Genomic DNA, 72,089 nt, shown 5'->3' with positions numbered 1-72,089 from the left:
CGTCTTCATACTCTGTTACACATCATTCCCTTTTAGGGAAGACCAAAACATTAACCTTCTCAAACCGTAAAAAAAGAAAGAACGTGTAGAACGTAAAGAAAATAAAAATAAAAAAGAAAGCTATCTCAGCTCTTTTGTATTTCGTCTGCTACTAGGACTCAAGGAAGCTTGATAGAAGAAACAAGTCCAGCCCCATGGGTACCCAAATACAACACAGATACAACTGACCAAACCACATCAAGAAGGAGGGCACAACCCTATGTTAGCATAAAAACAAAACAAAACATACATGTTAAAACCAAGTGTTCTGATGTTGACACCGATCACCAGAGAAAGAAGTGAACTGTCCATTAAAATCATTCCTTCTCAAAAATACCCCAAACACACAGCCCCTAATCAGCAATGCACACAGCACACTAAGGGGATAGGGCATAGCTAGTCCCCCAAAGTGAATGATCAACTCGTCATCTGAGTTAAGGCCGTTTTGGAATCTTGGTGTCCATCTCCAAGCTATATTTCGACTCAAGCTGCCAAAGAGTGTGTGTACGGTTACCTCCTCTGGCTGAGACAGAGATTTTATTAAGGGCAAACAAACTTAACAGGTACCTGTCCCATTGGTGTCGTGAGTCAAAGTGGCGTGTCAAGGAAAATTGTTTGTTCCCATTCTTTATAGCTTGCGTGTGTTCTAACACTCAGGTTTTCACTGGGTAAATGGTGCTCCCTAAATACAGTTTCTCACAAGGACATATGAGACTGTACTCACAAAAGTCTGGGTGGTGTGTGTAGGAGAGAAGGGTCTGCAATCCTATGATCACCCCAGATTTTTGCTTTTTGCTTCACTGGTTTACGACTTTCCCTGGCTGTGGGCCTGCTAATCAGACCCACAGCCTAGCTGTTCTTTCTATTCCAAATTGTACCCAGGTACTGAATTGGCACTGGGCCCTCTCTGAGTCCCTGTACCCAGGGCTGAGGTGCACCCAGAAGTCTCCCAGGGGCTGCAGCATGTATTATGCCACCCCTGGGCTGACTAACTAAACAGACACAACTGGCTGCTTGACAGCTGGGAGCAAGGTGGTGTAATCACCCTTTGCTTTAGATATAGTATACCTATATCTAAACCTAAATGGGCACACAGATCTCCTATCAGTCACTCCTATGGCAGGCCTTAACAATCCTGAAGGCAGAGTGCTTGGAATCGTGTGAGATAGTGCTCTGGCATGAACTGAGCCTGTCTGCGGCTTTCGGGATCTATCCCTTAGCCGTTTCCATGATAGCGTCAGACCATATACTCTTAAGTGCCTTATAATCCTCGCGGTTATGGTAACTTTGGACTGACATTATCTAAACATGTCGTGTAAGGTGTCATACGCTTTGGAATACTACCCCCTCGCCAGTTCTGGTGACGGGGGTAGCATTCCACCCCTCTAGAGGGAGAAGACATGTTGGTAACCTGTAACCCCGGTTAAAGTCAGACATAGCCTCAGCTCCACAAGATGGATGCTGCCACCGAGACACAAGTCTGCCCTCCTGCTGCTGGGAGTCCTCCCAGCGCGGGAGGCAAGGACAAAGGGTTTCCTGCCAGGGGCGGTGCCAGCACCGTCCCAGACAGGATTTTGTGTATTCTAGGTAGGCAGGGCTTTAGGGGAAGGTGACTGCAAGTGGCACCCCGGTGCTCACTGTGCATATGCCGGCTAGAACCAGTTCCAGGGGCACACCAGCCCCTGAGCTGGGGAAAGCCCGGCATGGGAGAGGGGTGTAACCACCCCCATTCCTAGTCCCACCCATAGGGCAGGATTTAGTTGCGTGCCAGCCCCCTTTTGCAGGATAAAGGTAGGAGCAGGCCCCCTTCCAAATTAGATCAATCTTTGAATCCTGAACCGACTTTCTACGAGAGGAACTCAAGACTCTTCCTAAGATTTCTCCCTTGTGACTAAGAAGTAGTCACCCTGCAGCAGCAGGCACCAACCAAGCATCGCGGTCTGCTGTAAGTCTCTCCTCCGGATCAAGACTGCCCAGCTCGACGAGAACCGGCTTCCCTGGCACCTCTGACCTCAACCTACATCTTCAGCCCAGCTGAGACCCGTGGGTGCGACGAGACCTCGAGGGACCGGCCATCATCAAGACTGCACGACGCTTGTCCAGCACGACCACCGAGTGACCCTCGACTGAGTGCTTTGGGGTAAGAGAAGCCCCGTCCCTGAGCAGCTCCAGCACCGAAGTTCAGCCCCCCTGCATCCACGAGATCTGCGTGGGGCCCTTCTGCTCTTTGCTGCTCACCGCGTTGTCCAAGTCACTTGCCCGTTGGCTAGTGGCCCTCTTACGACGCTTCACGCCGACAAACACCGCTGGTCTGGTTGCTCCAGACTAGCCCTTGCTCCCCTCCAACAGAGGAGCACCCTGGACCCTCCTGGTCCACTCCAGACTCCATTTTAAGTCCACCGCGTGGGCTTGCATTTGCAAAGACTTGTTGCCCCAATCCTGGGCCCAGCGACGTCGACAGCAGATACCTTCGTGGGACAGCTCGCACCTCCATCCTGGTCGCCGACAACGCCTCCTGGTCCGAGAGACTGTAGAGCCCAGCAGCGCCCACTCACCTGGTCGAGGTGACTTCGTCCGGTGCCAGCCTGGTGCCCACCTAAATCACTGGCTAGTGATTCAGAACTTGGTCCCCTCTGCTTACAGGTCTTCTTCTTCCCTGATCCAGGCTTGGATCACCACGAACTTCTTCACTGGCCGCCTGCCAGCAACTTCTTTCTTCAGGCTCCTGGTTCGTCAACGAGGGTTTCCGACGCCACTTGAACCCTATGCAGCCGCAGCCCCTGGGCTAGGTAAACCGAGTACTCCGGTGCTCCAGCATAGTCCAACACTCTAAGTGTTCGGATCCACTCTTGTTTTCGACCCACCTAGTCGGGTTCGCCCGAGAACAGTAACTTTGTCTTTACTAGCCTCCATAGACTTTTTCCCGCCTTACGCGTGAGAGTTCCCACTCTGCACACGACGTCCCTAGGTCTCCTGCTGGTAATCTAAAGGTTCAGTAGTCCAGTCCTAGCGATTCTAAAGCCTATGAGAATAGTACTTACCTGCTAGTAATTTCGCATTCCACTTCTTGTGTATATGGTTTTTCGTGCCCCTCGGGCATTTGTGTAAATTGTGCGACTTTAAGTATTTTCGTAAGAGTTTTGTTGTGTGCTTAGCTCCCTGTCTCATAAAGAGCCAGGGTAGTCTTGTTAGAAATAAATATACGTTTATTTTCATAACAACTTGTGTGGTGTCCTTTCACTTGGTGTTCAAGGGGTATATGTGATGGTAAAACAGCTGGCTTAACACGTCCTCTATAGTCTTAGCCTTAGACTGCTCGTATCCATGCTACTAGGATAGCTGGTCTATAAGGTTGACTTACAACCAATCATCAATAAGGGTTGTCTGGACTGATACATAGTGATCACTAGAATAGTGAGCACTGCATATCAGGCCAACTTTTCACATTGGTGGCAGCGGTGGGATTTGAGCTTGCTGTTGTTTTACCACACGTATCCTAAGAATATCATTTGAAAGATCACATAGGTACTAAGGTACATATAACTTAACTTAGAATACTCTGAGTTCTACTGAACCAGCTGTTGTAGCTCCTAGGGCCTAGCACACCCTTAACTACAACTCTAGCAAGGGATCAGTAGGTAAACAAATAGTGTAGGTAAGTGCACCACTTACACCTCACTAGAAAAGCATGTCTACCCAGGGAGAGTCTTCAGAGACTCCCCTTGTGGCTGTTGACCCTCCACAGGTCATCTCAAGATATGCAGCTCTCAATTTCCAGGAGCTGAGACACTTGTGTACCTCCAGGAAATTGAAACAGGGGTCTAACCCCACCACTCCCTTTCTGTTAGGTCTCTTAGAGACATATGATGCTAGGAAAGCCTCTCATACAGATGGGAGTATGCCAGCCTTAGAGGGTACCCTTGGTGATCCAGACCTCCTTGACACTGAAAATGCAGTTGAGGAGGAGGAAGAAGAGGAACTCTCTGGGGATGAGGCAGACAAGAGGTCTGAGTTAGTCAGCAGACTTACTAGGGCCAACTTAGACCTATTTAGGGAAGGAGCTGGGGGACCCCCAGTGCTGACCCTAATGAGGCCTAACCTTGGAGTTAGAAGAGACAGATCTCATTCTAGGGACTCCAATAGATCTCTGCACTCTAATGCCTCTTCTCAGAGGAGAAGGATTTCTCCCCAGAGGAGATTGACTTCCCCTCAGAGAAGAGAGCATGAAGCAAGGATGAAACAGGCTAATCTGAGGATTGAAAGGGAAGAACTTGCCCTGGCCAAAGAGAAGCTTGCCTTTGCTAGGGAGCAGCAGATGAGTGGGGTAGTCCCCACTGGTGGCAGCAATCTCCCAAGAGATAAAGAGAAGGGTTTAGATACTAAACACCTGACAAAGATAGTGCCCCCCTTTAAGCAAGGGGATGACATCCAGAAATGGATGGCTGCTTTGGAGAGGGCCTGCACTGTGCAGTGCATTCCCCAGAGTCAGTGGGCAGCTATCCTGTGGCTCTCCTTTGAAGGCAAAGGTAGAGATAAGCTCCTCACTACTAGAGTTGAGGATGCTAACAATTACCAAGTCCTGAAAAATACACTGGTTGATGGGTTTGGCTTAACCACTGAGCAGTACAGGTTGCTGTTCAGGGATACCCAGAAAATACAGTCTCAGGATTGGTCTGACTTTGTGGATTGTGCCACTAAGGCTTTGGAAGGCTGGTTGCTGGGCAGTAAGGTTACTGATTATACAGGGTTGTACAATCTGATCATGAGAGAGCAGATTTTAAATAACTGTCAGAACCAGTTGTTGCATCAGCACCTTGTTGACTCAGATCTGACCTCTCCCCAAGAATTGGGAAAGAAGGCAGACAGATGGGTCAGAACAAGGGTCAAGCAGAACCAGACTCAGAACCAGGGTGGTCAGAAGAAAGCAGACCAAAAGGGTAATAACAAGAATGAACAAAATGACCAGAAGTCTTCAACAGGTCCCCAACAACCCAAAGAGGGTGGGGGTCAGGCTACACAGCAGAAAAAGAAGACTCAAGAAGGCCAGTCAAAAAGGTGGTGCCAATACTGTAAAAGTAAGTCTCACTGGTTTAGTGAGTGCACCAAGAGAGGAGGGCAAACTCCTACCACTACAGCCCCTAAGGCACCTGCACCCCCTAGTACAGTCAGTAGTGGTAGTACACCTCCCAAGGGAATAGTTGGGTAACCTTGGGAACTGAGGGGTCTGACAACTTAGTTGGCACACTCACTCAGGCTGTCCTTGTCTGTACAGGGGATATGGATATGACCCCTGATGTCAGTCCCAATACTTTGGGCAAATACAGGCAGACACCTTTGATAAATGGCAAAATGGCTCAGGCCTATAGGGACACTTGTGCCAGTGTCTCAATGGTGACACCTAACTTTGTGGACCCTGGGCAGATCATGCCAGGTACAGATTTCCTGGTGACCAATGCCAGCAACGTCACTACCAGTCATAGTATGGCGATTGTTGCTTTCTCCTGGGGAGGGGTAAGTGGCCAAAAGAAAGTTGTGGTTAGTTCAGACCTCCCAGTGGATTGTTTGTTGGGCAATGATTTGGAGTCATCACTATGGTCAGAAGTGGAGCAGAGGACTCACATGGAAATGTTAGGCTTGCCAGCACATGTGCTTGCTGTGACTAGGTCACAGGCCAGAAGATGCCCCACTGAACAGGTGCTGGATCCTGGAACCATGGACCAGACACCTGCTAAGAAGAAGAGCAGTAGGGTTAAGGCTTTGCCTTCCCCCTTGCCTCAGGTTGAGGATCAAGTCTCTGAGGAGGCTGATCTGAGAGAGCTGAGGGAAACTGAGCCTAAAGAGCTTGAACTTGATCAAGTTGAGTTTCTGGGCTCAGGGGGACCCTCCAGAGAAGACCTGGGGAAGGCACAGTTAGACTGCCCTTCCCTTGAACCCCTCAGACAGCAGCCTGCTGCTGAGGCTGCAGGGAACGCCACAAGTGCCCACATGGTATACTGGGAAGATGGACTCCTGTACTCTGAGTCAAGAGACCCCAAGCCTGGTGCAACCAGGAGGCTGGTCATCCCCTTGTCTCAGAGGGGTTTCCTTCTCACCTTGGCCCATGAGATTCCCCTTGCAGGTCACTTAGGCCAGACAAAGACTTGGGACAGACTTGTCTCACACTTTCACTGGCCTCACATGAATGAGAATACCAAGGAGTTTTGTCGCTCCTGTGTCACTTGCCAAGCCAGTGGTAAGTCAGGTGGCACAACAAAGGCCCCCCTCATACCACTACCTGTGGTGGGGGTTCCCTTTGAAAGAGTGGGGATTGACATTGTTGGTCCAATGGAACCCCAGACAGCATCAGGGCACAAGTTTATACTGGTGGTGGTGGACCATGCCACCAGGTATCCTGAAGCTATTCCACTTAGGACCACTACAGCACCTGTAGTGGCAAGGGCCCTAGTTGGAGTGTTCTCCAGAGTGGGCTTCCCTAAGGAGGTTGTTTCTGACAGAGGTGCAAACTTCATGTCAGGATATCTGACTGCAATGTGGAAGGAATGTGGTGTTAACTACAAGTTCACCACACCCTATCATCCACAGTGCAATGGGCTTGTTGAAAGATTCAACAGGACCCTCAAAGGGATGATTCATGGACTACCTGAAAAGCTCAGGCGTAGATGGGATGTCCTGATACCCTGCCTCTTGTTTGCTTACAGAGAGGTCCCACAGAAGGGGGTTGGCTACAGCCCTTTTGAACTTCTGTATGGGCATCCTGTAAGAGGACCCCTGTGTTTGGTGAAGGAAGGATGGGAGAGACCTCTCAAAAAGCCTGCAACCAACATAGTGGACTATGTACTTGGTCTCCGCTCCAGGATGGATGAATACATGGAGAAGGCATCTAAAAACCTTGAGGCCAGCCAAGAACTCCAAAAAGCTTGGCATGACCAGAAGGCTGTCCTGACTGTGTACAAGCCTGGACAGAAAGTGTGGGTGCTGGAGCCAGTGGCCCCAGCAGCACTCAAAGACAAATGGTCTGGGCCCCACACAATCATTGAGCAAAAGGGAGAGGTCACCTACCTGGTGGACCTTGGAACTCCCAGGAGCCCCCTCAGGGTGCTCCATGTGAACAGGCTCAAGGAATATGTCGACAGGAAGGACATGAGCTTGCTCATGGCCACAGATGAGGGACAGGAGGAAGAGAGTGACCCTCTCCCAGACCTGCTCACTCAGAATCCTGATGATGGATCAGTAGATGGTGTTGTCTTTTGTGGCAGCCTCTCTGAACATCAGCAACAGGATTGTAGACAAGTTCTGCAATCCTTTAGACATATGTTCTCTCTGACACCCAGTCCAACTGATTGGTGTACCCATGAAGTTGACACTGAAGACAGTCTGCCTGTCAAGAGTAAAATCTACAGACAGCCTGATCATGTCAGAGACTGCATCAAGACAGAAGTGCAGAAAATGTTGGAGCTGGGAGTCATTGAGCCCTCAGATAGCCCTTGGGCTAGCCCAGTAGTTCTAGTGCCAAAGCCTCACACCCAGGGTGGTAAGAGAGAGATGAGGTTTTGCGTAGACTACAGAGGCCTCAATGCAGTCACTAAGACTGATGCCCACCCAATACCAAGGGCAGATGAACTTATAGATAGATTGGCTTCTGCCAACTACTTAAGCACATTTGACCTGACAGCTGGGTATTGGCAAATCAGGTTAGCTGAGGAAGCCAAGCCCAAGACAGCATTTTCTACCCCTGGTGGGCATTATCAGTTTGTGGTAATGCCCTTTGGTTTGAAAAATGCACCTGCCACCTTCCAAAGGCTGGTGAATCAAGTTCTCACTGGGCTGGATGACTTCTGTGCAGCATATCTGGATGATATTGCTGTCTTTAGCTCCACCTGGGAGGATCACCTGGTCCACCTGAGGAAAGTGTTAGAGGCCCTGCAAAAGGCAGGCCTCACTATCAAGGCCACCAAGTGCCAGATAGGGCAGACACAGGTTGTGTACCTGGGCCACCTTGTAGGTGGGGGCCAGGTTCAGCCCCAGGAGAGCAAGATCCAGACCATCAAGGACTGGGCTCCTCCAACCACCCAGACTCAGGTTCGAGCTTTCTTGGGCCTGACTGGTTATTACAGGAAATTTGTCCGAAATTATGGATCTATTGTGACTCCACTTAATGACCTGACAAGTAAAAAGATGCCAAAGAAAGTTCAGTGGACAGCAAGCTGTCAGAAAGCATTCGATGACCTACAGCAGGCCATGTGCACAGCACCTATCCTAAAGAGTCCAGACTTCTCCAAATCATTTATTGTCCAAACAGATGCTTCTGAGTTGGCTGTTCTATCTCAGCTGAATTTTGATGGCAACGACCAGCCCATTGCTTTTATTAGCAGAAGGCTGACCCCCAGAGAGAAAAATTGGTCAGCTATTGAGAGGGAGGCCTTTGCTGTGGTTTGGGCCCTGAAGAAGCTGAGGCCATACTTGTTTGGCACTCACTTCAGCATTCAGACCGACCATAAGCCCCTCTTGTGGCTAAATCAGATGAAGGGTGAAAACCCCAAACTACTTAGGTGGTCCATTTCCCTACAGGGGATGGATTTTACAGTGGAGCATAGACCTGGCACTGATCATGGCAATGCAGATGGGCTCTCCAGGTATTTCCACTTAGAGCAAGAAGACTCACCTGGTCAAGGTTAGTTTATTGTCCCAAAGTTTGGGGGGGTGGGGTCATGTAGGAGAGTAGGGTCTGAAATCCTATGATCACCCCAGATTTTTGCTTTTTGCTTCACTGGTTTACGACTTTCCCTGGCTGTGGGCCTGCTAATCAGACCCTCAGCCTAGCTGTTCTCTCTATTCCAAATTGTACTCAGGTACTGAATTAGCACTGGGCCCTCTCTGAGTCCCTGTACCCAGGGCTGAGGTGCACCCAGAAGTCTCCCAGGGGCTGCAGCATGTATTATGCCACCCCTGGGCTGACTAACTAAACAGACACAACTGGCTGCTTGACAGCTGGGAGCAAGGTGGTGTAATCACCCTTTGCTTTAGATATAGTATACCTATATCTAAACCTAAATGGGCACACAGATCTCCTATCAGTCACTCCTATGGCAGGCCTTAACAATCCTGAAGGCAGAGTGCTTGGAATTGTGTTAGATAGTGCTCTGGCATGAGCTGAGCCTGTCTGCGGCTTTCGGGATCTATCCCTTAGCCGTTTCCATGATAGCGTCAGACCATATACTCTTAAGTGCCTTATAATCCTCGCGATTATGGTAACTTTGGACTGACATTATCTAAACATGTCGTGTAAGGTGTCATACGCTTTGGAATACTACCCCCTCGCCAGTTCTGGCGACGGGGGTAGCATTCCACCCCTCTAGAGGGAGAAGACATGTTGGTAACCTGTAACCCCGGTTAAAGTCAGACATAGCCTCAGCTCCACAAGATGGATGCTGCCACCGAGACACAAGTCTGCCCTCCTGCTGCTGGGAGTCCTCCCAGCGCGGGAGGCAAGGACAAAGGGTTTCCTGCCAGGGGCGGTGCCAGCACCGTCCCAGACAGGATTTTGTGTATTCTAGGTAGGCAGGGCTTTAGAGGAAGGTGACTGCAAGTGGCACCCCGGTGCTCACTGTGCATATGCCGGCTAGAACCAGTTCCAGGGGCCCACCAGCCCCTGAGCTGGGGAAAGCCCGGCATGGGAGAGGGGTGTAACCACCCCCTTCCTAGTCCCCCCCATAGGGCAGGACTTAGTCGCGTGCCAGCCCCCTTTTGCAGGATAAAGGTAGGAGCAGGCCCCTTTCCAAATTAGATCAATCTTTGAATCCTGAACCGACTTTCTACGAGAGGAACTCAAGACTCTTCCTAAGATTTCTCCCTTGTGACAGCAGCAGGCACCAACCAAGCATCGCGGTCTGCTGTAAGTCTCTCCTCCGGATCAAGACTGCCCAGCTCGACGAGAACCGGCTTCCCTGGCACCTCTGACCTCAACCTACATCTTCAGCCCAGCTGAGACCCGTGGGTGCGACGAGACCTCGAGGGACCGGCCATCATCAAGACTGCACGACGCTTGTCCAGCACGACCACCGAGTGACCCTCGACTGAGTGCTTTGGGGTAAGAGAAGCCCCGACCCTGAGCAGCTCCAGCACCGAAGTTCAGCCCCCCTGCATCCACGAGATCTGCGTGGGGCCCTTCTGCTCTTTGCTGCTCACCGCGTTGTCCAAGTCACTTGCCCGTTGGCTAGTGGCCCTCTTACGACGCTTCACGACGACAAACACCGCTGGTCTGGTTGCTCCAGACTAGCCCTTGCTCCCCTCCAACAGAGGAGCACCCTGGACCCTCCTGGTCCACTCCAGACTCCATTTTAAGTCCACCACGTGGGCTTGCATTTGCCAAGACTTGTTGCCCCAATCCTGGGCCCAGCGACGTCGACAGCAGATACCTTCGTGGGACAGCTCGCACCTCCATCCTGGTCGCCGACAACGCCTCCTGGTCCGAGAGACTGTAGAGCCCAGCAGCGCCCACTCACCTGGTCGAGGTGACTTCGTCCGGTGCCATCCTGGTGCCCACCTAAATCACTGGCTAGTGATTCAGAACTTGGTCCCCTCTGCTTACAGGTTTTCTTCTTCCCTGATCCAGGCTTGGATCACCACGAACTTCTTCACTGGCCGCCTGCCAGCAACTTCTTTCTTCAGGCTCCTGGTTCGTCAACGAGGGTTTCCGACGCCACTTGAACCCTATGCAGCCGCAGCCCCTGGGCTAGGTAAACCGAGTACTCCGGTGCTCCAGCATAGTCCAACACTCTAAGTGTTCGGATCCACTCTTGTTTTCGACCCACCTAGTCGGGTTCGCCCGAGAACAGTAACTTTGTCTTTACTAGCCTCCATAGACTTTTTCCCGCCTTACGCGTGAGAGTTCCCACTCTGCACACGACGTCCCTAGGTCTCCTGCTGGTAATCTAAAGGTTTAGAAGTCCAGTCCTAGCGATTCTAAAGCCTATGAGAATAGTACTTACATGCTAGTAATTTCGCATTCCACTTCTTGTGTATATGGTTTTTCGTGCCCCTCGGGCATTTGTGTAAATTGTGCGACTTTAAGTATTTTCGTAAGAGTTTTGTTGTGTGCTTAGCTCCCTGTCTCATAAAGAGCCAGGGTAGTCTTGTTAGAAATAAATATACGTTTATTTTCATAACAACTTGTGTGGTGTCCTTTCACTTGGTGTTCAAGGGGTATATGTGATGGTAAAACAGCTGGCTTAACACGCCCTCTAGAGTCTTAGCCTTAGACTGCTCTTATCCATGCTACTAGGATAGCTGGTCTATAAGGTTTACTTACAACCAATCATCAATAAGGGCTGTCTGGACTGATACATAGTGATCACTAGAATAGTGAGCACTGCATATCAGGCCAACTTCTCACAGTGTGTAAGATATTTGTCAATTTCTTTGTGTGTGCCAATCAATGGTGCAAAGTACTGTTTCATATTGTAACTGTATTTGCAAGCCTTGCAGCTTCCACATTTGAAAAAGCCCTTCACCACCAAGGTAGATGTGTTTGCCCTCATCCCTACTTTGTTGTTACATTGCCTATCCTTTAAGGATGTCCCTTTCAGGAAAGTACTGTTGGGATGAGTTTCCAATGAGCATAAAAGAGTATTTTCTTTTCTCAAATGCCCCAGTGTTTGTTAAGAGTGTTCCTAACTTCCCTAGTTCTATTGCTTAAGGTGGTGATAAATCTTTCCCCAGGGGGGATTTCTGAGCTGGAGACAGGTTTGGGGGCTAGTAAGTTATCCCTACAAATGCCTTGTACTTTAACAAGTGCACTGTTGAGGACAGGCACCTTTTACACACGTTCCCTGAATCTCAAGGTCATGGTTTTGCATTCCTCTTGGAAGGTGACATCAGTTACAGCTTCTGCGAGCCGGCAGAAACTCCCCTTGGGGGATTCTGTTGATTACGCTTTTGGGGTGGCTTCTCTGAGCATGCAGAGAGTGTTACCTGCGTGCTTTTTCTGTGTAACTCAGATATCAGTTTGTTACCTTCTACTGTAACTTTGATATCTAAGAATCCCACATATGCTACTGATTGTCCCTTTACATTTCAAGTTATGTACAATGTCATTCAGTTTGGCAATGAAATTACATGCCAGTTCCCTATCGCCTTTCCAAGTAAGGAACAGGTCATCAATGTAGAGAATCCACAACACAATTTGAGTCTTGTAGTCTTCCAGGGCTTCATACACCAGTTGCTCCCACCATCCCAACAAGAGGTTGGCATAGCTAAGAGCAAAACAGGTGCCCATCGCCGTACCTTGTGTGCATTAATACATTTTGTTGTCAAAGATAAAGAAATGATTTTCAAGACATAACTCGATTGTATTAATGATGATTTCCATGTGTAATAACAAAGAAAGAGAGATGAGACCTAGGTCTCTCCAATCTACAAGCATACCATAATAGCTAGCATTGAATGTTTCTATCTCCTTCTTGGAAACAACCTCATAGCATTCATTGCTGTTCAATTTGTCTAAACCCTCTCGTACATAGGCTTCAGTCGGGAAGACCACAACATTGATGCCCTTCTCAGATTGCAGAGTGACAATGCTGTGGTCATCCTACAGGGCCCTCATTGACAACCTCTCACTCCATCTGTGCTTTTTAGCCATCTTCTTAAAATTGCTGATTACCAGAGTTTCAAAGGTTTATATAGTGTCAGAGGGGAGAATGGGGTTAAAAGTAGATTTTGGCTTAAAGTCACTAAGACAGTTGATTTCTAGATCAATTCCCATAGTCTCGAGATTTAAAAAGATGTTGCCCATTGAGTCCTGCTCTGTATCTAGCTCCAAGGGAGTGAAAAGTAAGTCAACATCAGCAATGCCAATGTCACTGAGAGAGCGCCATTTACAGTGAAATTTGTAGGGGTGCAGCATATGTACAAGTAGTCAGCACCCGCATATCTAGAGGCCTGTTAATCATATTTAGATGCAAGGTATGAAAAGGGCTAAAGTGAATTGGTATCAGAATATGTGCAGAGCCAACGTTACAAAGTGCAATCCATGCTTGCTGACATATATAGATGCTTTTAAAATGAAACCTTCTCCTAATGCAACGTGTATTTAACAATGCAATAGAACTTGAGATCTGCTTTATCTGAAACGTAACAAATTACATATATATATGATTTGCTTAAAGTAGAAGATGCATTTACTGTTTAAGGTTTGATGCCTAGTGAACTAAGAGAACAAGTTAATGTAAAACGTTGGGCCTATAACACAAGCAGAGGCCTAGTTAATGGAAACGGTGCAGGCCTGTTGAGAAATGTCTTGCTTAAACATTGAGCTGTAGACAGGATTGATAGATGTGACCTTTAGAAATGTTGCAATAATCATAGACTGCGAGAGATTTGGGTGTATTCCTTTGCAGGCGCCTCATCGAGCAGATAGTGTAGTAGAAGGGCCCATTGTGTGTGTATGTTAGGATTTTAGACCTAGACATGGAGGAGTAGACCCAGAATTCTAGGAGGCAACTTGAAAGGATGAAGAGCCTGAGACCCAAGGACGGCTGAACGGACAAAGATGGATCCTTGCCGGGTGGAATTTTACAGAACTCAACACCTTCTAGAGGGGCGTACCTATAGGCGTGTCGACAACATTGTGGGGTTTCGTATAAGGGACAGTGCCCCGAGGGTGGAAGCAGAGCAGATGGCTGAGGAGCTAGAGAGAGCGGTCGCATGGGCAAGGAGCTTAGCAGCAGTGATGGAAATTTTAGTCTAAGAGAGAAGGTGGCGAACTTCTTAGGAAGTCTCCACGGCTGACACCTTTTGGGTTAGGTTGATCTATTGTTGAGTAGGGATGTCATCTAGCATAGAGTAGGGACAGACTAATCTGAATTTATGTATTTTATCCTGATGAGTACCAGAACTCAAGTTATAGCTATCCTGTTTAGTTTAATGGTTCTGGAATTGATTCTCGTTCTTTTCATTAGTCGGTTGAGACTTTTCCGTAGGATTATGTTTGTACTAGTACCTGTTTATCTTCTGAACCTCTTGTTGAGGTGCCTGTATCCTCAGTTATTTTTGGTTATGTAATAAACCCTTTTAAATTCAGTCTTTAGTCAGTGGTTCTTTGGGGAAAGCAATTGGGTATTCTGAAATTGATTTATTTAGTTGTGACTAGATTGCCAAAATTCACTCTATGACAGGTAAAAAGGTCCAGTCGACCTGTGACGGGATTCTGGAGAATGGTAAGCAGACTCAAGAAGTGAAATCCCGCCTTTTCAGTTGGTAGCAGTGTAGGATGGTTACCTTCTAGAGAAAGGGTAATCTAGAAGTAGGTTGAGATTTCCCCGAGGCCCATAGAGAAGAACATGAAGAGTGTCCAGAGAGCCACGGACGGAGGATGGCGTTCCATGGAATCTGATGGAGAGTAACAGTGCGGCGGAAAGCAGCAGGTCGGAGGAGAGTGAGTATGAAAAGGGTCATGCATTGCTAGATTGCGGTGTTATGTTGTGTCATTGTGTTGTAATGTCTTGCGGAGTTGAATGCCTGTAGTGTGAAAGGAGATCAGGTTGTGAGCGCGCGCAACTGGTGAAAATCTTAAGCTCAAGGAGAGTTTAAGTGGTTTGGGTGTATCGAACATCCAAAGTAATTGTCGACTGTTGTGAAAGGGGGTCATGAGGTACCATTGATCGCCCGAAGGAGTGTGTGGGTAACGGACGCTGGTCGGAAGTTACCGGAGGTTGAACAGTTGAGGTGATTGTCTGTTCGCTCGTGGACAGGCATTTGCCGGGAAAGGTGACAATTACAGTTAGACTGTGGCCGTACAGTCAGGGAGGTGGTTGCTTGATCGGAAGTAATCATTTCTAGTTTATGATTGGGACGCATGCGTGACCGGCGAGACATCGGAGAAAGGAGGGGAACTGCTGCGAAACGGAGGCGAGTGACGTCAGAAGGAGCCGCGCTGTGATAGGGCGGTTGGTGTGAAGCCGCGCTGTGATAGGGCGGTTGGTGCGAAGCCGCGCTGAGATTGGTGGATTGTCATCAGGAAGTAAACGAGGGTTGTAAACAAGGAAACGTTGTGGGTTTCATCATGAAATGTTTTAAAGTATTGCGGAAATGTTTCAAAGGAGAAAACAAGATAGAACCTCGGGGCGGGGAGGAGGCTCCACCCGAGGATACTCCAGCTTATTACATGGCAACGAACGTTGGGTTGCATACCATATTGTGGCTTGATAATTGGTGTAAGATGACAGATGGAAATGAGGAATTGACTTTTCCTAAATATGGAACGTTTAGACTAGAAGTGCTATACCAGTTGAAAGCAATTATGGCTGCATTGCGACCTTTGCCCAGACCAACACAGTTTGAAGCGCTCAATGCATGGATCAGGGCAGCACACGACAGGAACAGAGACAGGAGACAGGAAAGAGTGAAGCGATCGGTAAGGGCGGTTCAGAAAGCGAGATGGGATGCCATGGAAAAGAGATGAAGGGTACAGACCATTACAGTAGATAAGTTGTATCCGTTACTGGAAAGTACAGGGGATGGGCAGAAAAAGAGTACAGAAGATGAAGACAGTGAGACAGACGACAGCCTGATAGAGAGGCTGTTGTCAGAAAGGCCACCCCCATACAATCCAGAGCTAGAGGGAACGCAACAATCGAGAAAGCACTGGGAAGCCCCAACAGGGGAAGGCGGAGTTCCAATGGGGAACGTATGGGACACCTCAGGGGACAAGTTTACCCCAGATAAGGGAGAAAAGACACCTCCACCCTCACCGGTAACGAGAGTAGTGGGAAGATTTACAGTACAGAAGGTACGGGTAGAAGAGGGTGTCCATTCTCAGAAACTGCCAGATGCACTTACAGTACCGGTTACCATAGGTCCCATAGTATCAGTGTACAATCCAGAACAGACACATAATGAGAATTCACCCCAGATGGGGAGTGAGAGAAGTGCAAGTGATGGTAGAACTCATGTGGCAGATGGGTGGAAGACATTACCTCGACCTGTAGAACGGAGCACCCCTTTGGTAACATCGGCAGACCCTTCGGAAGACAGAGGGGGTTGGAGGGGATCGATGGATCTGAGAGGACAAAGGCCGAAGTCGATGAGGGTGTTAAGGCCAGATTTGAGAACTTAGGAAACAGTTGTGGATACCCAGAGCGACAGGTCGAGGAATGTGTTTGGGTCGGAGAACGAGGAGAATAAGATGGTTTCTCACTGTGCAGCTAGCGAAAGCAGACAAGAATGGGAACGCGGAGGTGTGGGAAGCAGGGGGACGTCCCACCACACCTCTGGAAACAGCAGGCAGGAGTGGGACTGCGAGACCTGTGAGGGTAGAAGGGTTCCTCCTAACACACCTGAAGAGAACAGAAGAGAGAGTCAGAACGGCAGCGGGAGGGACTCTAAGGAAACTTATAGCCAAGGCACATTGAGAGCGGCAATAAAGGCAAGAAGGTTAGACGTGCTGAGACTAAAGTCAGAAGTAGAGGAGATTGTGGAAGGTACACTGCCACTAGAAAGGATTGAATTATACGAACCAGATGAGCTATTGTTCGTGGCAAAGGATGTCACTCGGAAGGCTAGGACTGCTCATGAGAAACTCTCAGAATTAGCGAACAAGTATGAGGTGGATTTGACAAAAACGAAAGCCCTACAAGGGGGCCATAGGTTACAGTACTCAGATCAAGACCTGGAAGAAAAGAGGGTGATCGGGTTAAAGACCCATATCAGGGAGCTGATCATGGGAATCCGAACATGGTCCAACTTGGAGAGATGGGAGGAAAGGTGGTCAAAGAAAAAGACTGTTAGGTGGAGTGTTATTGGGACACCCCCGGGAGGAGGGTTAATGCATGCCGAAGCGTACCCCTTGCGGGAGGTGGCCCATGGGGGATATGTACATGTACCCTGGAGCAGGGGAGACCTGGCTGCCTTTACGAACACTTTCCCAAAGTTGCGAGAGAGCCCAGTGGAATGGTACAAGCAGGGAGAGAGGTTCGTTAAAATCTCAAAGGTGCTGTGGATTGATTTAAACCCACTGTTTGACATTGTGGTTCCAAGTGATTTGTGGATCGCGTGCAAAGTCAGTGTTGAATGGCCCACAGCGGAGCCAGAGCGAGATACAGCCACAAACGGGCCGTCACCTAGGGTAATGGCAAAGTACGAGCAGGCGATCACGTGGCTGAAGACTAAGGTACCACCACAGGACATAGACTGGGTAAAAATAGATCGGACTAAGCAGGAACCAAAAGAGACGGTGCATGAGTACTATGAGAGGCTATTGCTGATTTTTAAACAGTACAGTGGATTAGATGTGATGGATCCAAAAGATATGGGACAGTTTGTATCCAAGTTTGTGCTGGGATTGAGGCCTGATATCTGCCTCATGATACAGCAACATTTGATCTGTTGGCAAAAGAAGCCTTTAGACGAGATTTTTAGGTATGCAAGGTACTGCAGTGATGAGATAGATTCGAAAACGAAGAAGCTTAAGGACAAACTGACGCTAGTCCAGATGCAAGCAGGAGGACAGGGCCAATCAGGAAATGGCACCTTGGGAAGGAAGTCAGGGGGACAGAAAAGAGACAATGAGGAAGGTCCGAGACCTAGGATAGATATAGCGACCCTGAAAAAGACGACCAAGTGCCATCACTGACACGAGGTCGGGCATTGGAAACGCGAGTGCCCCCATAATCCGGACAACCAGGTGCAGGAGGAGGAGGAGGAGGAAGAGGAAGTCGAAGCCCCTCCGAGGCGGAAGGTGACAGTGACTAAGCCCCAAATGACAAAAGGGGGGACATCGGCCCCTAGGGCTCCGGTCCCTCAACCACCCAAGATTTCAGCAGGGAACAAGGTTTACAAGCAGATGCCCTTCATAGTCGAGAGGGATGAGCACTATTACTTTGATCCAGTGTCAGGACGATGCCTGAATGGGGAGGAAGACTGTACCCTTGGAGCAGTACTAGAGGTAGATCAGAGGGGACCCTTAGTAGAGGCTGACGTAGATGGACACCCCACCACCTTCTTGGTAGATACTGGTGCTTCCAGGTCTACTGTGCGGTCCGCAGTGGTCCCTAATTTGCCCCTTTCAGGACAGACTATTCAAGTGGTGGGGGTTGCAAACAGAAGAATGACAAATCCCCTGACTGAGCCAGTTCCGGTAAAGATCGGAAGTTTCAGAGATAGACACCAGTTTGTGGTGTGTGATTCTAGCCCCGTATGTCTGCTAGGAAGAGACCTTTTGTGTAAGCTGAATTGTACCATCTATTGTACCCCCAAGGGAGTAGAGTTGCAGACTAATGATGACGATGCTGATTTTAAGGTTGCAAATTCGCATGTGTGCATTGAATTGTACCCTGCCATAACTGTGGAAGAACTTCCCTGGGATTTGAGGGATTCGGTTTCACCGGAGGTGTGGGACTTTACGGGGGAGGAGATAGGACTGATCAAAGGTGTAGAGCCTGTCAGAATCCAAGTGAAACCGAATGCTGACTGTCCTAGAACACCACAGTACAAGCTGACTCCAGAGACATTGGAAGGTATAAAACCCGGGATTGAGTCCATGATTAGACAAGGGATCCTGAAGGAGGTTATGGGCAGCCCTTGTAACTCTCCGATAATGGGCTTGCAGAAGCCAAGTGGGAAGTACAGGATAGTACAGGATCTACGAAAAATTAACAACATAGTTGTCCCATGTTGTCCAGTGGTACCGAATCCAGCAGTAATACTGTTTCAGATACCGTTCCAAGCTGAGTGGTTTTCTGTGATTGATTTGGGTCAAGCTTTCTTTTCCATCCCACTGCATGAGGAAAGCCAATTTCTTTTTGCGTTCAAAATAGAGAGTTGCGTATTAACATGGTGCCGTATCCCACAAGGGTATACAGAGAGCCCATCGATCTTTAATCAGTTGCTGAAAAGGAATTTGGAGAGTCTAGTACTGCCACAGAACTCAGTTCTCATACAGTACATAGACGACCTCCTTGTTGCGTCAGACTCCGAAGACGCTTGTAGGATTGACACCATAGCCTTGTTGAACCATTTGGGCGAGAATGGGCACAAGGTACCACCTAGCAAGTTACAGTACTGCCTGCAAGAAGTGCAGTATCTGGGTCACAGAATAGAGCAGGGAAAGCGGAAAGTGTCGCCTGACAGAATAGAAACGATCATGAGAATGACTGTGCCCTCGACCCAGAGGGAGGTTAGAATGTTCCTGGGCATGGTTGACTACTGCCGACAATGGATTGCAAACTTTTCGCTGAAAGCAAAACCCTTGCAGAAACTGACGCACAAGGATGTAATTGATCCGGTACCATGGGACACAGACTGTATGATGGCTTTTCTCGAGCTGCGAGAGGACTTGTGTCGTGCTCCGGCTCTGGGAATGCCAGATTACCACAAATCATTTGCATTATTCTGCTGCGAAAGGGAAGGATGTGCTTTAGCAGTTTTAGTGCAGGATCATGGAGGAGTCCGTAGACCAGTTGCCTACTTTTCGGCTACCGTAGACCCAGTAGCCGCAGCGTTGCCCGGATGTCTAAAATCCGTTGCTGCAACAGGTGTCAGCATTGAAAGATGTGAGAGCATAGTGATGGGATATCCACTGACAGTACATGTACCTCATTCTGTGGAATTGTTGATGACCAGGACCAGGACGCAGCACTTGACCAACAATAGGCTCACCCGCTACGAGCAGGTTATACTTGCTGCGGAGAATGTGACCCTCAGGAGGTGCTCTGTCTTGAATCCTGCTACTTTGTTGCCATTACCAAATGATATAGATGATGATTGGGAAGACCATGATTGTCTCGATGTAACTGAACTGTGCACCAAACCAAGGCCGGATATTGTTGATGTGCCGTTGACAGACCCCGATGAAATTTACTTTGTGGACGGCTCATGCATAAGGGACAATACTGGTCAGTTGAGAGCAGCGTTTGCTGTTTGTACTATTTCTGGAATAATTGAAGCAGCCTGCCTGGAAGGAGTACACTCCGCGCAGGTGGCTGAGATCATTGCGTTGACGCGTGCCTGTTTGGCAGCCAACGGCATTCGGATTACCATCTACACCGACAGCCAATATGGGTTTGGGGTGGTTCATGACTTCGGTCAGTTGTGGTCTCAGCGGGGTTACATGGCGTCATCTGGCTCCCCAATCAGGAATGGCGAATTTGTCAGGTTATTGCTGGAGGCCTTGCAGGGTCCTGCAGCGATAGCAGTGGTTAAATGTACAGCTCACACCAAAGGCACAGACTTCGTGACTATGGGGAATCGTTATGCTGATGAAGTTGCACGTTACTGTGCAGAGCAGGGATATTCATATATTGAACAGACGATCGAGGGGCCAAAGGAGAGAACTGAGCTAAGCATGATGCTTGAGGTGGCAGATACCTGGGAAGAATTGAGAGACATGCAAGGACAGACGTCAGATTATGAGAAAAAAGTGTGGGAATCGGCTGGTTGTGTCAAGGGAGATCTGGACATGTGGGTTTCAGCAGATGGAAGAGCTGTGTTGCCGAATGAGCTGGTGAGTGCGATGGCATGACAGATACATGGTCCTGTGCATCTGGGAAGGGATGCGATGTTGCGTGTGTTCAGACAGACATGGTACAATCCCAAATTTAGACAGGCCGCGGAAGCAGTATGTCAGAGATGTGTGACATGTCAACAGATAAATGTTGGGAAAAGAACACCAGTTACACTGAGTCACATTGGAAGGTCTGGCGGACCTTTTTACAGGATGCAAATAGATTTCATTGAAATGCCGAGGTGTAATAGCCTTAGGTATGTCTTGGTGATAGTGTGTGTGTTCTCTAGATGGGTTGAGGCTTACCCTACTCGCAGGTGCGATACACTCACTGTGGCTAAACTATTGTTGAGGGAATTGGTGCCACGATTCGGGGTTCCGACCTCTCTGGAATCGGACCGAGGAAAACATTTTAATAGCGAAGTTGTGAAGATGCTCTGCTCTGCTCTGAACATTGATCAAAGACTGCATTGTAGCCACCGTCCAGAGGCTTCTGGTATAGTTGAGCAGATCAATGGGACGCTGAAGGCCCGAATGGCAAAAGTGTGTTCATCCACGTCCCTGAAATGGCCCGATGCACTGCCGTTGGTATTAATGAGTATGCGTGGTACCCCGGATAGGAGGACAGGGCTCTCACCTCACGAAATCCTGATGGGGAGGGCTATGAGACTGCCATCTATTCCTACAACTGCCTTGCTGAATATCACAGATGACCTGATTCTTGATTATTGCAGGGGACTATCTGATGTCATCCGTTCTGTGTCCCTTCAGGTGCAGGCTGCTGAAGTTCCGGCTGCTAGCGACCTCTGTCACGACCTGTGCCCGGGTGACTGGGTATTCGTGAGAAAGCACGTGAGGAAGAGCTGCTTGGATGTACGCTGGAGAGGACCTTTCCAGGTGATACTCGTGACCACTACTGCTGTGAAGTGTGGCGGATTGCCGAATTGGGTCCATGCTTCTCACACCCGACGAGCTCCAGCACCTAAAGAAGGAACAGCTCCTGTTGTGGATGAGAACAATAACGACGAAGAGGATCCGAAAGAGGGGACAAGCCAAGCTGTGGGGGTGCCGGTAGAAGTTGGGAACTCCCCTGATCAAGCTGTGTATGATCACGACGACAGTGACACTGAATCTGCCCCAGAAGAAGGAAGTGGCGGAGAAGGTGATCTGAGTGCAGAAGAGGCTGACAGTGAGGACGAACAGGGTGCGCAAACGAGAGGCCGGCGAGCAAGAGGTGCAGAAGATCATTGGCCCGAAAGGCGGAGGCGAATGAATGTGAGATTGGCTTCCGAAAGAGAACTCGCCCCTGTGTCCGAAGAGTCCGATCTGGAAGGAGAAAACGAAGGAGCGGCGTAGAGTGGTCCGAGAAGGTCAAAGAGGGTGCGAGTGCCGTGCCAAAGATATGCCACTCCAGAGTGGACCTATCCTTTCACAAATGTTAGGATTGCCAATGCCAGGGGTACTGAGGTCCGGGAGGGTGAGGTCAGTGGAAGTGACCAGCACAATCACCAATGTTAAACTGCAAGTGGTGCTGTTGATACCTGGACTTGAAATTGAAGGTATCCTGACACTCACCATTCCTAATCCCCCTCTCCTAAGCAAGATACGTGATTTACTCCTGGAAAGACTGGTTTTTCCTACCTTCGTTCCGGACATGCCAGCCTATGATGTAGTTGTGCTTCGCATGGAACTTTTGGATTATGTGTTGAAGGCAATCGGATCAAGTATAATCATAGACTATTAAGAGTCGTGAATTGAACTTTGAACTTTTGAAAAGAACTTTGAAAAGACTTTGAAAAGACTGTTGTGAATAAACTGTTAAAACTAACCTAGAGCCGAGTGGAAGAAGAAGAAATTTAGGGACTTTCCACAGAGGACGGAGAAGGGTTAGGGCTGTCTGAAAAGAAGAACTGAAACAAGAACTTCTGTTGCCAGGTGTGGTTCAAGAAACTCAAGGAACAAAGAAAAGAGACTTTGGGTGCTTTCTGAGAACGAACTGCTTGAGCCGAGACCATGGCGCCTGGAAACCCGAATCGTAGAGCCAAGTGCATAGTAGGCACCCTTTTAGCAGGAGTGATTCTCCTTATAGTTATAGTAGTTTCAGTTTCATATTTTGCACCACACGAACAAGTAGAGAAGGCTGAGGGGACACCGACACCTAATACCCCTAGCCAGAAGGAAGAAAGAAAAAGAAGAGAGAAGGCCTTGCTGGCTGCAGAAAGTCGTAGGTTGCATACTGACCTGTCTAAAGGAAATTTTGGACAGAACGCTTATGCAAAACTGTTGTATGAATACATTGATGCGATGGATGCGAAAGACTGTTACGTGCTTATGCAATTGCCAGCCTCAGTAGATGAGGGTATTAGATACCATCACCTTCCGTTGACATATGGAATTTCCTGTAGTTTGTTGATTAGCATATTGTATGGTAGAAATCATTTTGAATATTATTTTTCAAATTATGATGCCGTGTTACCAGAAGTCCCAAATTACAAGCATTTGAATAAGTGGGACTATTATAAATCGGAAGACAGACTGGGATATTTTTTCATTCCCACAAAAGAACTAGACACACCGTATGCACACCGACACAATTTGACTTGCTCATTGTCAGAGGTGGAAAAGAAGTTTATTGAGCAGGTGGAAGATAGGTACAGGAAGCAAAAACAGTTGCGAGATTCAGGACAAGGAAAGGTAGATTGGACCGAAGAAGAGAAGAAGCACAAGTCAAGAGGGAGTTACGGTCCAATAGCTTTAGATGAAGTACAGAAAGGGAAGCTGTGCCTTCATCGACCACAGACTTATTATGAGAATGTGTATGTGGGTCATACCACGTGCGAACACACCTTTACATTAGAGTACTACACGAAGGACTTCTTGAAGAGCGTGGTGCAGGTGATCCCTACTGTATACTTTGTCTGTGGAAAGAATGCGTACGTGAGATTGCCAGAGAAGTGGTATGGAACGTGTTATCTAGCAATTATCTTTCCCAAGATTTACCATACTGAGGATTTTGCTCTCTTGGAGGGAGGGTCCCAGAGGAGGGTAAAGCGGGGGGAGAGTGCTGGAGCAGTGATTGGAGATGTGTTTGGAGCAGCGATACCTATGTTAGGAGTCATTTTGAATGACATCAAGAAAAGGCGGTTAGCAACTGTAGTGGACGAGCTGTCAATGAATACAGCCAAGTCATTAGTGTTGGTTGAGGGTGAGATGTTGTCGATAAGGACAATGGTTTTACAGAAACGTCTTGCCCTAGACGTTCTCCTAGCAAAAGAGGGCGGAGTCTGTAAACGTTTGAAGATTCAGGAATGCTGCACTTATATACCAGACAACTCTAAGGATCTGGAGACATATATAAGCAACATTACTGCGATCCATTATGAGATCGAGGATTTGACCCAAGAGAATACATGGGAGACTGTTGGCAAAGGATTTGGGAAGGTTGGAAACTGGTTTGCCAACCTAGGAAAGGGTTTCCTTGGTTTTGTACTGAAACCCCTTATCATAGCAGTGGCATGTGTGATCCCCTTGTGGGGTTTAGTGAGGTTGTGCAAGTGGTACAAGGCGAATAGATTGGCGAGATCAATGAGAGTGCAAGAGATGCGAATGGAAAGACTGCAAGATAATCAATACCGCAGTTTGAGAGCATTGGAGATGCTCAAGAGGGGAAAAATGGCAACAAGCTCTGTTTAGTTCAGTTCTTACCCTGAGGATGATGTGAGGGTGGTGATGACACGGGTCATCAAAGGGGGGAACTGAGAGAGCGCCATTTACAGTGAAATTTGTAGGGGTGCAGCATATGTACAAGTAGTCAGCACCCGCATATCTAGAGGCCTGTTAATCATATATAGATGCAAGGTATGAAAAGTGCTAAAGTGAATTGGTATCAGAATATGTGCAGAGCCAACGTTACAAAGTGCAATCCATGCTTGCTGACATATATAGATGCTTTTAAAATGAAACCTTCTCCTAATGCAACGTGTGTTTAACAATGCAATAGAACTTGAGATCTGCTTTATCTGAAACGTAACGAATTACATATATATATGATTTGCTTAAAGTAGAAGATGCATTTACTGTTTAAGGTTTGATGCCTAGTGAACTACGAGAACAAGTTAATGTAAAACGTTGGGCCTATAACACAAGCAGAGGCCTAGTTAATGGAAACGGTGCAGGCCTGTTTAGAAATGTCTTGCTTAAACATTGAGCTGTAGACAGGATTGATAGATGTGACCTTTAGAAATGTTGCAATAATCATAGACTGCGAGAGATTTGCGTGTATTCCTTTGCAGGCGCCTCATCGAGCAGATAGTGTAGTAGAAGGGCCCATTGTGTGTGTATGTTAGGATTTTAGACCTAGAAATGGAGGAGTAGACCCGGAATTCAAGGAGGCAACTTGAAAGGATGAAGAGCCTGAGACCCAAGGATGGCTGAACGGACAAAGATGGATCCTCGCCAGGTGGAATTTTACAGAACTCAACACCTTCTAGAGGGGCGTACCTATAGGCGTGTCGACAACATTGTGGGGTTTCGTATTAGGGACAGTGCCCCGAGGGTGGAAGCAGAGCAGATGGCTGAGGAGCTAGAGAGAGCGGTCGCATGGGCAAGGAGCTTAGCAGCAGTGATGGAAATTTTAGTCTAAGAGAGAAGGTGGCGAACTTCTTAGGAAGTCTCCACGGCTGACACCTTTTGGGTTAGGTTGATCTATTGTTGAGTAGGGATGTCATCTAGCATAGAGTAGGGACAGACTAATCTGAATTTATGTATTTTATCCTGATGAGTACCAGAACTCAAGTTATAGCTATCCTGGTTAGTTTAATGGTTCTGGAATTGATTCTCGTTCTTTTCATTAGTCGGTTGAGACTTTTCCGTAGGATTATGTTTGTACTAGTACCTGTTTATCTTCTGAACCTCTTGTTGAGGTGCCTGTATCTTCAGTTATTTTTGGTTATGTAATAAAACCCTTTTAAATTCAGTCTTTAGTCAGTGGTTCTTTGGGGAAAGCAATTGGGTATTCTGAAATTGATGTATTTAGTTGTGACTAGATTGCCAAAATTCACTCTATGACAGGTAAAAAGGTCCAGTCGACCTGTGACGGGATTCTGGAGAATGGTAAGCAGACTCAAGAAGTGAAATCCCGCCTTTTCATCACTATGTATAGTCTGCTTCGTGGTTTTAAGGGTACTCTTTACTTTCAGTTTGAACCACTTGTGAAGTTTCAATTTTCCTATGAAATGAAATAGGTCATTATTCGGGGGGCATTATGAAGGGGCAGGGTGTTACAGGTCTAGGAAGCGAGGTAGGAAAATGACACAAAGGGGGCTGAGGTGTGACACTCACATGGGTGGGAGGAGCTAGCTCTTGCATCTGAATAGGGCTGTGCCTGTCCCCACAGTATGAGCTGCATACCCCCTTGTAGTGAGTCTGGAGACAGTGGAGGAAAGGCAGAGACCTTGTGTATTTCAAAGGTTTCTTTGAAGTCTTTGCCACTACAAAGGCTCAAATGGGTATAAGTACTGAATCTCTGACTCCATGACTTCAGTACACGTCTGGTCCTAAGGACATTGAGCCAGGAAGAAGAGCTACTGTGTTGCAGGAGGGACTGGCACTTTGCTAACTTCTTTGCTGTGTTGGACTGGTAATTGCTGTGCTGTAAGAGAGAATGCCACTTTGCTACCTGCTCTGCTGTGTTGGCCTGCTGCCTGCTCCTGCTTGCCTGAGAGTAAGAGGGACTGGACCAGCATCTCTACATCCTCCATGAACATAAGTGACTCTAAGGGCTTGATAGCTTACCTCCTGTTTTGATGTCTCAGGGCCATCAAAGACTCTGCTTCAACTGCAGGACTTTACCAACTGTGAGTCATTCCCTGCCAAGAGGCACCAATCCAGTCCTGGGCATTGAAAGGGGGTTCTCTATACAAATCGATGCAGTGACAACTTTGCGCTAAGCAGAACTGAAGCTGTACCCTTAAACACCAAGGCAGCGCTTCTTCGAGGACATCCCTGCACGGCTCAACAATGACACGATAAATTACTGCGAGGCTCGACGACAATGCACCGCATGCATCATAAGCGGTTTGATGATGACACGGGACCCAGCTGTAAGGCTCAACAAAGACGCATTGCCTGTATCGTAAGGAGTTCGACAACGACACGAGACCCAAGTAAGAGGCTCGGCAACAACACATCTAATCGACTTCATGAATCAGAAGAGATGCATTGAGTCTTTGATGCTAACGCTTGATCCATCCATCCAAGGTACTCTTTCAGTGGCCCCTACGTGGGTCCTGTAGCATGCCTGCCCTCCACTGTGGTCGCAAATAATTCCTAACTGCTATTGGTTTTTAAGTACTACATTGCAGTTTATTCTTTAAAAATTCGTATCTCAAGTTCTACTTATTGGATTTTTGTTGTTTTGGTCTTGTTTTACTCAGAGAGATATTCTCAATTTTCTAAACTGGTGTTGAGTCTTTTTGTGGTGTTTACACAGTATTACTGAAATGTAAGTGTTGCACCAATACTTTACGCATTGCCTCTTCAGTGAAACCTGACTGTTCTGTGCTAAGCTACCAGAGGGTGAGCACAGGTTAATTTAGGTTGTGTATCTGATAGTGGTGGGTGGAGTTCACAGAATTTCCGCTAAATGCCCCAAAAACTCTGCTCTACTTCACAGAGTTCTACTCATGGGCAGAGCTGCTCTGCACAGTGTACTGGCGAGAGCTGCATGGCCCAGAGATGCCGATCCAAGGCCCTCTTCTCAGCCACAGACCGGGTTGCTCCTGCAGTGCTAGTCATGTACCTGTTTCCTGCTCCCTTAGCACCTGTGGAAGCGTTGCAGCCCCTGTCAACCCTTCTTCCTTCGCTGGTGATCCCGTAGCTCATGCAGGCATTCACAAAGGGATCTTGTCTGCTGTCAACCTCAGCAGGCATTCACAAAGGGATCTTGTCTGCTGTCAACCTCAGGATCTGTTTTCAGCAACCTCTCTGCAGCCCGCTCTCATGCGAATCAGCAGAGGGATTGGTTGGTATAAAACCAGCAAGTGCTAAAACCTGCACATGACGACATCCATTAAAGGTAAAACATCAACAAAGGACAACATACATTGGGCTGAATTCTCGGATGGTCCATATAAGTAGTGAACATGCTGTCATTTTATTTACGTGTAAATACCAGGCTCACGAGTTACGACAGGTTCTGCTTCATTCCAGAAGCCCGCATGAGGTGCTCCTCTGACCTAGGATAAGCCAGGCTCGGCGCTGTGGCTCTCTGGGTGGTACAACGCCTGCAGTTCACTGTCTTGTGTTGGTTGGCTCCTGGTATATTGCAAACGGGATAATATATGGTGGCCTATACTTCCACAATAATTTCCATTTTACATTGAACACTAAAGCATTTGGCTTAATCTAAGTGGTCAGTGACACGAGATGTGGGACGCTTTCCCCGAAGGTAAGTGGTGAGCTCTGCTGCGAGGATGCATGTGTGAGCTGCTGTGCTGTGCGTGAGCTGAGTGCGTGTCTGTGCGCACACTGCAAGTGTGGGTGTGCACAATTTGCTGTGTGTGTAAAATCTGCAGGGATGCATGCAAGCAGCATGTGTTCACTAACCTGCTGAGATGTGTGTAAGCTGCCGAGGTGTGTACGAGCTGCTTGCATATGTGAGCACACTGCAAGTGTGTGGTGTGTGTGCATGTGTGCAAGTTGGTGATGTGAGGGACATCTGCAGAGGTTAAGAAAACAACATGTGTTGGTGCCAAGCTGCTGAGATGTGTAAAAACTGAAGGTATGCATAACAGCTGCTGAGGTGCCTCCAACCTGCACTGTGAGAGTTGTCAAGGCATGTGCAAATTGCAGGTGTGTGTGTAAATTGCCATTTGTGGGCTGCAGATGTGTGTGCAATCTGCTGAGCTGTGTATATAAAATTGCTGGCTTTTGTGTGAATCCTGCTAGGGACTGTGTGATACCTGCCAGGGTGTGTGTGAAATCTGCTGCTCATTATATATAATTCTGGAGTCACCATTCAGTCCCCTCTTCCAGGCAGTGTGTGTCCCGCTTGGGTATGGGTGCCACATGAGAAGGTGACTCTGGTGCAGGAATACCGGACCCAATATTACCAGCCAGAAGGATCAGCCAGTAACATTGCTTGAGGCTTTGGCTGCCAAGCCTCTGCCCTGCTGACGCCCAACCTTTTTCTACGGCAAGCAAGCAGAATGCCATGCTCTCCCTGCCAGGGATATTTTCCCCTCCATTTCTTAGTCTCCCAAACCCCCTATGTCTTCACTCCCACCCAGCAGAGAAGCCCTTGCTCCCACTTGCTACCTGCTTCAAGAAGGGGGTAAATGGGAGTGTTAAACCTTTGGGAATGTGGCACACCTGGCAATTCAGTTAGCACACAGTTATTCTCCATTCCAAGAGGTCTAACTGCTAGTTGCCCAGTAGTGTTGGAGTGTTTCCACACAGAACTGGCAGTTACAGGTGCAGGTACCAGGACTGTGCGATACATTACCAAGGGCAGACCCTGGGGCCTCTGCCATTGGAAGCTTTGCATTTTTTGGCCCACTTGCCACAGTAGCTTCTCATCACAGCGTCACCGGCCTCTGTCACTGCCCCTGTCTGGGATGCTATGGACAGGGATCTGTAGATAGGGCAAGGGGCTCAACCGAATACTCAACTGAGTGTGCATGAACCTTTCAATGTGATACCACTGTGCTGTAACAACCTCCAATGAAATGTGGGTTTTCACAACAGTCAGCTGCGGGTGAATATCACACCAAGAAATCTGCATAGTTGCTCCTAGTGTGGTACCTTCTACAGATTTGGTTGTCCAATATATTTCTGTGTAGAGCTATTGATGCAAACTCTTTAAATATCCTAATTAATGAAAGTACAAAAAATAGAGTTGCTCAGTTCAAGGGTAGACCTGGGCAGTAAATTCTGTTCCGCTCGCGGAATTTGTGGAATTTTGGTAATTTCGCTTTCCGCGAGAAGGCGAAATTGCCCAAAATTCAGCGTTCCACGACTTCGCGACATTTTTTGCTTGTTCGCGCTCTCAAAATGCGTGTTCGCAAGATATTTCTCCCCGAGCACGCAAACAGTGATTGCGAACAATAAAAAAGCATTGCGAACAAGCAATTCGCGTGTTCGCGGAGAATTGCGTAACGCGATTACGCAAATTCCGCCCACCCCTATTCAAGGGTAGCCAATCAATTCAGATGTGCGGTAGAGCAGAGCTTTTTGCCAAACTTCGCGCTCAAAGTGGAGTACCGGTGAAGCAGAGTTTGCCATCCACCCCTAGTTTCTGACTTACCCTGATTGGGATTTTCGTCTCTACTTGAACAGGGTGCATCCCTCTGCCAACTATTAAAACATTTTCTAACAATGTGGCATCCCAAGCTTGTCTCACCAGCATTATGTTGTGTATCGATTTAGATTTTGTATGCATTTTCCCAAATCATACCCTTATATAGGTATGATTCACATTGCCCTTACATAGGCATAGAAATCCAGTCCTTATTTAGGCATAGCCCTTGCTACCCAAATACAGGCTACTTCCATCCCTTCATCTCCGTCACAATGATTTCTTGGAAAACCAGACTCTTAAGCAGAAGGGACTTCCCCTTGCCTGGATATTGATTTCTCCAAGAACTCATTTATTATGTATGAACATCTATTCCTTAGGGGCTCATTCATGTTGTTCATATGCCCGACTCTTACGCCAATACTAGCATTCCTAAACACCTTCAAGGTATAAATATACCTTCACTTGCTATAGCAAAGCATGGTGTGGGTCGGTGAAGTTCGACTACCTACTTGCACGACGCAGCTCGCTACAGCAAGTGCCGAAGGAAGCCAACTCTCCAGCTGACGCACTGACTAGAAGCTGTCATCCTCCTGCAGAGAATCCAGCCCCAGTGTTTCTGACTCCCCTTGCGGGGTGTTGGGAGATCGAGTCCAGGGAAAGCGAAACCAGCCTCTCTCATTCTAAGGTATGGAGCTGATTAGAACCTAGAGAAACCTTTGGCAAAATTCTTGGCAGAATTAAAACTATAACTAAGCAGCACCTACTTCTTCCCTGGTACTAGACGTAGGTTAGGTACATTGGGATAGGCGTATTTTAGAAGCACCAGGTGAGTACTTTAGCCTGTGTTATTCATGTATGTATTTTTATATATGTCATAGCAACAGACAATGCTATTACAGTATTATTTTATATTACTGTTTACGCTGTACGCATTATACTTCGCATTCTGTCTGACGATTGTAGCAGTTCATATCTCTTGCATGAGAAATAAGACTGTTTAATAAACCCTTTTATTGAAACGCCAGTCTCTCTATTTCTATGCAACTCTGTAGAAACGAAGCATGCACAATTGACTGAGTGAAATAGCTATCTATTGTTTCCACGACTCTGAAGATATTGTTCCGGTTCTAGGGGAAACAAAGTTGTCACGTTTATGCGGTTGTCAGAGACTAATCCATTTTTGTTTATTCGAGAAAGTTTCTAGTGACCTCTGAGTTAGCTGGCACACACAATTAAGTTTAATATACTCGATAGAGACATACTGACCTCAGTCCTATGTCAAATCTATAGTGTATATTATTCCAAAGCGCAGAACCTATTGGGAATATAGGAACTACACTACATGGCACCCAACGGTTTGGTAAGGCACTAATTTAATGCTAGATACTGAAGTAACTCAGTCGTGCTTTTCTCAGAGACACCATACTCATAATACTCCTGGAGTGGGTAAGACGTCTGGAGTGGGTAAGGGATAATATCCGTCATACCTGAGTAGGACGAGAAATCCTATGTATTAGTTTTTGGTTTGTTCAATGTTGAAGTATACAGTGTTTCAAAATATTGTGCACCTTATCTTTGTTCCCTTGAAACTTGCTTTGCAAACTTTTAGCCAACAAAATGTTTCTAAACGGAGATTAGAACACCGAAATTGGTGAGCTATAGGCGACAACGCCGTACTAGCTTTCAACCAAACAGGTTTCCAAGAAACCGATAAGAATGCTATAATCATTCCTCCTAATATAAGGAAAGCCATCACTATAAAACTTATAAAACATGGCCTAACATCGAGAGGTGGTAGGGCAGTTTTTGTGATAGAGGCATATGAATATCACTAGACAGAGGTATTCTATTCATGGATAGTCTTCCCAGAAGCAAATCCAGTAACACATATGTTTCATTTCTACAAAGAAGAAGAACAACCGGATGAGTATATTCCTTTCGAGGATATTGAAATTCCACTCACAAACCAGGAGCATGAGCTCTTGTTTAAAGGTGCCCTAAAATATTTAAATCACATTACCAGGCTCGGTCCACTAGGTAGACCAGGAGCAACATGGCCAATTTTAGCCGCTATACACCAGACCCTGACATTGAGCAATGTCAGATGATGAATTACTTAGTAATAAACAAAGATTAGTAGAATTATACAATTAAATCCCACCTGTCTGAAAGTCCTGAAAAGGTCTTTACTAAAAACACTCCTATTGCTTCTAAAAAGAAGTGGGAAAATAGCAAACAAACTTCCAAAGATAAGCGTTCTCATTCCCGAGGTTGGTCTCCTCAAAATGAGCCCTCTGAAAGGAGGTATAACCTCAAGAATAGGGATAATTTGAGAAAATCTGGTAGATATCAAGATACTGATACCCGGTTCCTCCTGTACCTTTCAGACTTCGTCACAGAAATCCGAAAGAAAAGGACGGTCAGAAAACAAGGAAGAATGCGTAAAGTCCAAAGACGATCAACAAGTTCCGAAAAACAAGAAACCTCAATTCACCAAAAAGAAGGTAGCAGGTCTAAAAATCAGACATGCCGAGGATCTTGAGGACACAACTCAAGAACGGAGAATGGACTCAGACAATGTTGGACAGTGCAGCAGAAGTCACAATAGCTCGCTAGAACCTGAAGGGTCTTATGGAGACAGTGGACTTGAATGATGACATTCAAGTTGAAACTGCCGATACCAGGGTTAGCCCTCCACATAGGTAATATGAAATAACACCGGATGGATGGTGACATACCAAAAAAAGTGAAAGCACTCTTTTGGGAGCGACTTTCCAAGGGTTATGATAACATTTGTCAGGGATTGCACACATGGCGAAGACATCGTTATGCCAGCCTTCTCTAACCATATTCCAATTCATTTAAAGTATACATATGCCAGGAAATAGGCAGTCGCCCAAGCCCCAGCATTATACAAAAATCATGAAGGATGGAATGAGGACTCACCATAAAATCCAACTAAAGAATCAACCAACTGCAAAAAGGCAGTACCCAGTTAAATAATAAGCTTTAAAACAGGCCAGGGAGATCTTAGATCAACTTGAATACCAAAGAGTGAATGAAACATGCGCCTCGTCAATGAACAATCCTTTGTTTCCTGTCTCCAAACCAGACAATACATATCGTCTAGTATTGCATTACAGACATCTAAACTCTTGTTTCAAAACATTTGCAGTGCAAAATGCACACAGTACAGCATTAATGAATAACATTTTGCGTTAAAAATATAAAACCACATTAGATATTTCTAACAGTTTCTTTTGTCAAAACATTGCACCAGAAAGTAGGTATTTGACCGCTTTCTCAACTATGGGGACACAGGGTCACTTCTGTCGTCTCCCTCAAGGATTCAAGAATAGTCCGGGGTTATTCTCAGCAAGAGTAACAGAGTTACTACAAACTCATGACGATGAAGCATTGTCATTTGTGGATGACATCTATCTGACAGATGATGACTTGGATAGGCACTTGAATAGGGTGAATACCATTATTCTTGGATTCGCCTCCGAGGGTTATAAATTCAATTTTAAAAAATCGAGAATTGCCCATTTAAATGTTCTTTTTCTAAGATATGAACTATCAAGTGAAGGCAAAAACCTAGCAGCAACCTTTCTAGAAAAGTGTGCCCTGCCCCAACCTCCAAGAACGCTGAAAAACTTACAGTCGATTTTAGGTTTCCTGAATTATGCAGAAAGGGTTAAACCATTCTACAAACTAATCAAACCCGATTTTAAAACAGTAAATTGGACACAAAAACACACAGAAATTTTGCATTCACTACAAAAAGACATGTTAGCAACTACACATTTGCAAACACGCGTAAATGTACGCAACCTAGTGATCCGAATCAATCCGGGTCAATGCGGATTCACCTATTTAACTTTTAACAAAGGTGAAAAAGTTCCAATAGCTTACAAATCACATTTGTACACACAAGCAGAAATGAAATTCACTTCTACAGAAAAAATTCTGACAGCTGTTCAAACAGCTGTAGCAAAAGAAAGAGCCCTAGCACAGGGGAAAAGCAATATGGTCGTAACTCCTGTACCTGCCTTAGAGGCAGTGACAAAAGCGAGCATTCCAAATGCTAAAGCTTTACATCCGAGATGGATACAATGGGTTAATTCTCTTACTGCAACAGATGTTGTATACGTTTTTGATCCATATTTGAAAACACAAGCATTTCTATAATACGAACAAGAATGTCCTCGGCCTACTGAAATTTTGCCTCTTGACCAGTATGAATGAATAATTTATACTGACGGATCAGCTCAACATGCTACGGGGGGTAAACAAGCCTATTGTGCGGCATGCGCAATTGTTAATGGTCGTATGCGCGATGGGAAATTTAGACCAATGGTCACTAAAACGCAATCTCTAGGAGATTCTACAGCTCATCGAGCTGAACTACAAGCATTCAAAATGGCACTTGAAAACACAGATCGCAAATTCCCCACTAATAGTGTGCGATTCTTTCTATTGTGTACAGTCTTATAATGAATATTTACAGAATTGGCTTCAAAACGGTTTCAAAGATGCAAAAGGTGGCACAATTAAGCATAAAACGCTTTCAGAACAAGTAGTTCTGTTACGAGAAGGACTACAAAACACTCATGTAAAACATACGCTGAGTCATCAACGTGATGGCGTTCACGTTGAAGGGAATTCATTGGCTGATGAAGCCGCGAAGGGGGCTGTGGAATCGGCTTCCGTAGCTGCAATCACTTGTTCAAAAATGAAAATAGACAGTGAAATAATGCTAGCTGTCAATGCAACATGCAAAGGCAGCGGTGCAGCGTTAACTCAAAACTATCCACTCAAATACTCATGTATAATTGATGCAAACTACGTTCCTTTTGCTCGAATTCCTGGAGTGGGGGATAGAGTCATTCCAAACAGGGAACGAAGGACAGCTTTGATTTACAAAACACATCTGGGACACGGTCTGCTACATCAGAGAATCTCTAAAACAATATTAGGGTTAAAAGAGACGTACTGGTGGCCAGGAATGAATGCACACATTCACATTTTTGTAATTAACTACATAGACTGCAATAGGGATCGCAGTACAGAACGCCGCCAGATACCTGACTATAACATAGTCAGCCCAGTACAGACACTGTTGTTAGACAGCATTAGACTACCTACACGAAGACGTCCTTATGGATGAATACAGTCCCGCAAGCACTAAATCAAGGTTCATTTGGATGTGGCCTCAGTTCTCGGCTGACGTTCGAACTGTTATAAAAGATTTGCGAGTCTTTATTGGGATATACGCAATCGGCACGCTACATTCTGACCAGGGTCCTACGTTTAGCTCTCGAGCTTACAAAGAAGCCATGGCCAGTTTGGGCGTTGCATTGCGGTATTTTAGTCCATTCCATCCTGAGGGAAATTCAGTTGTAGAGTGAAAAAAACAGGACATAAAGCAATCTATAACAGCTAGGGTATTAGGTTCGGGTGACGGGTAGGTCAAACATCTAATAAGTGTCTAACGTAGTTTAAATAACTTGCCAAGAAGTTCTCTAGGGGGTATCACTCTATATAAGGCCCTTTTTGGGACAAGAATGTTGGTCCCCGACTTTGATTGACACACATCAGTGGTGGAAAAGCATTTTGATATCAAAAATCGTTTGGCTGTTTTACAGGACTTAAATGAATTAAGCAAAGCAATGTGTTCCTAAAGCCAACCACCATCTGGAGAAAAACCAAATATCCCAGCAAGGCCTGTCTGGATCCCAAAGCTGGGTGATCTAGTCAGAGAAAAGATTGTGGACAAGAAGGAATTTGGGCCTTCTTACAGACAACCAGTACCTGTCCTAGCAATCCACGGATCAAGTACAGTTTTACTGCCGCCCCTTGCTGGTAAAAAGGAGAACAGGTTTGTGTCTATCGACCCGATCCAACCACACTATGCGGTTGATAGTAAGCAGTAGGATAAGTGGACTCCGACCAAGTAGCAGAAGCACTCCTCTAGCTTCAATCCAAGAGGTTCAAACTGAGAGACTCATCACATTTGAAGAATCTGCAGTGAGAAAAGAAGGACTATGCAACAAAGCCATGGAACGTGTACCTATTGAGACCAAATAACAGTTTGTCAGGAAACACCTGTCTACAACGAAGTAACAAGTGATCAAGTGGTTCCAGCGATTTCAACAAATCCTGATGCAATCCCTACAATTGACAGAACTGCCTCTGGCTATTTCATTAACTTTGATACGTTTTCTAAGGATCCCAGCGAACCTAAAACTACGCCAGCAAAAATAACTTTTTAAAGAACAAGCAAATTACTTTTTTCATCACCTGGAAAAGACTTATCTGGTTTCACCATGGATTGAACTTTGGATTGTGTTGGGAATATTTTTTCTTCTACTTTGGTTAACTCTGGTAATAACTCTGGGTATGCTGATAAAAGGAAGATATGTCAAGATGGACACAGCAAGTAAGAACATCAACTTACTCCTCAAACCACACAAATCATCTGATTGTGAACAAAGAGACTTGCCAACAGTGAACATCATAGCCGGTTCGTGTACCTGATGGTATAGCTTGGGACAGAACTGAATATGACATTTTTGGCCCGCCGGAGCTGTTGAAGATTCCACACCAGTTCAAGATTTCATTATGTGACTTTGATTCATCCAGTACTTTTTCTGATTATTGGGACTTCCAGACTGTTAATAATATGATGTCAGACTTAGAAATGTCTGCAGTGTTCACTAATCATGAATATTTAGAAGGTTCTTCAGACTATGAACAAATATATTGTTATAATCACTATGGTCATCATTTCTTGCACAAATCAACAATGCCTAGAAATGTATATATGTATAACCAATGGGAGCATTGTCCTACGCCACCAAAGGGTAGCTCACAATCTTTTGCTAATAAGTTTCCATACTTACAGGGTTCAATGTATCCAATCCAGAATCATTTTATTTTAGAAATGTAAACAAAACGGAACTGAAAACTATGTTAACAAACACAAAACCGATTTATTCTGCAGCCTTTTATGCCCAACTGTCTGGATTAGGTTTCGAGTTTTGGAAAGAGAACATTGAGACAAAAACTGTCTGGGGTTCAAAAGATTGGCAGGTACAGGGTGTAGAAGCTATGTTTAGAGCATGTATCATCCCTGAACAAATTTTGTTTTTGAATGACACTGCCCAACAGACGTATTGCCTTGGGTTAGCCAAGATTAAAGACATGACCAATCTGTCCATACCTACACCTACACCTGATAGTGAAGACACTTCAGAGGAGGAGGTCGAAGTACATACTATTTTGCATCACATCAGAACAGATCCAGATTGGAAAAAATGGTTGATCTGGCCCACAGACACAAACAACTGTTAAGAAAGATTCCTGAACAAAACACAAGGGGTTAAATACAATATGCCAGACCCAAGATATGTTCAAAGACAGCATCCTGTAATAGTAACAACATACAGTGTAGGGAAGCTCTGCCTTGATTGGCTACAAAGATCTACACTTAGGGATGTAAAGCAACACTTATCTTTACTTAAAGATGGTGCAGATCTTAGGGTATTCTTGGTAGGACCAAGAAAACCGCATCAAAAAAGTTTTATATATGCCAGTATATATGGTGCATATAACAAAGCATGGAAGATTACGCAAGCAGAAACTGCATAAAGAATACGAGAAATTGATCGTATTAATTTAGAGAAAACTCTCTCTGTAGTTGATAATGGGTTAACGACTCTGTCGTCCAGGATATATTCATTGGACAGCATAGTGTCTTCTGCCATAGACATCTTGGAACAGGACTTGGTCATGTTGCAACATGGTCAGTCGCATTTAAATTCTATCATGCTATTAAGCTGGATGTTGCAAAACACTTGTTCAGGCTATGTGCCTTGGCGTTTAATCAATACTACGTCACTGTTTTCAGAATTCAATCTCACTGATAAACAGATGAAATTGGTACAAAGGGGAGCAGACTATACGGTACTGAGCATTGAAAAACTGGAGAGATTGCCAATTATGGTAGCAGAAAAACCAGCTATTGAATGGATTATACATGGAACAATCACTCTGCCTGTTACAATTTTCCATTTTCAGTATTGCCTAAAACACATACCAGCAGGCACATATGAAAGGTTGGGTAAAGAATACATCAAGACATCCTGGGATTTACTATGCACACACAGATGTTGGAGTGGGGTACGTGAAGTGTTTCTTAGCGGTAAAAACTGTGAAAACACACTAAGCGGTTCTCTCCTTTGTCAGGGTATTAATTTACACGGGGCCTGCGATGGGTCCTCTAACAATTTATCTTGTCACCTGCAAGGTTCACCAGCTGCAGTGATTGATCCAATATTTGGACAACTTTCAAATGGGAGTTACCTCATGTTGAACGATCACAGCAGCTGTGGCATGATGCTAGGCATGAAAAAGATCCACAGAAACCTGTGTTATGGGGAGCACTATACACTCGTTCACAATAACGTGATTTGTTTTTTCTTATTATTCATCCCTATATTCAATTCAACATACACATCATAAATTAAACAGCCTCTGTATCATCAAAGGTTCAGAGCTTAATGTATCCACAGTCTTTTTGATCAAACTAAAAGCCTTAACAAATTCAAAAGTAAATGCTCATGAAACAGTAATCGTATTTCCTTTCTTCAAAGATGATTTTATTCTTCTTGTTCATCAATGAATACGACAATCTATGTTCTTCAAACAACTCTCCATGATTCAACAAATGATGACATAACCCAATGCATTTCGGTATGCACCTTCGTCAGGGGAATGCACTATAAATAACAAAAAAATTCTATCATGTATATATCCAATACATACACTATTTACAATCACACATACAGTAGTTTCATAATTTTTACGCTTAAACAGCAACCAGAAGATCTCCTAATGTGATTCAAACATCTGATGTGTATTCAAAAATCATGCTCACAAAAGTTCACCTGCCACCTTCTAAATCCAACCGAAAATGTGCTGAACAACCCAGTGTTACCACCACCTCGTGCTTACTAATATCCAAAAATAACCTAATCATAACATAAAAGCCATGTGCATCACCTAAATATTCAAAACTCCTACCTTCGTTAAACCAATCAAGCAAAAAAGTCGACCACCATCGGGGTCCGTGCTGTTCTTTTACTAGAAGACAAGATGAAGCCCTTGATACACTGAATATATTACTTCGTGACTCGCTATTATGCTACAAGTGAAGCCGGTACTTACTTGGTCTCCGAGACCCCAATCGTAAATCACTGTAGCGCTATTTTAATCAAGTCGATTCTCAATCTGTAACACAATCAGGGAGAATGCTCCTTACTATCTAATCGGATTGCATTACCATGTAACATATTACTAACTGGATGTAACGTCATCTTACCTCTGTCTGTTAGTCAAAACGCTCCGCGTTACTCTGTGGTTGTCTCTATCCTGCCGCTTTCTCGCTAGGTCGAACCCTGTACGAAAACACCGGAATATGGCGTCTGACGTCATAATACTATGAAAATCGAAAACGGACTCCCAGTTTAGACAACCTCATCCAAAATGGCACCCATTAGATTACTGCTCGCGTAAATTGCGAGTGAACTATTCCCATTCCAATTAAAGGAAAATAAGGCTAAGCTCATAATTCCAAAGAAAAACAGACTATCATTACCTAAAATTATTATGTGAATCAATACTCGTAACAAAAAAACGTGAGGTTTTATGAGCATGAGTGTCAATACCACCTGAATAAAATATGAAAGACATAAAAACATATACACATCCCAAGCATATTGTGTACAGCAAAATGTTACAATATTACAGGAAACAAATCATTTCAATCTTATCATTGAGTCCATAGGGTATCAGCGTCCTAAGGGACTTTATCCAGTATGTTTCTCTTTGTGCCAACATTCTTATTGTGTCAACATGTGGTTTTTCCACCAATCTTTCTAGTACAGTAAATTTCAATTGCGGTATCGAATGTCCCCTCTCATGCCAGTGTGCAGCCAAACACGATTTCATATTCTTTGTGCGTATCATACTTTTATGTTCGGTCATCCGAACCTTCACCTTCCTACTAGTGCGTCCAACATAGACCAAACCACATGGACATTTGATTGCGTATATTAGAACACTCGAGTTGCAATCAGACGTGTGTCTCAGGGTGATGTTTTTACCTGTTTGAGGGTGAGCAAAAGAATTGCCCACCAATACATTCCCACAATGTCCACAGTTTAGACACTTCCTCATACCTTTCTGGCCTAAATCTGAGTTTTCAAGCTTGCGATCCTTGAGAAGTTCCTTAATGTTCCTTGATCTTGAATGTGCAAGTAGAGGTTTGTCTAAAAATACCTGTTTAAAATCAGGTTCTTGCTCAATTATTTCCCAACGTTTCTTTACACATTTTTTTATGGCCGCTGTGGCTGTGGAAAATTTGAGTACGTAGACTTCCCTCTTATTTTTATTCCTTTCTCTTTTTTCCAACATAGTGGATCTAGGCATGGTTTTTACTCTATTCTCAGCTTGATCAAGAATAGTGTCTGGATACCCCCTTGTTTGGTACTCTGTGCGCATTCTGGTAATAGTCTCAAACCCTTGTTTCTCATCTGAACAAATCCTTCTTGCCCTGATAAATTGTGACAGTGGTAGGTGTCTTTTCAGTGATTCTGAATGGAAGCTATCGAAATGTAAAGCGTTGTTTCTGTCCGTTGGCTTCTTGAATACGCTGGTCACTAGTGTGTTCCCCTTTTTTTTGATCATGATGTCGAGATAGTTTATTTGTTCCGAACAGATGGTGTGAGTAAATTTGATAAAGGCATGACAGTTATTCAACTCATGGAGTTGTGATCGTAACTTTTCTTCTGAACCCTTCCATACAACTAGTATATCATCAATATACCTAAGGTATAATGCTAGATGCTGTTGCCAATTTTCGTTCTGCAATATATGCTCATCTTCAAATTTGGACATAAACATATTGGCATATGTAGGTGCCCCGGTAAACCCCATTGAGGTACCCGTCTTCTGTAGGAAAAAACAGTTCTGCCATTCAAAGTATCCATGGTATAGACAAAATTGTAATAATTCAAGCAGAAAAATGTTGTGCCCCTCCTCATACTCATGTCTCAACAGCATCCACTCTGCTGCCTCCAAACCTTCCATATGTGGGATTGAGGTGTACAGGGCTGAGACATCAACCGTGCACAACCACACTTCCTCATTGTCTATAATAGGCACACTTTGTAATTTCCGTAAACAATCTGTGGTGTCTTGTACAAAAGTTGACCATTGTTGCACCAAAGGTTGCATAAAATGATCTAAATATCTCCCCACTGGTTCATGTAGTGACCCACATCCCGCCACAATGGGTCGAAATGGTGGGTCTACCGGGTCGTTGTGCATCTTAGGCAGCATATATATATATGGCCTATGTGGATGTTCTGTGGTCAGATACCTTCTTGTTTGTTCATCAATCCTGCCTAGTTCGATAGCTCTTTTTAGGATTTCAGATAGAATTTTCTGGAACTCCATTGTGGGGTCCATCTCTAACTGTATATAGGTGTTGGTGTCTTTCACATGTTGATCTACTTTCTGATGGTAATAGGCAGTATTGAGCACTACTAGTGCTCCGCCTTTGTCTGCAGATACTATAGTCAGTGCCTCATTCGAGGCCAATTCATTAAGTGCCAACGTTTCCTGTCTGGTCAAATTTCTTTTGGTTTGTCTGTGATATTTTAATTCAGCTAAATCTTTCTTTACTAATGTTTCGAAAAGATCTAAAGCTTTATGCGTCATAGGTGGCATAAATGTGCTTTTGGGTTTAAATTTTTTGGTTCCTGGCGTATCTGTCAAAGGTTCCGGATTCTCTGTGGCTATTTGATGAAAGAACCATCTAAGTCTCAACTTCCTCATGAATTTAAAAAAGGAAACTTCAGTCTCGAGATCATTGCTTTGATATGTAGGCACAAACGACATACCCTTGTTCAAAACTGCTATTTGTGTGGAGGTTAGCACAGTGTCTGAGATATTCATAATTAGTTCCTCTTTGGGTTGCGTCTTACTGCGTTTTGTTTTTTTCCCTTGTCCCCTCCTTGTTCGCTTGTGCCACTTTGTGTGTGTTGTGCATCCGGTGGGTGATTGGAACTGTGGCCACCCTCTAAAAAAGGCTGCCTACCCTGGTTGCTTGTCCTGCTATCTGCGTGTGCACCTGCTGCTGTCGTTTCTACTGAGGGACGTGTAGGTAAAGTGTCTTGGTCTGTAGCCAAACTCTCCTCTGAGGTATTTTCTGTCGGCTTTCTAAAAGCCCTCCTTTGTGCATAATTATCGGCCCAGCTATATACCTCATCCAGCTTATAGTCCAATGTATCTCGCTTGAATTTCCTCAATTTTCTTTCGTGAACTTCCTTTGTGTGTTCGTCTAGTTTATCAGTGATTTCTTTTAGAGTCTTATCCATATCCTCAGCAGACATGCGTGTGGACAATTCAGTTTTCATGTCATTAATTTCTACCTCTAGCTCCTTCAAAACATTAGACAACTCTTCAACTATAAGAAGTACTAGATCAAGTGAACATTTATTCAATATCGCAAACCATCTTGCTAAAAACGGTTTGTTAAATTTAAACAACATTGGTCTTAGTGAAATTCGAAGTCCCCTAGGGATACGTTTAACCCTATGATATTGTATCAAGGTTGTGGCGTGAAGCCTCTGATTAATTTCTTTGCGTAAAGTGTACTGTAGTTGCTTTACTAATTGTGCTGTAGTGCCTGGCTTGGTTTTTAGATCTCTGGTTTCTTTAATCAGGGTGTAAATGTTCTCGGCTTCCTCTGCTGTGTATCCTTTTACATCTGCCTGATTCTTTGTCATCTGAGCTATTTCATCAAAATCCATCTTTATACGTGGGTGCAAGTCACAAATGGAGCTAAAACAGTACAATATTTACAACAATGTATAGCGATATGCACTCCTTTGTTTAAACAATTTAACTTCTATGTCAACAAATTATATCTGGTGCTAACCCATATCTTGACTAGCTCCTAGTCAAGTTGGTAAAAATGAAAAAGATCCACAGAAACCTGTGTTATGGGGAGCACTATACACTCGTTCACAATAACGTGATTTGTTTTTTCTTATTATTCATCCCTATATTCAATTCAACATACACATCATAAATTAAACAGCCTCTGTATCATCAAAGGTTCAGAGCTTAATGTATCCACAGTCTTTTTGATCAAACTAAAAGCCTTAACAAATTCAAAAGTAAATGCTCATGAAACAGTAATCGTATTTCCTTTCTTCAAAGATGATTTTATTCTTCTTGTTCATCAATGAATACGACAATCTATGTTCTTCAAACAACTCTCCATGATTCAACAAATGATGACATATCCCAATGCATTTTGGTATGCACCTTTGTCAGGGTAATGCACTATAAATAACAAAAAAATTCTATCATGTATATATCCAATACATACACTATTTACAATCACACATACAGTAGTTTCATAATTTTTACGCTTAAACAGCAACCAGAAGATCTCCTAATGTGATTCAAACATCTGATGTGTATTCAAAAATCATGCTCACAAAAGTTCACCTGCCACCTTCTAAATCCAACCGAAAATGTGCTGAACAACCCAGTGTTACCACCACCTCGTGCTTACTAATATCCAAAAATAACCTAATCATAACATAAAAGCCATGTGCATCACCTAAATATTCAAAACTCCTACCTTCGTTAAACCAATCAAGCAAAAAAGTCGACCACCATCGGGGTCCATGCTATTCTTTTACTAGAAGACAAGATGAAGCCCTTGATACACTGAATATATTACTTCGTGACTCGCTATTGAATATTTAGGGTTAAACGTATCCCTAGGGGACTTCGAATTTCACTAAGACCAATGTTGTTTAAATTTAACAAACCGTTTTTAGCAAGATGGTTTGCGATATTGAATAAATGTTCACTTGATCTAGTACTTCTTATAGTTGAAGAGTTGTCTAATGTTTTGAAGGAGCTAGAGGTAGAAATTAATGACATGAAAACTGAATTGTCCACACGCATGTCTGCTGAGGATATGGATAAGACTCTAAAAGAAATCACTGATAAACTAGACGAACACACAAAGGAAGTTCACGAAAGAAAATTGAGGAAATTCAAGCGAGATACATTGGACTATAAGCTGGATGAGGTATATAGCTGGGCCGATAATTATGCACAAAGGAGGGCTTTTAGAAAGCCGACAGAAAATACCTCAGAGGAGAGTTTGGCTACAGACCAAGACACTTTACCTACACGTCCCTCAGTAGAAACGACAGCAGCAGGTGCACACGCAGATAGCAGGACAAGCAACCAGGGTAGGCAGCCTTTTTTAGAGGGTGGCCACAGTTCCAATCACCCACCGGATGCACAACACACACAAAGTGGCACAAGCGAACAAGGAGGGGACAAGGGAAAAAAACAAGACGCAGTAAGACGCAACCCAAAGAGGAACTAATTATGAATATCTCAGACACTGTGCTAACCTCCACACAAATAGCAGTTTTGAACAAGGGTATGTCGTTTGTGCCTACATATCAAAGCAATGATCTCGAGACTGAAGTTTCCTTTTTTAAATTCATGAGGAAGTTGAGACTTAGATGGTTCTTTCATCAAATAGCCACAGAGAATCCGGAACCTTTGACAGATACGCCAGGAACCAAAAAATTTAAACCCAAAAGCACATTTATGCCACCTATGACGCATAAAGCTTTAGATCTTTTCGAAACATTAGTAAAGAAAGATTTAGCTGAATTAAAATATCACAGACAAACCAAAAGAAATTTGACCAGACAGGAAACGTTGGCACTTAATAAATTGGCCTCGAATGAGGCACTGACTATAGTATCTGCAGACAAAGGCGGAGCACTAGTAGTGCTCAATACTGCCTATTACCATCAGAAAGTAGATCAACATGTGAAAGACACCAACACCTATATACAGTTAGATGTGGACCCCACAATGGAGTTCCAGAAAATTCTATCTGAAATCCTAAAAAGAGCTATCGAACTAGGCAGGATTGATGAACAAACAAGAAGATATCTGACCACAGAACATCCACATAGGCCATATATATATATGCTGCCTAAGATGCACAAAGACCCGGTAGACCCACCATTTCGACCCATTGTGGCGGGATGTGGGTCACTACATGAACCAGTGGGGAGATATTTAGATCATTTTATGCAACCTTTGGTGCAACAATGGTCAACTTTTGTACAAGACACCACAGATTGTTTACGGAAATTACAAAGTGTGCCTATTATAGACAATGAGGAAGTGTGGTTGTGCACGGTTGATGTCTCAGCCCTGTACACCTCAATCCCACATATGGAAGGTTTGGAGGCAGCAGAGTGGATGCTGTTGAGACATGAGTATGAGGAGGGGCACAACATTTTTCTGCTTGAATTATTACAATTTTGTCTATACCATGGATACTTTGAATGGCAGAACTGTTTTTTCCTACAGAAGACGGGTACCTCAATGGGGTTTACCGGGGCACCTACATATGCCAATATGTTTATGTCCAAATTTGAAGATGAGCATATATTGCAGAACGAAAATTGGCAACAGCATCTAGCATTATACCTTAGGTATATCGATGATATACTAGTTGTATGGAAGGGTTCAGAAGAAAAGTTACGATCACAACTCCATGAGTTGAATAACTGTCATGCCTTTATCAAATTTACTCACACCATCAGTTCGGAACAAATAAACTATCTCGACATCATGATAAAAAAAAAGGGGAACACACTAGTGACCAGCGTATTCAAGAAGCCAACGGACAGAAATAACGCTTTACATTTCGATAGCTTCCATTCAGAATCACTGAAAAGACACCTACCACTGTCACAATTTATCAGGGCAAGAAGGATTTGTTCAGATGAGAAACAAGGGTTTGAGACTATTACCAGAATGCGCACAGAGTACCAAACAAGGGGGTATCCAGACACTATTCTTGATCAAGCTGAGAATAGAGTAAAAACCATGCCTAGATCCACTATGTTGGAAAAAAGAGAAAGGAATAAAAATAAGAGGGAAGTCTACGTACTCAAATTTTCCACAGCCACAGCGGCCATAAAAAAATGTGTAAAGAAACGTTGGGAAATAATTGAGCAAGAACCTGATTTTAAACAGGTATTTTTAGACAAACCTCTACTTGCACATTCAAGATCAAGGAACATTAAGGAACTTCTCAAGGATCGCAAGCTTGAAAACTCAGATTTAGGCCAGAAAGGTATGAGGAAGTGTCTAAACTGTGGACATTGTGGGAATGTATTGGTGGGCAATTCTTCTGCTCACCCTCAAACAGGTAAAAACATCACCCTGAGACACACGTCTGATTGCAACTCGAGTGTTCTAATATACGCAATCAAATGTCCATGTGGTTTGGTCTATGTTGGACGCACTAGTAGGAAGGTGAAGGTTCGGATGACCGAACATAAAAGTATGATACGCACAAAGAATATGAAATCGTGTTTGGCTGCACACTGGCATGAGAGGGGACATTCGATACCGCAATTGAAATTTACTGTACTAGAAAGATTGGTGGAAAAACCACATGTTGACACAATCAGAATGTTGGCACAAAGAGAAACATACTGGATAAAGTCCCTTAGGACGCTGATACCCTATGGACTCAATGATAAGATTGAAATGATTTGTTTCCTGTAATATTGTAACATTTTGCTGTACACAATATGCTTGGGATGTGTATATGTTTTTATGTCTTTCATATTTTATTCAGGTGGTATTGACACTCATGCTCATAAAACCTCACGTTTTTTTGTTACGAGTATTGATTCACATAATAATTTTAGGTAATGATAGTCTGTTTTTCTTTGGAATTATGAGCTTAGCCTTATTTTCCTTTAATTGGAATGGGAATAGTTCACTCGCAATTTACGCGAGCAGTAATCTAATGGGTGCCATTTTGGATGAGGTTGTCTAAACTGGGAGTCCGTTTTCGATTTTCATAGTATTATGACGTCAGACGCCATATTCCGGCGTTTTCGTACAGGGTTCGAACTAGCGAGAAAGCGGCAGGATAGAGACAACCACAGAGTAACGCGGAGCGTTTTGACTAACAGACAGAGGTAAGATGACGTTACATCCAGTTAGTAATATGTTACATGGTAATGCAATCCGATTAGATAGTAAGGAGCATTCTCCTTGATTGTGTTACAGATTGAGAATCGACTTGATTAAAATAGCGCTACAGTGATTTACGATTGGGGTCTCGGAGACCAAGTAAGTACCGGCTTCACTTGTAGCATAATAGCGAGTCACGAAGTAATATATTCAGTGTATCAAGGGCTTCATCTTGTCTTCTAGTAAAAGAATAGCACGGACCCCGATGGTGGTCGACTTTTTTGCTTGATTGGTTTAACGAAGGTAGGAGTTTTGAATATTTAGGTGATGCACATGGCTTTTATGTTATGATTAGGTTATTTTTGGATATTAGTAAGCACGAGGTGGTGGTAACACTGGGTTGTTCAGCACATTTTCGGTTGGATTTAGAAGGTGGCAGGTGAACTTTTGTGAGCATGATTTTTGAATACACATCAGATGTTTGAATCACATTAGGAGATCTTCTGGTTGCTGTTTAAGCGTAAAAATTATGAAACTACTGTATGTGTGATTGTAAATAGTGTATGTATTGGATATATACATGATAGAATTTTTTTGTTATTTATAGTGCATTCCCCTGACAAAGGTGCATACCGAAATGCATTGGGATATGTCATCATTTGTTGAATCATGGAGAGTTGTTTGAAGAACATAGATTGTCGTATTCATTGATGAACAAGAAGAATAAAATCATCTTTGAAGAAAGGAAATACGATTACTGTTTCATGAGCATTTACTTTTGAATTTGTTAAGGCTTTTAGTTTGATCAAAAAGACTGTGGATACATTAAGCTCTGAACCTTTGATGATACAGAGGCTGTTTAATTTATGATGTGTATGTTGAATTGAATATAGGGATGAATAATAAGAAAAAACAAATCACGTTATTGTGAACGAGTGTATAGTGCTCCCCATAACACAGGTTTCTGTGGATCTTTTTCATTTTTACCAACTTGACTAGGAGCTAGTCAAGATATGGGTTAGCACCAGATATAATTTGTTGACATAGAAGTTAAATTGTTTAAACAAAGGAGTGCATATCGCTATACATTGTTGTAAATGATGCCAGGCATACCATATCTAGTAACTGTGTCAGCGAGGGACACTTGCTGTATGCAAGTATTGTTTCCAAAAACCAAGACAGTCAGGGAGTCGCCGTTATGGCCTTCACTGAACATCTCTTCTATACGAAGTGATACTCTAAGCAGAATGAAAGCCATTCTTTTGCAAAAAACTGTGCCACTGACCTCGCCAAAAGACACCTATGATCTGAAAGTCGGAAGGACTTCTGCCGAGATACATGCCCTTTTAACTACAAATTGCCCTCTACATTTCTCAGAAAAGTTAAGTCGTATCTTAAACATGTCTGATATGAGCACTATTGTACATCTATTTAAGAATGTATGTTCCGGATTGTTAGAACCTTTTCAAGCAGTCCTCGGAATATTTCCAAACTTCATGCACTCTGTGTTTGGCGGACTGCCCCTCCTTTTGGGACTCGTTGCAGGGATACTATTTTTGCTCCTTCTGCTATGATATGGAAAGCCAAATCACCAGCGTCACTCCAAGCACCATAGAGAAAGCTCCACTGGAGATGAAGTGTTGTGAGCGCATCGTCCAAATTTTGGGATTAACTCGTCTACGAGAATTAAATACCACATGGTTTCTGTCATTCAGACCAATCTGTCAAGATTGCATCTTACCTGTTCTATGCTGCCTGCTATGCAGAGAAGAATGTGTGCTAGACATCTGTCTAACACTCCCATCAGTCATGCCAACGGATGTTGATACTTTGCTTGAACCGGTAGCGGCCCATGCTCTGTGTTGTCCCCAGCGGCTACCAATTCTGATGACGGCATTCATTGAGATCTCACAGACGCAAAATGCTGATGCTGAGGTACTAGAGGAAACTACAGGCACACAGGTAACACCCGATACGAACATTGCTAATGCAACCAATGCTGAAGGCGATGCTTCACATCTATGTGCGGTTAATCTTCTAAACGAGGTAATCCAACTGTCACCTACAATGATAAGACAATTTTTTACAGACATAGAAGATTTCATATTTTCTCCAAGCGCTAACACTGACTTTTGAATTTGGCACACAGTGTTCTGAGAGACTTTGAATTTTACCTTCATTTTTGAAAACAAAGAACTTTTTCCAATGATTAATTTTTTTTCCCCATATTTGTATTTTTCATTTTTTGGAACAAGTAATCTGCTTACAGTAGAACTATTCATAGAGAACAAGAATTCGTTGAATACTTCCAGAGACAATATATGGCCTTGTCAATAAACAAACAGTTTTGTGTTATCTGACATGAAATGGTTTCGGCCTTTTTTCTTCTGTATTTATGAGCCTTTCCACAAATATATATTTTCGTGCTTCATTCATTTAGCATTCAAACGTAAATGTATGCTTAGAATGAAACATTGCTTTAATGTGTACAGCACCAATGCATTTTTTATATGCCTACAACCAATTCTAATGCATTTTTTATGTATTTTGTAGGGGTTTTAGCACTCATGTTGTAGATATGCTTTAGATATGTTAAACATGTTTAGTAACGTCGTACATACGAAAGTGGAGTGGGTGTTGTGTATCGATTTAGATTCCATATGCATTTTTCCGATTCATGCTTTTATATAGGTATAATTCACATTGCCCTTATAAAGGCATAGAAATCCATTCCTTACTTAGGCATAGCCCATGCTACCCAAATACAGGCATGGCTACTTCCATCCGTTCATCCACGTTACAACGATTTCTTGGAAAACCATACTCTTAAGCAGAAGGGACTTCCCCTTGCCTGGATATTGATTTCTCCAAGAACTCATTTATTATGTATGAACATCTATTCCTTATGGGTTCATTCATGACATTCATATGCCTGACTCTTACATCAATACTGGCATTCCTAAACACCTTCAAGGTATAAATATACCTTCACTTGCTATACCAAAGCACGGTGTGGTTCGGTGCAGTTCGACTATCTACTTGCACGACGTAGCTCGCTACAGAAAGTGTCGAAGGAAGCTCTCATCCTCCTGCTGATATTCCAGCTCCAGTGTTTCTGACTCCCCTTGCTGGGTGTTGGGAGATCGAGTTCAGGGAAAGAGATACCAGCCTCTCTCATTCCCAGGTATGGAGCTGATTAGAACCTAGAGAAACCTTTGGCAAAATTCTAGGCAGAATTAAAACTATAACTAAACAGCACCTACTTCTACCCTGGTACTAGACCTAGGTTAGGTACATTGGGGTAGGCGTATTTTAGAAGCACCAAGTTGAGTATTTTTGCCTGTGTTATTTATGTATATATTTTTATATATGTCATAGCAACAGACAATGCGATTACAATATTATTTTATATTACTGTTTACGCTGTACGCGTTATACTTCGCATTCTAACGATTGTAGCAGTTCATATGTCTTGCATGAGAAATAAGACTGTTCAATAAACCCTTTTATTGAAATGCCAGTCTCTCTATTTCTATGCAATCTGTAGAAATTAAGCATGCACAATTGACTAAGTGAAATAGTTATCTATTGTTTCCACGACTCTGAAGATATTGTTTCGGTTCTAGGGGAAATAAAGTTGCCATGTTTATGCGGTTGTCAGAGACTAATCCCTTCTTGTTTGTTCGAGAAAGTTTCTAGCAACCTCTGAGTTAGCTGGCACACACACAATTCAGTTTAATATACTCGATAGAGACATACTGACTTCAGTCCTATGTAAAATCTATAGTGTATATTATTCCAATGCGCAGAGCCTATTGGGAATATAGGAACTACACTACAATTAGTCCGCCCCCGACCACAACCACATAAGGAGAGTTTCACATTTGAGCTAGCACACATTCAGCAGCAATTTCCAAAGCACAACACCTCTCTCCAGTCCACATAACTGAGTGGCCTGAGACACATCATCGTGTTGTTTTTCCTTTGAAGTCAATAGACACAATACCCTCCTTCTTCAGGCAGTTGAAGTAGTCCTGCCCTGAGTCCTTCCATTCTCCTTCTGACTCTGAGTAACAAATCAGTTCAATTCATCCCGACACGAGCGAAATAGACCTGTAGAGCACTGATTTTTATGAACAAGAAAAGAACCAGAATTTGAATATTTTGTGTAGATTTTTGTTTCGTAACTAAAGTGACTGGTCTAGTCTCTGAAGAACCAGACAAAAGGAGTGGATCCTGCACGTAAATCTCCCTAAGCGTAAAAGGGCCAATCACCTTGAGGAAAAATGAATACCCATCAGGCCCCAAACATTGCAAATCATGGAAATCAAGTTTACAAATTAGTTGAAAACCCTCCTTCACCATCAGCCACCAAATGAATCATCAATTATCACTCACAATCGCTCAAAAATAGATCACTCACTGGTGCAACAGTTAATTGTTTGTTCCAATCCAAGCATGGTGGTAGGTAGGTACACAATTGTATTTCCTCTTTGATGCAAGCAACACATGGGAATTTGACAGTTTTGTAAATCAAATGACTAGTGTATTCCTGCTAGCCAATGAAAAAACAAGGATAGCCATTGGCGGGAGGAAGGCATTCAATGTCCTTGAAGGAAATGGGAAGGCTTCTTCACTGCACACTGGTCCAACTCTAATTCGTCCATACATGTGCCTAAAAATGGTAGGGCTGCATAAGTCAGACACACAAATAATGTTGCACTAGATGTACTCTCTCAAACTCAGGTGATTCACCCAGAAATTGGCCAGCTAACACACTTGAGACCGATCAATCACCCTCATCATCCTGTGGTAATTAAGGAACAGTATCAATGTGTAGTATGAAGTGTTGGTTAATTTTGATCATGGTCAATCTCCCTACATTTTGAGGTGATAGACTGGTCCTTCTCACTGTGAGGTGCCGGGTTTTTAGGAACCCGGTGGTGCCAGGGGATAACACCCGAAGACCTCTGAGTTCTCCCTTGTTCCGGACCACAGAAACAATGAGTCTTCTAGTCGCAGTCAGAGATCAAGTTTTATTGGTAGCTACCAAGTAACACGTGTCCTAGAAGCACGACAAACACGGGTCATGTATTCTCAGGAGACTGTACGTGTTCGTTTTTACAGAACCAGCCTTCTCCTTTTATACAGAAATAATGGCTCCAAGCAAGAATTCTTGAGTTTATGATATGGCTGTAAACATATTTCTGCAATAATACAAAGTGCGGAGTCATGTAAGCAAGCCCACATTTTAGATGTCCAGTTCGTGACAGATTACCCAGCAAGATCCGGGACTCCCATCAGATATCGATGAAACACCAATAAAGGCAGGTACCACCCAGTCATAAAACTGGCCATAAACAAGGAATATGGACAGGTGCATGTTTGCAGAAAGCATGTTCTGTATGGGGTGAATGGTTTGTGGAATGTTATGTGTCGATGTTATCGTATTCGGCCACTGGGCGAGGAGCTGCCCAAACAGGTTTGGCTTAAGGCAATGGAGTCAGTTGGGACAGGTCAGGGGGAAGTCAGGGAAGGTGGACGTGTCCCTTTGGATCAAGCTCGACCTTTAATTGACTTAACATGAGGGCAAGACGTAAGATGGATGCCGTTCACAAAATGGAGTCTAAGGGATTGGGACGGAAACTACGATTTAGGGGTGTTGGCAACCCTCGATTGTGACGCAAATACATAGGAATGATGTCCTAATCATTATCGGTTCATGGACACTAAATTCGTCATGGTACGTTGATATTTTGTGACACGGGTATTGGACCTCGATATTGGGATAACAATAGGGTCCAGATTTTCAGAACCACAGACCCTCCTTTTGCCCTTATGTAAGGCAATAACTCATGTTAATCCGAGTCCAAATCTGTATGAAGGAATTCGTGGAGATGCTGCTGTAACATCATTCTGTTGCTCAGTTCGTCCCTTGACACAGGCTTCCGTACACATGAAGTAGCACAGAGGCCACAGAGTGCAGGAGCGCACTGTACACATAGGCAGAACATAAACAGAAGTGTTAAGATCATCCCAATGAAGATCAGTGCTTTCCATCCCCAGGCAGCGATCAGTCCCCAGAACCACCCTAGCAAGGACCAATCCCCTTTCTCAACGTGAAGGGAACCAGATATTTCATGTAGTTTAGAGATGGCCTGGTATACTGTCGGCGCATTATCAGGGATGAATATGCAACAACTGGATTGGATGACTCTACACACACCACCACGATCGGCGAGTATGATATCAAGGGCAATTCGGTTCTGAAGGGTCATAAGTCGATCCGACTGAAGCTCGGTTGTCAAATTGCCAAGTGCTCCGGCCGTTGTAGTCACGGCAGATTCAACTATCCTTGCTAACTGGCGAATATTCCTGCTGTTCACCATAGGCCCCCAAAATGGCAGAAAACCTTTTGCGAAGTCAGCGAATTCCTGACCCGCGGTGTCGTCTTTACTCACGACACCTCTAGCTGTCCTTGTCCGATGGTAATCTGCTCGGGCCGTGTAGGTGGGAGGCAGCAGAAATGAGATGAAGCACGTGCCTGAGAAGTCAGGGGGCAACCATGTATAGGCTTGGTCGTGGCAGACGAAATACGTGCCTTTGGCTGCTAAGAGTATAGGGGAAGTTCGGGAGGCGAACACATATGTTTCTGTGCAAATGCTCTTTCCTAACTGTGCTGTGGGATCCCTACCAATACCTTGTAAACATAAGTGACCTCGGTGGGGCACTATCCAAACTGGGCGGGATTTCTTTGCTGCTTGGCTCTTGATCAGGTAAACGCCATGTTTGGTTACATTCCAACGAGTGTATGGAGTCAGTTCATCTTTGGGGATAGTCAGATATGTGTCGATATCCCTACTCATATTTCTTATCCCTGCTATTAGTGCCTTGTTGCTGGACTCGCTCTCAGTGGAACGGGTCGGGTATGGTTCTAGGGCGAATAGGAACATGGTCTGAAAAGCCCACAGAGAACCATAATAACTAAATGGCAGGATGAAGTATGGGATACCCTTATCAGTCGTGTGCGGCATGAGTCCGCATATCCAACAGTTTGATGTGTTCATTATAGACTGGTGTTGGTGTAGGAGTTGGATGAAAGAGTTATTTACAAATTCGAGTCTTCTGGCAGACTCGTGTTCAGGTAGAGGGTGAAAAGAGTGTGGGGAGAGAGTGGGAGGAGGCGTTGGCAGAGTGTCATTTGAGAATAGGGAAACTCGAAATACGAATAGAGCATAACCAATCAAAAGCATCACAGTGCTACACAGCATTAGAACACATATGATTCAAAATCTTCTCTTGGACAGTATAGTACACAATTGTTTTTCAAAGTTCGTAAGTTTGACAGGTCTCTCTACCCTTGGAAACTCCATCCTCTACTTGCTGCCCGCGGTGGTAGGTTGATTCTGCCAGGGAGTGCGCTCCGTTCAGTCCGGGGTGACTCCCTCGGACCAACCAGAACCGTGGACCTAAAACTTCCTTGGTTGCACTCCCTACACTTCAACCGCGACCCTAGCAGTGGAACCGGATGGCGGTTCGAAAATCAAAAATGAGCTAGTTCCCTGGGACGAGAGAGCTGGAAGATCAAAAATAGTTCTTGGGGGAAAAAGGGAAATCACATTAGATCAAGTTTTATTAGTCTCTGGGGCTAGATCTCAGGTCGTATCGTCGCTTCTCAGGTACGGTGTGGTCTTTAAACAATGTCTCAGGTTCGGTAGTGTCCAACTGCATAGACGGTGACACAAGTCCTTGCAAAATACGATCACTCTCCTTTTCGGTACCAGTCTCTTTTAAACGTGCATCGCTGAAAGGGATGAAACGAGGTACGGATTCAGTCTCAGAGTCGGCAAGTCCTTTATCGACCCACCGGTCGTATGGAAGGGGCAGAGGGACCCGTTTGCAATGGGTCCCATGCACCCAGTTCTTTTTGCCGTCCACCCGAACGGCTGACCTCGTAGAAAGAAGCACCAAATACGGTCCGGTCTACCTCGGCTGTCCGTTGCTGGTGCGCTGGAAGTTCCGCACCAAGACCCACGTGCCGGGTTTGATTGTATGACCTGGATCGTCAGAGGCTGGCGGAGAGGAACTGTGAACCTGTTGGTGTAAAACACGCAATTTAGCTGTCAATTCGCACAAATAATCAAGCAGTACGGGGTGTTCTATTTCACAGAGTTTCTTTGGTCTTGGCACGCCCCAGACGTTGGCTGGGCGGCCAAACACTATCTCGTGAGGGCTAAGATCTAATCTGGAATGGACAGTCATCCTAGTTGACAAGAGTGCTAGGGGCAAGGCGTCAGGCCATTTAAGACCTGTACTGGCTTGGATCTTGGCTAATTTGAGTTTCAATGTGCCATTGTAGCACTCTACTAGTCCAGCTGATTGGGGGTGATTTGCAGCGTGGAATTTCTGGTGTATGCCTAGACACTCACACACTCTCTTCATCACTCGTCCTATGAATTCACTTCCATTATCACTCCAGACAATTCTAGGCATACCGAATCTCGGGAAGAAATCTTTGACAAGAGCTTTGGCAGTTGTCAAAGTGGTATTGTCTTTAAGGGGGTACGCTTCCACCCACCTTGTAAAGGCGCAAACAACAACGAGCACATACTTTAGATTGTTGCACCTCTCCATGTGGATGAAATCGAGCTGCAAAACCTCGAACGGATACGTAGGAGGCGCAAAATGACCAGCTGGAGTTGGAGTTCCTTTACCGGGATTGTGTTTTAGGCATATCATACAGTTTCTGACCACATTTTCTGCATATTTTGGGATATTGCTATTCTGCCATACTGGGGCCAATAGCTTACATATTCCTTTCGAACTGATGTGTGCCATGCCGTGAGCCATTGTTACTACTGCAAGTACGTATGCATTAGGTAGTAGCCATCGCTGGTGTTCCGATAATTCGACCCAACAACCATTCGCATCCAATCTACCTTTACTTTCTCTCCACTCATTCAACTCATTCTCAGTTGCCTCAGCTTGTATAGATTTCACGCTTTCAATGGTGTCCTCACACATTCCCACATCAGCAATACATCTAGCGGGACCCGCAACATACATTCGACTCATCGTGTTCCTTGCGGTCTCTTTCGCAACCTCGTCTGCAAATGCATTCCCGCGGCCAATATCGTCTTGAATTTTCTTGTGTGCACTGCATTTCATAATGGCAACTTGTAGTGGCATGGTCAGTGACTCAAGGAGCTCATTAACTAGCTGACCATGTTGTATCTTTGCACCATGTGATGTAAGGAAACCGCGTTCACGCCATAATCTCCCAAAACTGTGAGCCACGCCAAAGGCGTATTGGCTGTCCGTGTACACATTCACTCGCTTTCCTTTTGCTAACACGCATGCTCTGGTAAGTGCAATAATTTCCGCAGCTTGTGCAGAGTTGTGGGAAATACGTGCGGTCTCTATAATGGTGTGTAATGTTGTTACGGCATATGCGGCAGTCGTATCACCATTCGGTAACTTGAAACATGAACCATCAACCCATAAAGTATCGTTGCATTCAGGAAGGGGAGTGTCCTGTAAGTCTACTCTCCCTTTTGTCTCTTCTTCTGTCTTGAATCAGCAGTCATGTTTATCAATCTTGTCTGTGTCTGTTTCTGTCGGGATGGGTAATAGCGTAGCAGGGTTGAGTGTATCACACCTCTTTATGTGTATGTGACTTGCTAGCAGTGTAAGTTCGTAACTGGATAGTCGAGCGCTAGTAAGGTGTTGTGTCTTTGTCCTGTTTAGCAAAATGTCTACTGCATGTGGAACCATAACAATCAGAGTATTATTCATGACTAATCCAGCAGACTGTTGAATGCAGACAGCTGCTGCGGCGGTGGCTCTCAGACAACTTGGTAGTGCCTTAGCCACAGGATCTAGAGTTGCCGAAAAATACGCGCATGGGCGCTGTTTGTCCCCAAAGTGTTGTGTTAAGACTGATAATGCACAGCCTTCCTTCTCATGGACATATAATGTGAAAGGCTTACTGTAGTTGGGGTTTCCCAACACAGGAGCCGAACACAATGCATCACGCAACTTGTGGAAACTCGTCTGACAATCTTCAGACCAGGGCATAGGATTGGGCGTATCTTTACGGAGTAGTGCCAGCAAGGGTTTAGCTAGTAGTGAGAAATTCGGTATCCATTGTCTACAGTATGATGTAATGCCCAAAAAGGCTCGAACTTCTCTCTGTGTCCTTGGGGCACTTAGTTCTGCAATTGCCTGTATTCTTTCTGGTGTCAGTCTCCTTCCCTCCTTCGACAAGATGTGACCTAAGTAGGTTACTTCTTGTCGGCAAAATTGTAGTTTGGAAAGAGATACTTTGTGCTTCATGTCACATAAGTGACGTAATAATGACAATGTAGCTCGCTTGCAAATTTCCTTAGTGTCTGCGGCGATCAGCAGATCGTCGACATACTGAATCAGAGTCGAACCATCTGGTAGAATAATCGTGTCCAGTTGTGATTTCAGGGCCTGACTGAATATTGATGGGCTTTCGCAGTAGCCTTGAGGAGCGCACTTGAAGCGGAAGCTTCGTCCTCCTAAATTGAAGCCGAAAATGTCTCTACTCTCCTCGGCAATCGGGATGCTGAAGAAAGCGTTCTTCAGGTCAATTACCGAGAACCAATTTGCTGAAGCTGGAACCATTGTCAATAAAGCAGTAATGTCGGGGACGACTGGAAACTGTGGAATAACTACCTTGTTCACTTCTCTGAGGTCGATCACGAACCTGTATGCAGGTGGTTGTGAATGATCAGTGCGTTTTAAGACGGGCAAAACCGGACTGCTACAGACATTTCCTGTCGTTTCTTCGATGACGTCTTTATCAATCAAATCATAAACAATTTTCAACAATGCTTTTTCGCATTCGCTAGATATTTTGTATTGGGGAATACGTGGCAACCTAACGTCGGCTTTCAAGGTTATGACATATGGTGTTATCTCCAAACGACCTACATCATTAGAACCATTAGCCCAAAGTATATCAGGAAGTGACAATAATTCAGTTGGAATGTTTTCCTTTGACAAATACATCGAAGAAATGACCTTCTTACCTAAAGTAAGTTGTACTCCCGAGGGAGAACAGTACAAGGTCGCATATAACCTTTTTAGTAAATCCAAACCTAACAAATTTTCACCACAACCTGTTGTCAAAATGAGGGGTGCTTCTAATTCGCATGGGCCAACAGAAAGCGATATAGGACTAGAGATCGGGTTTCTAACAGGGGCGCCAGAGAAACCTACTGAGACATTCATTTCGCCAGACAAAGGTGCGCCAGGAAGTTTCGAGTGCATAATAGAACTTTTTGTAGCACCAGTATCCAGCAGAAATGGCTCTGACACTCCTGAGGTAATCACCTCGACATAAGGTCCATTCTGATCTACCGGAACTGAGACAACTCCCTCTCTTTGTCCATGGCTGTCCTAGCAATCATTACCCTCATTTTCGTGTTCGGCGTAATAGTCGTCAGCATAGTACTGAGCTGACTTAGACGATGAATTATTCTGTTGGTCAAAGCTATTCATGGACTTCTGAGGCGGAAAAGAAGTTGTATTCTGAGTGAAATTTCCACGGCCTCTACCTCTAGGGGCATGCTGTACACCTCTTCCCCTTACACCTTGAGCACCGTTTAAACGTCGCGCAAGAGCCGGACAATTACCTTTAAACTGACCCTCTTCCTTGCAATACGCACATTGATTCGGGCCATATGTAGGACGCTGATGGGAAAACTCGTTACCTTGCGCATTCCTCGAATACTGCTGTCGTGGTTGATAGTCGGGCTGACTAGCCGTGCGAGGCGGATAGGCCTGCTGGAGGAGAACCTTAGTTTTCAAATCTTTCGTCTTTTTATCTGCCTTGTCTAGCTCGTCTTTACGCCTATTTTCATAGTACTGGGCTGTAGCTAAAATCTGTGCTGACATAGAGACAGCCCAAGCACTCTCAGAGTCTTTTAGTTTATTACATAGTTCAGGGAGCAAATTATGTACGAACTTGTCCACAAACAATCTTTGGCCACCTTCGGTAGCCATATCTTGACCACTGTGGTCGGTGAATGTTTCCTCAAATCTCGTGAAAAAGTCAGATACATTCTCATCTTTCTTTTGTTTACATGCTGATAGCTTGTCCCAATTTACGCGTACTTCAGGCATTATTGTCTTCATGTATGCTATAATTCTACCGGGAAGTTCAGCTATTAACGGCTCAGGTTTAAAACCACCGACTTGTCTAGCATCTGTAGTCGCAATGTTCGCCCACGAGTCACCTAGTTCCTGATCATGATCCGTATGACGTATCTTGCTCCATAAAGGATGTGGAACAACGTTCCCAAATAACATGTCTACATCCGCTAAATTCATTATACATGAGCTTGCAGTTTGCGATAACTCCTTATAATACCCAGTTGGGTTTTTACGAGGGTCAGGTAGTGACTGCTTGAGTGCTAATACTTCCGATCTTTTCCATGGGACATGTACCCATACACGCTGGAAATGGGGCAGAATTGGTGAATTAGCATTCGCATCACCTTCCCTCCAAACTGGAGGAACCTCTCTCATGGGGTACTGTCTCGCTCTTTTCCCACTAGACGTACCACATTCAGACGATGACCCAGAGTTACCACCTGTACTTCGATATGATAATAATACCTTGACTGCTTTGTCGACATCGGGACCTACAATCATGCCTTCCCCAAATTGAAATCGTACATTACACAACTCTCGAGCGTTGCTCTCTTGACCATTATCTTCCAAATCCTCACACAGAAAAACACACATCTGTTCAAAAACATATCTTTGCGTCGGTTCATCCCATTGACGGAAAACGTTCATGACGGACTCTACATCATATCTGGCTGTATCCAGAGCCCAATTCCGTGCTAACTTATTCAGGGATTCCCTCTCTTGATAATCAGGCATTTGGCTTCGTAACTGTCTTTGTCCCGTATTAGGGGTCGTTTTAGGCGACTGAAAAAGTGGTGAAGGAATGTTAGTAACAATGCTGGCCGTTTTATGCCAGACGGAAGGTGAAAGTGGAGGAATAACTGGTGGCAGAACAGAGTCACGCAAAGCAGAAACAGTAGCGTTCTCAGAACTAGTATCAGAAGAAATAGAAGGTGCGCTAGGCGAAGTTGTAGAAGTAACAGTAGGAGAAGTAGATGTGACTGGTGAGCCTTGAGGAGGCTGCACTAGAGAAATAGAAGCCAGCTGAAGAGTAGCTGGTGAGTGCTGTAGAGGAGCTGGTATAACAGCTACCAGAGGTGCAACTAAAGGTTGCGGAGGTGCTGTGGCATTTTGCGCATAGGGTGATGGCGAACTTAGCAAATGCGCCATTAATGGATCTTTCTCACGCTCTTTTACTGTCTCTTGCTGAAGAGATGGTAAAACAGGATAGCATTTATCTATTGCCATTTTACGTTGCCTGTGCAACTGCTCACTTATTCGATCCTCTTCGTTGTCTTTAAATTTTATCGCGGCTTGCATTACTGAAATACCTCTTTCCCTCTTATTCTTCTTTTCTAATTTAATTTCCTTTTGTTTGGCCTCTTTACGCCATAAGCGGAAAGAGTCAAACATCGCCGGTCGGGCTTTCTTCTTGAACAGTTTGACCTCTAGTTTATCTAGAATTTCTGAGTCGAAACTACCATATTGGGGCCATTTTAAAACACCATCCTTACGGGTGTATTTTATCCACACTTCATTATATGTGATAGGACCTACGCCATGTTTTACATAGAGCTCATACGTTGGAGTTCCAATTGGAGGAACCGGACAAGAATCCTCTAATCGGGAGTCCTTATTATAACCAAGACAAAACAAGTTTCCAAGTCTGCTAAAACCAGGCATCTTCGCTCACTAGTCTAGCTTCAAACTTCAAAGGTTTATCTATTACGATATTTCTCGTGAAAACACGAGTCCTTCGGCTTTGGGGCTTGCAAGTGCCAAATCAAGTCGTATCTCAAGGATACCAAAAACTAAGGACAAACTAAGGACTGGGAGACGCTCCACTTATACTTAACTGAAGTATTTGAAGATCGGTGACGTCGCTAGAAGACTCGTCTATCGTTTCGCTCTACCAAGGATCACTGGGTCCAAAACAAGGCGATAGTCAGGGCAGCAGTCCTTCGTAGCCGTCGGGACGCGGGGAACCTCGCAGCAAAGACCTTCGGAACCACGTCGACATACAGGGGTCGCTGAAGTGGCTGGCCGTCCTCCGGAATTTTCACACGAAGCTCCTCACGAACATCTGGCTTGGACCGTCGCCGCCTGATATCGCCCCGAGTTGGGCGCCAACTGAGGTGCCGGGTTTTTAGGAACCCGGTGGTGCCAGGGGATAACACCCGAAGACCTTTGAGTTCTCCCTTGTTCCGGACCACAGAAACAATGAGTCTTCTAGTCGCAGTCAGAGATCAAGTTTTATTGGTAGCTACCAAGTAACACGTGTCCTAGAAGCAAGACAAACACGGGTCATGTATTCTCAGGAGACTGTACGTGTTCGTTTTTACAGAACCAGCCTTCTCCTTTTATACAGAAATAATGGCTCCAAGCAAGAATTCTTGAGTTTATGATATGGCTGTAAACATATTTCTGCAATAATACAAAGTGCGGAGTCATGTAAGCAAGCCCACATTTTAGATGTCCAGTTCGTGACAGATTACCCAGCAAGATCCGGGACTCCCATCAGATATCGATGAAACACCAATAAAGGCAGGTACCACCCAGTCATAAAACTGGCCATAAACAAGGAATATGGACAGGTGCATGTTTGTAGAAAGCATGTTCTGTATGGGGTGAATGGTTTGTGGAATGTTATGTGTCGATGTTATCGTATTCGGCCACTGGGCGAGGAGCTGCCCAAACAGGTTTGGCTTAAGGCAATGGAGTCAGTTGGGACAGGTCAGGGGGAAGTCAGGGAAGGTGGACGTGTCCCTTTGGATCAAGCTCGACCTTTAATTGACTTAACATGAGGGCAAGACGTAAGATGGATGCCGTTCACAAAATGGAGTCTAAGGGATTGGGACGGAAACTACGATTTAGGGGTGTTGGCAACCCTCGATTGTGACGCAAATACATAGGAATGATGTCCTAATCATTATCGGTTCATGGACACTAAATTCGTCATGGTACGTTGATATTTTGTGACACGGGTATTGGACCTCGATATTGGGATAACAATAGGGTCCAGATTTTCAGAACCACAACTGTGACAACTGCGCCAGATCCACTGAACGCACACTCAGCAGACACACTGGCTACCGGGCAAACCAGATACTTGATTGCCCGCCTGCTGTGCTCAGGCCATTGGTGTAGCTTCCCACACCAATACACCAATGGGTTTTGATCCACATAGTCCTCTTCTGGGTCATCCAGATAGTCTTGGAACATTATCTGAATGGTCACTGGTGCTGCCACTTGCTCAACCTCTTTTGCCTTTGCCTCTGCATTGGATTTAAGCCCTGTCACTTGAAACAGAGCCAATGCAGATGTTGGGGCTGATCCTTCTGTTCCTGTTGTTTTTGTTGTTGCAGATGTTGGGTGCTATGAGACAACAGGACTGCCCTCTCTGGAAGTTGAAGGCAGCACCCCATAACGTCTGCCTGGGAGTGAAACTCTAATGTCCAGCTGTTCTTCTTCCAGGTCTCTGGCTCATTCAGCAATCCACATCTTGTATTGTGAAACATTCCCTTCTGAAAAAAGAATAAAAGTGGCCAGTATTTTTTTGTGGCGTGGATCAAGTATTGTGGCACAGATGTACTCTTTGGGTAACATTATGTCTCTTTGCAGCCTTGTGTTATCAGCCAAGTGAAGTATTAAGATCTTAACCATGTTATGCACATCTTTGATTTCTTTCACACCTATGAACCTTTCAGACACCTTTTTAAACTGGTCCTGTAGCAGATGAGGGTAGCTTGGTCCTTGTACTGTCCTCTAAGGACATTTGACTAGACCCTTTTGTCAATACCAATGGTCATGTTTTTCCCAATTGCAATTGCAGCGTATTGTGAGGGAACCCTGGAACAGCAACTCTGACAAAATTGGTCCGGCTAGAAACCTTCAATTTTGTGCAGATGACTACCAACATTTCTCAAAAAATCCTTCCACAAAATAACAAGCATTTACAATGCAATGGTTTCGCCTTTGGAAAAGTTAGAGCTATAGGCATTGCTCATGACATCTTTTTTTTTTTTTTTTACTTATAAATAAATGGCATTGTTATTTACATTGCCAACAGCTCTCTCAGCCCACACAGCTCGCTCAGCTCTCACAGCCCACACAGTGCTCACACAGCCCTCACAGCCCACACATCCCTCACAGCCCACACAGCCCTCACAGCCCTCACAGCTCTCACAGCCCACAGTGCTCACACAGCCCTCACAGCCCACACAGCCCACACAGCCCTCACAGCCCACACAGCCCTCACAGCCCTCACAGCCCTCACAGCCCACACAGCCCACACAGCCCACACAGCCCTCACAGCCCACACAGCTCTCACAGCCCACACAGCCCACACAGCTCTCACAGCCCACACAGCTCTCACAGCCCACACAGCTCTCACAGCCCTCACAGCCCTCACAGCCCACAGCTCACAGCCCACACAGCTCTCACAGCCCACACAGCTCTCACAGCCCACACAGCTCTCACAGCCCATACAGCCCACACAGCTCTCACAGCCCACACAGCTCTCACAGCCCACACAGCCCACACAGCTCTCACAACCCACACAGCTCTCACAGCCCACACAGCTCTCACAGCCCACACAGCTCTCACAGCCCACACAGCTCTCACAGCCCACACAGCTCTCACAGCCCACACAGCTCTCACAGCCCACACAGCTCTCACAGCTCTCACAGCTCTCAGTCTAGACAGCTCTCACAGTCTACACAGCTCTCACAGCCCTCACAGCCCACACAGCCCACACAGCTCTCACAGCTCTCAGTCTACACAGCTCTCACAGTCTACACAGCTCTCACAGCCCTCACAGCCCTCACAGCCCTCACAGCCCTCACAGCCCACACAGCCCACACAGCTCTCACAGCTTTCACAGCCCACACAGCTTTCACAGCCCACACAGTCTACACAGCCCACACAGTCTACACAGCCCACACAGTCTACACAGCCCACACAGTCTACACAGCCCACACAGCTCTCACAGCCCACACAGCTCTCACAGCCCACACAGCTCTCACAGCCCACACAGCTCTCACAGCCCACACAGCTCTTCGGCTAGGTTTGCACTATACTCTATACAGAAGATACATACACACGTTATAATACAGCACTCCAAAGCATGGGTGTAGTGCCAAAGATCTTCAAATGGCATGACTGTACTCATATGAGGCTGAGCTCACTGAAAGAGTGGAAATAACATGGAGTTGACCAAATGACCCTGTGACAGGAACTGCTGGAAGGGCAAAACACAAAGGCCATCCACCTAGACCCTTGAGATTCAGAACCAGAGTAAAGGGGTACAGTGAATAGTCAGATTTCAAAAGCAATGCCGATAAAGGTGGGTCTATTGATGAACAACACTTTTGCTGTTGTACCTAGTTTCAAATGGAGCAAAGGTGAGCACATTCAATATTTTGATATTAAGGGTAAAAGGACACAAGGGGGAGAGGAAGAGGGTATGAATGGTTGGTAGAAAGGCAGCGACATAGGAAATTCGAGCTGTCCAAAAATAAGCTGCATACTTTTGATAATCATATACAAAAAGGGGGGGGGCAGAATAAGTACAGTTAAGTTTTGGTAGTAGAGAGGAAAAGGATCTGTATTAAAAAACAACCACTGGAAAGGTTTCAGAACAGAAAGTTTGCACTAGAACGAAATTGGAAAATTGAAAGATGTGGGTTTAATAAGCAAGGATGTAGAGTAGCCACTTGACATCTCAATTCCAAAACCCCCATGCAACAGGCGACTTCAGTTGTGAGGGTGTGAAATAAAACAAATAGATTGCGAAGTAACGAGCACTGGATCAAAGCTAGTTGGGGGCGGGGGTGGATAATTACCTCCACAGTTGTACGCACTGGGTCACAGCTGGTACCAAGGGAAGAATTACCTAAATAAATGGTTGGAACTTGGAAGGTATTGATTCAAAGAGTAGAATTACCCTTACAGTGGTATGGGTATTGGGTCCAAATTGACAGCAGGAGAAGAAATCCCCTAACAGTGGTGGGCATCTTTTTCTGGTCCCAAGACACCACATTGGCTTCCTGCTGTCAGATCTCCTTCGGAAGAAAAATCTGATCTAAATGCAAAAACTATGCTTGGGAAAAGATCATTTATGTTACAATCAACTATAGTAGTTGTTTCTAACCTATGGTCTGAGGTAATCTATGGTCTGGGGACCCCTGAGGGTCTGCAATGCCTACTCACAGGTGCCACGACTGCTTAGAAAATGAAGTAATATTAACCGATTAATAACATGCATGTAAATAGAAAAGCAAAAAGTAAAATTGAACATTTTGCAACGTTCCGTAAAATTGAAGAAACTTGAAATTGTAGACTGAAAATGAACTAGGTATCCTCAGATTGATTGGTGGGAGCAGTACAAGTGCATCAAACACTATAGTATGGATAACAAGAGTCTCAACTGGATTCAGAAAGCTCCAAACTTCCCAATAAAATTACATTAATACTAATTTGTTAACTGAATAAAATATTTCATCATTTTTAGATTTATTTGATGAATGCTTGTTCCTGTTTTTGTGTGTATTTGCTTTGCAATTCAAATAAAATCATCGAAAGTGCTTTGACTGTAGGCACAGATTCAATCAATGAATCAGTGGGGGTCCCCGGATTCCAACAATGAATCATTGGGGGTCCATGAATTCCAATAATGGTTTAGTGGGGGTGCCCGGATTCCAATAGTGGCTCAGTGGGGTCAGCGGATTCCAATAATGATTCAGTGAGAGTCCCTGGATTACAGTAACGATTAAGGGGAGGTCCACAGAAGTCAAAGGGTTAAGAACTACTGATATAACATTCAATTCTGTATGGCATGTGGAACGCTGATCACCCGACACATTAAAAACCTCTTTTTCCCGTTGCTACCTATAGCAATGATGTGCCCAATCTCCTATACCTCCTCTAATTCACCAGCACAAAAATAAACTATTTCAAAGGAACTTACAAACCACCGTACGTCATGAACAGTCGTCATTACCAAGCATGGACTACAGAACTAGGTGATTCTAACGCTGGGTTAGGAGCAGAACATCTGACCTTACCGACACGGTCTCCACAGTCTGCTACTCACTAGTCTGGTAAATCCCAGGCCTACTGAATGGGGAGGGCACACAAAAGATAACCGCCCAAGGGACACGTCAGCTGGAATCCAATATCTCAGGCTCTCAACACACAAATTTTCCAGATGGACTCCGTACATGACCTCAACTGAGTGTTGGCGTAAGAGACGACAGCTTCTCGGCTTCGCCTTCACTACCAACCTGATCACCTCCACCTGGAATGAATCTCGCTTACATTGTGGAAGAGTGGTAACCGAGAAATGACAGTTACTCTACTACCCATTAAGGACTACACCTACAAGACAAACCGGCGACTGCTTAGGTTAATGCAGGAGGCATTTGGTCAACAGATATTAAAACACTGGAGTACAACATGCTATCCTATTGCCACTGCATATAAGCAAGCGCATGGTCGCCGCTGTGTAAAACAGCTCTCGGCATTCCTTGCAACTTCACTCATGAGCTGGACAAATTACAAACTACAATGCCTATTAATCAGGGCCAGCACTTCAATAAGGCAAGTAATGATACTTAGAGGGAGTACCTTTCACTTCTCAGCAGATGTGCAATGCTTGTAAGTGGAGAGTGCCGGCACTTATCAGAAGTAAATAGGCCCTCTGGTATAGGGTACCTGCACTTCTTCTTTCCCATTTAAAGCACTTGCGCACACCATAGGCAAAATGGTGGACTCCCAAACATCATCGACTCCTTCCAGCATCAAACACCCGCACTTGAAAACAAGAATTCATGGCCCGATCGATAATCAATCGACCAAGGCTAGTATCCCTCCGACCTGTAAAAGGGCGCTACACACGACATGCAACAATAACACTGACTGAACTCATCTATCCAAGTAACTCGGTCATCACCCACGCCAGTAATGGCAGCGACCCCCTACCCTTGAAAGCCCCCCAGGCCCTGCTTCCCGGAAGACTCGGCCCCACCCTGCAGTCGTAGGCCCTCCGTCCCCTTCCTTCCTCTAATTAAATCCCTGCTCTGCTGTTCTGGCGCGGCCTGCTCGAGGCCTCCTCCCGGCTGTCAGGAGAGGCCATTTTATTAGCAGGCCGATCCATTACCTCTCATTAGCCGGGGCCGGGGAGGAGATGTCAGGGCCGCTTAGTGTCAGCCGGACGCACGTAGCGCCCACAGGCTGCAGACACGAGGCGCACGGAGGGCGGAACAGAGCCATCGATCGCGCTGCCTGATTAATCCGATCCCCATCACACGAGGGCGGGGGTGGTGGCGATGGGTGGCGATCCCCGGTGCAGCCACTAGGGTGGCACCGATGCGGGGTGACTATGGGTTCAGACAAACAGGGTAATAGATGCACGACCACACCTGCCCGTCATCGAGTAAACAAGTGCTGGGGACGTTACCTTCTTCATGTTCTGTGCCATGTCGTATCTCTCGGCCTGTTCTGCTCCGTCTGGCAGCAAGGCTGTGTGCGGTCGTTGGCTCCGCCGTCTCTTTCGCGGTCGTTGGCTCCGCCGTCTCTTTCGGCCGTGGCCGCTTCATGGTGTAAACAGGAGGCGGCCGCCACTCACTGTCCCTGCCAGAGCAGAGCGATCTCAGGCTGCGCCCCTGAGCTCTGCGGCAAGGGAAAGGACGCCTCCATCTTCGGCCGGTGCCGCCATCAGGAAACAAGCGGGAGGGGGCGGGAAAGGGGGAGGAGAGACGCAGAAGACGGCCGGAGCAGGAAGGCGGGTGCCGGCTCAATGCCGGACCAGATTCGGGTGCGGGAGAGAACACGGACGGCGGGAGGGGGGCGGGAGAGAACACGGACGGCGGGAGGGGGGCGGGAGAGGACACGGACGGCGGGAGGGGGGCGGGAGAGGACACGGACGGCGGGAAAGGGGAGGGAACGGGAAAAAACGTAACTCCGCCCACTCCGCCCAGGGAAAAAATGTCGGGAACGCCCCCGAATCTGGTCCGGCCTTGACGGACAGATCCGGCACTCAATGGCTAGCCTCCATTTATGGAGCTAGCCAATGAGAGCCGGGGGACGTTCCCGAAGTGCTTAGTGTCGACATAGGATTTCACCTGCGCTAAAAAGCTGCGCAGAGCGCAGCCTTTCGGCAGGCGAAACCCAAAAATGGAGGCGGTCGAGCACTAACATTTTACCCAGCTTTCTGTTGCACAAACGTGACATTGTGTGGTTGCGTTCATATGGCCCCTCCTGCCTAAACATACCCGTAATGGTAGCCTGGGTATTTTTTCTTTTCTAGTGCAACTGACAGAGAGAAGAACCAGCAGGTAGACTCAATGAGCTTCTTGGGACAGTCACTGTACGTTGTTGCTGTGGTGTCTCCATCTGACTCTTGTGCCATTTCGAGGTTGCTGATGTGGTGATACTAGTGTACTTTTACAGACAGGGTAAAGATGTCACCATCTTCTGCCTCATCACCTTCACCTCCCACCATCCCATCATGATCCAACCAGATTCACTGCTCTCACCTTCACAACCACCACCTGCAGCTATTTTTTTAAGGTGTACCTCCCAGCAGATTGTGTGATGTTTTTTCATACGGGTAGTTTAGCCTCCAGTACTATAGTGTGTACCAGGATTACCTCAATGAACACCCGTGTGGTAAATAGAGCACGCTGGATTGTTATCCTCCTGCTTGCTAATCCCAAGATGGGGAGGTGAACTTTTTCCATGGGCCACTGGTGCCTGTGCCAATACCCGAAAGAACTGGAGGTAGGTGGGTGTGCTGGCGATTGCTTCTCTGCAGGGTGTACTTCTACTGAGGTAGTGGTGGATGCAGGTCTCAGCGAGGATTACAAATATTAGAGCTGCCATATCCCTCAGAGCAGGTTGAATAGGAGGGGTAATGTTGGCCTCCTCTGGGCCAACTTCCGTGACAATGAATGGCTCGTCATCCTCATCCCCTTCCATAATAGTAAGGCTTTCAAGAAGTTTCCTTTTCCATTGTCTCTCCTGGCGTCTCTAAGAATCAGCCAGGGTCCAGTCCATGTCCAGATCATCAGAAGGGGGGCTTGGAGAAGATGGTGGAGTATTCTTCTTTTTTCTTCCTGGAGATCTGGAAGCCAATTGTTCAAAAAGAAGGGGATCTTGCTCGGCAGGAAGCTCAACCTCCTGTTCTGCTCCTACTTCAAGAAGCTCTAGTGTTGGTGGCTGTGGCTGTTGTCCAATTTGCTGAGTTTCCTTCAACAATTGGGTACTACTTTGCAATAGAGATGAATCCAATTCAATGCTCGTCGGTGTCACCATGATTGCAGTGGTTGCCTCACTGACATGCATGGGGTTGCTCTTAGGTTGAGGTTCTGCTGTTAATGTGGAATTGCTGCTTCTAGCTTGTTCTCCGGAGGCAGGTATGGCAGGCACAAGTTGCAAGAAAACGGTTGCAGTCGGCACACCAGTGGTGGAACGTTGTTTCTTCTCTCTGGCCACTCTCTTGGCAACACATTTCTTTGGGGCAATCTTGAAGCAGTTAGTTGGCAGTGGCACATAGCTGCATAAGAGGAAGAGATTGGAGGATTCACATCATGTGCTGTGTGGTAACGTCACTTTGTACAGGCTTTCTGTCTGACAGTACTGTGGGTGATGTCTTTTGACATTTTGACAGCAATCAAACAAGAAAAACATTTAGTAAAATGTGTCATTGTTACAGTTTGAATTAGTACAGACAAAGGCAATATAATTTAGTGCGCTTACCTAAGTTATTATCCTAAATAATTTACAACAATAGTGTATCCATTCCAAAGTCAAACCCCGCCATCATAACATATTTAATTTCCAATCAGGATAACAACATACCGATGTCACTGTTTTCTGTATGTGCATCTAAGGGAGAAACCTGTGGTAGTCAGGGAGATGAAGGGGAAAATGGAATAATTCTTAAAAAATTAATGTGGTGTGCATCTATTGCAGGCAAGGGAGTCCAACGAGAAATGGAATAATACTTATAAAAATGAATGCTGGTGTGTGTGCACCTATGGCAGACGTGAGGTCCAAGGGTAAAAGGAATAACAATTTAAAAAAATAAATGCAGTTTTTGGCTGTGCACCTATGACAGGCAGGAGGTGGATGAATGGGTGGTGGGAAAATGTAAAAGAAAATGTACAAAAGATTCTTTACATTTAAATACAAAAAAATGTATAAATACAAAATAATGTAATTGCTGGTGTACTAGGACACTATGAGAAACTCATTAGGAGGCAAGGAGGTGCAGGCGAAAAATGCAAAGCAATGCATATAATAAATAGCACTGTTCAGAATCATAACATACATATAATTCAATGATCCTCAAGCATGTTATTAAATGGATATCTGGGAAAGTAACAAAATTAAAAAAACAAAAAGGCATAGCCCGCTCCTATCAATCTCCCTAGAAAATGGCTTTGAAAACTGGAATAAAAGGCTGGCTACACATAATGGCTACTGGCCAATTGGTCAACCAAAAATAGCAAGCAAGGAGGTGTGGCCACAAAAAAGAACACATGCAGGCCTATGTCAAAAATACTCTGGCTGGCTAGGCTACACAAAACAGACACATTGTAAAAGAACAACAGCAAGCAAGGAGGCATGGCCACAAAAAAAAACACATGCAGGCCTATGGCAAAATCACACTGGCTGGCTACACAAAATGGCCACTGGCCACATGGTCAGACAACAGCAACAAGCAAGGAGGAATGGCAACAATAAATAACAAATGCAGGCCTATGGCAAAAGCACACTGGCTGACTACACAAAATGATCGCCGGCCACATGGTCCATCAACAAGCAAGGGGGCATGGAATACAAGGAACACACGCAGGCCTATGGACACTAACTGCACAAAATGGCCCTGTGGCCATATGGTATGGAGAACAAAGACAAATGGTGGCCTGTAACAAATACACTCACACACACATTGGCCAGACAAAGGAGGCAAGGTAACACTGAAGAAAAGACTAGTATTAATTCAGCAAGGCCAAACAGGAAAAATGAACTGAGCTATGACATTTTTGCAACAACACACATCCTTCCAAGGCATCAAATATTACCCCACCTATACACTTTTTGCAGAAAAAAAGCGGAATGGCAAAAAAAGAAACACATTTAATTTTAATTCAATCCAATTCCCTAAAGGATGTTTTAAAACAATATATACCACATAAACTGTTGTTTCAGGCACCCATGACTAGTACTGGGCCTACTGGCTGGATAGCCTGTTGGCAGACAAGGCCACATGGTCAAATAAATGAATATTGCAAATTTATTAACAATCACAGAGAAAGTGCACTGAAATGTGCAACATTTTTCCTTTACAAATGATGAAAAATGACATGGAAAAAAATAACTAGGCCCTACTGAAACTGCAGGCCACCAACGACAATAAATGTTAACGATCGAATAAAAGTACAAATACATTCTGGTGCATGCCCTCTATCAATGAAATACCACCATTATGTACTAGTTATTTAACTTACTTGTAAAATCACAAAAACAAAGTCCTTATATCCAACGGTATATATGCAGCAGACAAAGTAAGTAATCCTTCTGGCTCCAAATCCAAATGAAAAGTGACCACGAGATGGACAAAGCACTGGGAGGAGCCTGATGGACAGGCACAGGAAGTTGAAGTCTCTGGGGTACGTACACCCTTCTTGCTGGAAAAAAAGGTACATTTTAAAAAGGCTTCTCGCACTAAAAAACAACTAGAACAGTCCATTGGTGTAGAATATTAACTTGAAAACTTCTTTTTGAGTAGTTTTAGCTGCTTGTCAAGTGGAGAATCTACTCGAGGTACAGCTGTGGTCCCTCAAGCTTGCCAGAGGCCTGAAAAAGTTGCCGGGAGGTGCCCTCATGGGCAGAAGCCACACTAAAGGCCAGGAAATCTCGCACACACTCATTAGTGGCTTTCAATTTTTGTCATGCTCACCAGCA

The sequence above is a fragment of the Lissotriton helveticus genome, chromosome 1_1 (genome assembly GCF_964261635.1).
Source record: "Lissotriton helveticus chromosome 1_1, aLisHel1.1, whole genome shotgun sequence".
In the NCBI taxonomy this organism is placed as follows: Eukaryota; Metazoa; Chordata; class Amphibia; order Caudata; family Salamandridae; genus Lissotriton; species Lissotriton helveticus.
This window is presented reverse-complemented; position numbering follows the sequence as displayed.